We start from the raw sequence: 72,089 nt of genomic DNA on the forward strand, positions 1-72,089 counted from the left end.
CGCTCCATTCCCAGCATAAGTCTCCAAAGGTCGAGCAGCGGAGTGTGAATGTAACTCGTTCACCTAAAAAACACAAAACAAACAAAAACTAGTTAGCCGAGCTACGGTAGCTCTGATTCTGCAAAACAGATACGTAGGCAGCGGGGTAGGGCCCGTGCGAGCACAGTCCTTTCTTTTCCCTACATTCTGCATTCATTTTAGTCCAGATTAGCGCACTTTGCTTACACACCCATAGTTTTAGACACAAGCGTGGATACCATCGAGTACGATGGGCGCGAGGGGTGCTAATACCTTCCCCTCGCGTAACCGACTCCCTTACCCTTTTTCTCTGGTCGTGAGACCGTTGTTTTGTTTTGTGGTTTGCTGGCATTCCCTTCCTTTTCAGGATAAATATGTTAGTGGCGACTCTGTTAATTTTCGCGGTAGCGACAGCTGGCGACTCTGCTGGGGAGGTCTTGACCTATTGCGGGTCCGGACTTAGCGAGTCGATCCTAGCGCTTGTGTGTTTATCTTTGGGTGTTTTTACTGCTTTGCATATTTACCTGTTTGCATTGCATTCTATGTGCGCTTTTACTTTTCTGCATCATATTCTGGACTGTCTGGATTTCTATCTGTGGGTGGGTGTTTCAAGAGGTAAAAGGCCCAATACCCAGGCTATGAGTGATACCATAGGAACTAGGACTAGAGTGGCCGTGACGGACAGAAGGCGTATGCCTGATTGATCTGATCACGTATCCACGGGCAGAGCTTGGTGGAATGAGGCAATATCGTATGATAACGCCTACATTCGATCCTCTGTTGGCTTTTCGACCTACCTTGGCCTAGATTTACCCGTGAGTGGGGCGGGAATCAATCATTTAACAGGTACATTGATGGTGACTTTGGTTCTTGTTCGTGGGTTACCGCTGTTCTCGTTCGAGTGTACTATTGGTTCCTGTTCGTGGGGTACTATGGTTCTTGTTCGAGTGGTAATCTATGTTCTATTCCAGTGTGTTGGTGACTATGGTTCTGATTCTATTGGTTATGTCCCGTGATCTACGGGGAGTTTCGAATTGGTGCCGAACCTTTGAACCTGGGCCGTGTGATTTATTGGTATCCCAGATATATCCAGTATTGTGGTTCCCACCACCTTGCATCATTGCATATTTACTTTTCCAAAAAATGATGTACAAAAAATAACTAGCATACTAGCATACGTGTTCCTTCCATTTCAAAGGAATCATATCTTTAAGCCTCGCGTCGAGCTTTTATATCTCTTGCTTGCTAAAAATAAATCAAAACACGAGGATTCCTTGGAAATTGAATGAACATGGCATTGCATTCATACCATGCATCTCATACATTTCATGCATAACAGGTGTCCAGGACCGAGGATCTCATTCAGACTTGGTATTCTCTCCAGACTCAGAGACTTGACCTGTTCTTATTGTGTGCTCAAAGATCAATCATGAAATAACTTTGTGGGGTGATCAAGAGGAAAGCTCAATTGAGATTCTATGCTTGATGACGATGACACTAGGTGTGAGTTCTATTCTGGGTCACCTGGTCGTGATGTTAGTATCTACAAGTCTTTGAAATTGCTTGGGGCTCCCGCACGAGGGATAAGCAAGACCTTGTCTATCTTGAGCATTGTGTCATTTGCATTGCTCGAATCCCTAAAGCACTTACAAATTCCGTGTGACTTCGCCAGAATCTTCTGCCAGACAATAATCCAAAGTGTTCTACAGAGACGCCTCTCATTCTCAAGGTTCTGCTTCATATTCCGAGTCACCTCTTCATCCTGGAGTTTCCTTGTCAGTAGCTTTCGCTTGTCAACAGAGACGGAACAAGAGTAAGATCAACAAGCTGATGAGAATCCTAATGCCTTATGATCAGTTGCTTCCCTGCTTGATGGAGTTTCAATTGGTTAAGATCTGTTGCTTTGGATCTTTCTCACCACAGATAGCTCTCATGATTTCGATGACGATACTCGGTGTTTTCCATTCTGGGGCACCTGATCATAACGCCAATCCTTACAAGGTGTTAAGGTACCAAAAGTCCAGGACTTGCTCGATGCAAAGATGTTTGAGTTTATTCATAATGGTTTCTACTGGTCAATCCCATTTCATTTGCTGCAGATAGAATGTTTGTTCTTCCTCAATGAGTAACTCATGAGAATCACTTGCAACTTGTACTGCCAGGGGCTTCCTTTCCAACAATCATTATGTGTTCCAAGTAACGACTTTCATGGCCAAACATCAGAGGTTATTGTTGTTCGCTGATAGTAATACAAGTTTCCTCCATTCATGATGGTGATTACTGTTTCAGCAGCTATATTTAGGGCTCCCGACCGAGGGATAAGCAAGACTCCGTGTTCTTGAGTTTGCATCATTGGCAGCTCAAATCCCTAAAGCATTCACAACCTCTAGTCACCGTTTTTTTGGGCTCCCGACTGAGGGATAAGCAAGACGCCTTGTATCTTGAGTTTATGTACCACTGGCATGACTCAAATCCCTAAAGCTGAGCACTTACAACTTCCGTATGGCTTCGCCAAAATCTTCTTCCAGTAAGTGATCTAAAGTGTTCTGACGTAGTGCTTGGCGTGCTTTCCACTCTAGAGGCACTTGGTTATCTGATTGAAGGCTGACAGTTATTCAGAGACAAGGTACAAGACCTGATTGACTCAAAAGCTATCACATTCGCACCTGAAGGCCAAAATTGAAGTTCTCCTTTGACTTAGCAGATCTTCTGAAGCAATAAGTTCATACGGAGAGAATCTCCTCAATGTTGGCAATTCTTAAATCATCATGCATGTTCATGTTTAAGCTTTCTTGCTTTGTTCAATACTGTTGCATGCAAAACTTGTTTGTTTTTGAACTATAATCATAATGCATTGGATATGTTTGTCTTGAAGAAAAATTCATTCGCTTTTGCTCGTATATGTTTTTCTACGCTTTTTGTGATACTCAACTCTTGTTAACAAAGCATGATAACTCCGAAGGGAGAATGATGAACATAATACCAATAACCTCAAATGGTATGCTTTTGAGTAGAACCCTGTTGATGATGTACAGGCATTGTTTCGAATCCCCAAACACTGGAGATATAAGGGAGTGAAACCCTCGATAACCCCTCTGAGCCTTCGAAGTAGGAGTTTCTTTTCTATAAAAAACCCCTATTTTAACCCAGGGGCGGGTAGTATTCAGTTAACCTGATTGAGCATTCAAAATTCATCAGGAGCATGCATCTATGGATACAACAATGGCTATCTTTCAAAAGGTTGAGGAAAGTCAAATCCACAATGGTTATCCCTCACCTCAGGAGGTCGAGACATCAAATTTATCCCTCACATCAGGAGGTCGAGACTAACATCAAAGCCGCTGTGGTTTATCCCTCACATCAGGAGGTCAAAATATGATAAATACCACAATGGTAATTCTTCATCAATCAAAGACTCAGGCAGTCACAATCACTTCCAACAAATCAGAGAATCAGGATCACACGACTTGTTCAAAAAAAAAAAAGAGAAAAAAAGAATGAAAAAAAAAGAGAAGAAAAGCCCGCTAAGTCAACAAGTTGAAAGTATGTGACTTAGGCAAAAATTAGGGCATCCCGCTGGACATCCAACTCAAAATTCAAATGAATTTGTCCAGGCAAAAGTTAGGGAAACAAAAAAAAAAGCAAAGCAAAGGCGAAAAACAAGGATTACGAAATAAGAATCCTCATCAAAAGAACAAAGTCGTGTGATCGGAAACAAAAAACGAAAGGTAAAGTGACTGCCATATCCAGAAGACCTCTTTGACTCCTCGATCATTTCCAAAATTCTCTTGAAAGACGAATGCTCGCATCGAGTTAACTGAACATAAGATTGGAGAACATCATGAAGGGGGTGGGCACCAAATAATTTGAGCCTAAAAATCTTTTTCTAAAAACCGTGAACCTGGCCACGTTATAACCCTTAAAAGTCCTAATTGAAGCAGGGTTAATTCAAAAGCAGACTATACACGAGAATACGGTAAACTGACTCCTAGGAGGTCCGCTAAACGCTTGAGTTGGTATCACACCATCTTTCTTTCAAAAAAAAAAACGGTGTTACGACATCCTTTCAAAAAGTTTCTTTAAACTTCAAGATAAACATACTCTTTGCATTTGAATTATATTTCTCATAATAAACATTCTTTGCATATGAACAAGTGCTTGACATCAAGAAAGTTTCCATCATGAACTTCAGATGAAAAGTTTTATCCTCCTAAAGGAGAGGTTGTCTTCCGAACTCCGTTGAGCAGAGGCAGCAATATTTCAAAGTCTGATCACCCTCAGGGGCACAAAATCATTTGAATACTCTATCGAGTAAGTTTTCAATCAATCTGAGGAAATCAGGTCAAGATTCGAAGAATCTCTCAAAGTGCTAAGCAATCAGGGGCATTCACCCAAGTGCAGTTGAAGTTACCTCCAACACTGATCAATCAAGGCATGGTTCTAACATTCATGATACTGGGGCAAGTTGGCTATGATTGCATGAATATCAAGAAGTCCTTACGAGACGAATTTCTTTAAAGTCCCTACAGGCTGGGGCAAGACACTATGCATTGGCATTCTTTCCTCATCAGGAGGTGTTCAATTGAAAGTTCAGGTGTTAGCTAAACAACTTATGAACTCGAAGGCTGTTGAAAGTCAGGATCGTCATCCTTAACATTGATCTGAGATTGAAAGTCCAATACATGTTGGCATTCTTACAATCAACATGAATATTCAGAACACTATGAAATCCAATGCATGTTTGGTCCCTGTGAAGTCAATACTTGCTTGACCCATTAAGCCCACTTCCTGGTGGTATTTTTTTGGAGAATCAATGCCTTTTTGATACTCTGGACGATGCTTGTTTGGTGTTCTAATCCCTTCTTGCCTATCAACCCATTGAATCCATTGCTTGTTTGGAAGGTTTCAAACCCAAGAGGTTTGACAATCTGTTTGCTCTTGTATTTTCCTATTGTGGGTGAGCATCACTTTCCTATGTCATGTGAGGAAACCCCGTGAAGATGTTATGCTATATCTTGGGGCATTTCCATCTGTTTATCTCGTAGGTGCATCCTTTCGAGCGCATCACATTAGCTCATCGGCGGATCTAGCCAAGCGAGAGATTCTCATTCCCCAGTTGAGTGCATTAAGATGAGGTTTTCTTGGTTCTAAGATTCTCATCCCTCAGCAAAATTTCCGAGCTTCAGAAGTTTTATTCCCCGGTGGAGTGCCTTCTCCCCAGTGGAGTCGTGACTGAAAGATATCTAATTCCCCAGTAAACTCTTAACGAGGTTCCTTGCCCGAGTTCCTCATTTTCCCCAGTAGAGCGTTTCTATCCCCAACGGATCGACCTTTGTTCCCCAGGAGAGTTATCTTGTTCCCCTAGTGGAGGTGTCTGCAGTGCTCCTCCGTTGTCTCCCCAAGCAGCGTCCGAATCATGCATCATTCGCATTATATTCAATAAGCGTGTAGTATTTTCGTTATCGAAATACTAATCCATCCAACATTCATACATGCATCATGCATAAATCATATCATATCTGTTTCTTTCTACAGGAAAGTTACCAAGTCTCAAAATGCTTCCCAGAGAGCAATTCGCCTAGTCACTACAGGCTCTTATCCTGATATCTAAATCAGAAGAAGTTTGCCTCCCTCTCCCTGACATTGTCAGACCCGATGAAAGTCATGCTTATTCCCGATGTCCCCAGATCGGTTGAAGATATCTGTTCCTATCCTAATATCCAAATTAGTTGAAGGAATCGCCTCCGGATCTCCCGAGATCTTCCGAAGGAGCTAGCCCACTGATGCCTCAGATCAGCCGGGGATATCTCCTGATGATTTACTTCATCAGAAGAGGACTGTCTATTATTCCTGATATCGCCAGGTCAGTTGAAGACACTCCTATTCCCGATGCCCCCAGATCGGTTGAGGATATTTGTTCTTATCCTGAAACTCAATTCAGTTGAAAGAACCGCCTCCGGATCTCTAAGATCTTCCGAAGGAGCAAGCCCTCTGATGCCCCAGATCAGTCGGAAATATCCATTCCCTGACGATTTAGTTCGTTCAGAAGAAGATATGTCTGCTCAGTCCTGATGTCCACAGATCAGTTGAAGACAATCTTGATTCCCGATGCCCCCAGATCGGTTGAGGAGGTCCATTTCCTTCCTGATGCCCCCAGATCAGTAGAAGGCACAATCCTGATGTTTCCGATCAGTTGAGGACTTCCACCCACCTGACGATTTATTTTCGTCGGAAGAAGACTTGCTTGCTCAGTCCTGATGTCCCCAGATCAGTTGAAAGCATTCTTTAAAATTCCCGATGCCCCCAGATCGGTTGAGGATATCCATTTTCTTCCTGATGTCCCCAGATCAGTAGAAGGCACAATCCTGATGTTTCCGATCAGTTGAGGATATCCACCCACCTGACGATTTATTTTCGCCAGAAGAAGACATGTCTGCTCAGTCCTGATGTCCCCAGATCAGTTGAAGTTTTTTCTCCCTGCTTGCGGGGTGGTACATTCCTTCTTATTGCAAGATGGAATCTTCTATTGATTAAGAGCGCAAATTTTCGAGTTCATTATGGTATTCAATCTCCTTCCACCTCGACGGTTCAAAACTTCCGTTTCTCACTTGTCGGGTTCAAGAAGCTTGAATAGGGGCAGCTGTTGCACCCCAAAATTTGCCCTCTTCACTGAGCTATAAGTTAGGAAAGACGTTTATTTCGTCCCTCGAAAATCAAAAAAAAAGTTAGAGTTTCTATTGTTCTGAGATTGTTAACTCAAGAGGCTTGTGGGATGAATTGCAAGAGAATGAGTCACGATACAAGATGTCAAGCTTAAAATAGCCATGGTGCTCAAGGCTTTGTTATGCATCAATTGCTTGGTCCGCATGTGCTAATTTGTTCAAAATTGTCAAAAGGAATAATGTCTAAAAGGTTACTAAGGTGGCAGAAGGATTATTTTGTTTACATGAACACAAGCTACCGACTTAAGGTATTCATCGTGATACAGAGTCATAGTCCATAGTTTCTCTTTTGTTATCAAGGACTTCAAGCGCACGTTATGATGTTGGCTCAATGCTCTTATGGAAATTGGAAGAGGATTTAAGTTCGTTCATCAAACTTGCAAGGTTGAAAAGAAAATACTTGAAACTTCTATGAAATACAAATTTTGTTATTACAAGAAAGAATCAGATGGTCCATCACAATTCAAATTCAAGAAGAGTCCAAGCTATTACAATCACAATACATGTCCATTACAAAAAAAGCCAAGTTACATGAATAAAAACACTCTGCAGCAAAAAAGAACGGTTCCGTATACATTCTGCACTAAACCGCCCCTACAAATTAAAATCACCAGCCACAATAAACTGGTTCGACAACTTTCAACTATGCACAAGCAAAATCAGCTGCAACTTTGAACTAAATCCCTTCCATTCACCGAACCCAGCAGCACATGACGTCTCGATCAGCCTTCAATGTTATTTCAACAAAATCAAACCGAGAAAAAACTCCAGCATATGAAAATAAACCGAACCGAAACCCTGCATAATCCAAGAAAAAGCCAGTTCACCAATTGATAACAAATTTTGGAGGAGAACCATAACAAAAAATTCAGGACAGAAAGTGAGGAAGAAATTCAAAGAGAATAACAAAAACGTAACAAACTTCTGAGTTCAGAAAACTCTCTCTCTTTTTCTCTTTCTCTCGATTCATTCATCACTTGTTCACTACCTTGCCAACATAACTCTTCAATCACAAATCCTTGAGAAAAAGATCGATAACACAAAAAGAAAAGTCAGAAACAGAAAATATCAGAAAAAGAAACGTAACAAACTCTCTTGAAGGCTCTCTCCCTTTCGTTCTTCAGCCATCACAAACTCTTCGCCAATCGACAACCTTCATCAATTCAACAGTCATCTTCATCCTCAATCAATCACCACTCAGTAACCTTCATCTTCCTCTCTCGATTCACCATCCTTCGCAAATCTTCAATTACTCTCTCACAATCCATAAGAGAAAACCAGAAAAACAGAGAAAAAGAAGGAAAAGAATCGTAACAAACTTTGAACAAACTTCCTCTTTCTCGAGCGTCATCTCAGAATCTTCTCCAATCTTGAAACTCTTGAATCTGCAAACTCTTCAATCCTCTCTTCCTTCAATCATCATCACCGTTCTTCATCTTCTTTCTCAGCATCGCGTTCATCAACAACAACTCCGAAGAAACTCTCTCTGCAATCTTCAACAAACTCCTTCGTCACCGAAATCTTCGAATTCTTTAATCCACATCTGCGATCAACAACTTCACCAATCGCAACATCAAAACGAGGAGGATCGTTGAGAGAGGATGAAAGCGAGAAGAGAGAATCAGGGAGGCGGACGGAGCTATCGTTTTGACCGGAGATTTGAAGATCTCCGCCGTTGTTGAGTGTCTCGAGAGAGGACTGAGGGCGAGGCTTTGAGATCATGAGAGACGAACGGAGAAATGTGAGGAGAAGAAGGACGTGGCCGGACGATTCACGGTGGCGCTATGGGGAACTCGTCGGAGAAGGAAGGTTGAGGAGTCTCCGGCCGCCGTTGGTCTCAGACGTGAAGAGAGGAGGGGAAGAGACTCAATGTTCAAATCACGTAACCTAATCCCTTTCTCATTCTTGTTTAATATTAATGTGGATTAATTGACAATAATATGTTGTTAGTTGACTAATAAATCTGCACTAAATGACATTAATATTGGTTTAATTAGCAATAGAATAAGACTTGTGATTGATTGGCAATAATCTGAAAATCTGAATCAAAGATGGTTGGGCCTTTGCACGAATTGCTTCTCTCACCCCCTTGAGAGCCCAATCACCCGTTTTTTTGGCCATAAGAGAAGCTGAAACAAAAAGAACATCACCTTGGGCCAACTCTGGATGGGCCTTAGCGCCCAAAATGCTGTATAGACCCCTATTTCCACGATATACCCCCTGAGCCAATTCTTGTCATGTTAGAAATAGCCTTTTTGCAAATAGTTTTTTTCCTTTTTCTTATATAATAAAAACAAATGAAATCATGTTTTAATTTTTGTTTAGAATTAGAATTTAATTTCATGTTTTTAGATGGTAAAAAGATAATACAAAAACATGCAATTTCTTATATTTGTTAGATTTTTAGCTTTATGAAAAAATAATAAAAACATGTAATCTTCTCTAGTTAGAATTAGATTTTTGTTTTCTATATTTGTAAGAAATGACATAAAAACAATTTCCTTTGTTAGACTTTTGCATGATAAAAAGAATATAAAAACATGTAATATTTTGCTTGTTAGACTTTAATTGTTTTGTATATAGTTTTGTTCTTTTACTTTGAGATAAAAAATGTCACAAAAAAAACAATTTAATCTTGTTAGATTTTGTTTTAGAATTTACTTAGAATTTAACTTCTATTATTTTCTATGGCGGATGCGTGTCTCCTTGTTATTACTGATTTGTTTGCTGAGATGTGCGAGGTACTTTGAGAGGGTTCGATTGTGATTTGATTACTTCGTGTTCCACTTTACTTGTGGGACACAAATTCGCTTCCAGTGCGATTGATTTGAGTCGTGTTCCACTTTATTTGTGGGACACGAACTTATTCCCGATGCAATTCACCTGATCTCTCATTCATTGAGATGTATATTCCTGTATTGTCTGGATTGTGTTTCTCTCGCAGGTTGCTTATGTGGTTGTGTTTGATACGCACTACATAGCGGTTGTGATTTATTTTCACACCGCATCGCTTTGACGCTTATGCTGGACTCCCGGCTTTGATGGATGTTAGATTACGTGAAGTTTCTTCTCTGCTTACGCTTGCTAGCTCATTGCGGATTTGCTATCCGTTCGGTATTGTCTCCCGTTTCATTTTATTTCTGTACTTTATCGCTTTCTCGCATCATCCTTTAACATGAGAAGTAGGACTTAGACATGCATCTGGCCAAGCCCTCGAAAGAGGCTCTGTTTTTGTTGGTGTGTTTATATTTGTGCTTTGCGGCAGGGAGTCACGGTGTAATAAGTCCTATATGGCACTCCGTTAAGTCCTCATGGAAGGCATGCGGTCAAGGGTTCGTAATCAACCCCCGCCTAGTCTCATCGAGTCCGTTTGGTATGCGCACGCCTCGCGTTGCTCGCTTCCGAACCAGCACAAGATCTTGTTATCGAGTATGTCAGGAAAAGGGTTCATGCAGCCGGACCCCCGCCTTTCCTATAGCTCGCGTTGCTCGACGTTGATGCTCGGTGTACGCACGCACCGTTTTCCTTTACGATCCGTGACGGCTTGGTTGCTGAGAGGGGTCCGCCCTCTTGTCTATGGCCCGATCATTTTCGCGAGGTCTAATGCTTGGTTGACTTGGGTTGAGCTGCTCCCCTTGGCTATGGCGGGACCGCCTTTCTACCACTTGGCCAGTGCCTTTGGTTTGTTTGCTTCACGAGTGGATGCTCGTTTGTGTGCTATATTGTTTGCATTCGCTTTTCCCCCGTAGGTTGTTTAGTTTAGTTTAGACTGGTACCCTTTGTATGATAACATTAGGTAGCAAGCTTTCCCCCTTAGCTTAGGTCTTCCTCATGCATTCTTTAAAACACAAACCACACTCTTTGATTTTCTTTTCTTAAGAGCTTGTTAGTTCCGCTCCATTCCCAGCATAAGTCTCCAAAGGTCGAGCAGCGGAGTGTGAATGTAACTCGTTCACCTAAAAAACACAAAACAAACAAAAACTAGTTAGCCGAGCTACGGTAGCTCTGATTCTGCAAAACAGATACGTAGGCAGCGGGGTAGGGCCCGTGCGAGCACAGTCCTTTCTTTTCCCTACATTCTGCATTCATTTTAGTCCAGATTAGCGCACTTTGCTTACACACCCATAGTTTTAGACACAAGCGTGGATACCATCGAGTACGATGGGCGCGAGGGGTGCTAATACCTTCCCCTCGCGTAACCGACTCCCTTACCCTTTTTCTCTGGTCGTGAGACCGTTGTTTTGTTTTGTGGTTTGCTGGCATTCCCTTCCTTTTCAGGATAAATATGTTAGTGGCGACTCTGTTAATTTTCGCGGTAGCGACACTTGACACTGGTGAACTACAGTCGACTTGACCAGACACAACCATACTGAACAGTGTACACTGTACAATCACATGCGAAGACTGTATGCTAATTATTTTCGGTGACACAGAAAACCCTAACCAAACCCTAACCCTAAATTTTCAAAAAAAAACATAGAAAACCCTAACAAAACCCTAACCAAACCCTAACCCTAAATTTTCAAAAAAAAAAATAATAGTAGCATGTAGGCGCCACCTGGGGTGGCGCATTAGACCAATTTTTCCCAGCATGGCGCCACCTGGGGTGGCGCATTAGTGTTATTTCTTTTTTTTTTGTTTTTTTTTGCCCTAATTTTGTCTAGTGGTCCCCACTACCAAAACCCTAATCTGATCCGCCAGCATGTGATTTACCTGCATCGAAATACTGTATGCATGCATGCCTAGACAATTCAGCACCGAACACGGGATGCAGGCCTAGTCTATTCTGCCAGAAACAATTAATGCATGCATGCTTAGACAAAGTCAGCACAAAACACGGGAATGCATGGTCATTTCAATTCAACACAGAATGCATGTGAACCTATCTTTATCACTTTGATATCTGTATCACATGCATGCTCACCACTTGGCCCTCATGCACTTAACATCAGCAACCACCAACCCTCTATAAATACTCTTATAGACTTGCTTTCTTTTCACCAACATATATTCTTCTTCTTCAAAAAAACACTTTGCATTTTCAAATCCGCAGAAAACTTAAAGAGTTCTTGAAAATGGCTCAACAACAACTTCTTACCATGGGTGAAACACACAGAGGAACTAGAGCGAATTTGGCGACCTATGTAAGTTTATACTTATTTGTTTCTAAACATCTATGCGTATGTGATATCCAGTTTAATCGATTTATTTGTTGTTCTTAGGCTGTTGATCGATTCCGTAGACGTTCTCACGCTTATGTTGAACCCGACGAGAGGATTATTCCGAATCTCCAAGCATGTGGCTTCGGACATATCATAAAAGTTAACAACAACACCATAGACAGAAAATTCATCCTTGCCTTGCAAGAGCGATGGAGGCCTGAAACCCACACGTTTCATCTTCCAATAGGTGAGTGTACTATTACTCTAGAGGATGTTTATATGTTACTTGGTCTGCCCATTGATGGCAAGGCTGTTAATGGATCTGTTCAACATGCTAATTCAATGTGTGAGAGAGTGTTGGGAAGAGATCTAGTTGTGCCTACTCAAGGTTCAAGAGGCCAGGGTATCAGTCTGGTCTCCCTTAGAGATTACTATGATGAACTCGTCATGATGGACAACTTTACTGAGGAGCATGTTTGGTTAATGACTAAGGTTTATATAATGTTGATGTTTGGTAAACTTTTATTCCCGGAGTCGACAGGTAACACTGTCAACTTTTTCTATTTAAGTAAATTTGACAGTATTAGCAAGATTAGGAAATATAGTTGGGGGTCCGCCGTTTTGGCGATGTTATACCAGTCTCTTTGTAAGAACGCGGTTGCCGAGAAGTGCACCTTCTATGGATGTGCGTTCCTCCTACAAGTATGGGGTTGGTGGAGAATGCCGACGCTGTCCCCGGTAGGCAGGAACAACTACACGTTCCCTTATGCAACAAGGTACGTCTTTTTCTCTTTTTCAACGCTATTCCTTGAATGCTAACTATATTTTTCATAAAAATCTGAAATAACATTTTTGCTCTTTTTTTTTTAGGTTCTGTGGTCCTAAATTGGATTACAGTAAGAATCCGAGGGGGAGTGTTGTTTTATATCGGGACCTAATTGATCACCTCCGAGCTGAAGATGTATTATCCCTAAACTTTTATATGATCCTATAGATGTATTACAATTCATCATGCTTTTTAATAATATGTTATTTTTTCTCTCACGCAGTTTAATTGGAGACCATACTTGTTGCTGGACCATGAGCCAAACGAGAGTGACCGGGAAGTTTGGACTGCAGTAGTACCGATAATAAGGTTCAACATCATTGAGATGCACCAATCTGACCGTGTGAGACTGCAGTTTGGCATGCATCAACCAATCCCGGACCCCCCCACTGATTTGGGTCGCTGGCATATTAAAAGAGTTAACAATCAATGGGACCACGCAGATTATCGTACATTCGCACCTGAATTTTGTGAGATGTGGAGGCAGCGTCGCAGCCGTCTGTTACAATTCCCTGTAGCCCAACTCCCCATGTTTCCAACCGCGAGATACCTTGCTTGGTATAGAACAGTCACAACCCCCGATATGTATGTGTCAGACCCCTACTACCTACACGACCCCCGCCAACAACAACACGCACAACAACCACCCCAACAATACGCACAACAACCACCCCAACAATACGCACAACAACCACCCCAACAACCACCCCAAGAACCACCCCAACAACGACAACAACGCCAACAACGCCGACAACGCCAAACATCCGAGCAACCTGACCATGAGGAATTTCAAACAACACCAACAACGCCCTACCAAAGTCAACCCTTCCAACAACAATCATGGGGCTTCACCCAACAACTCCGTGACGCCGAACAATCCACTAGGCTACCCGTCCAACAACAATCGTGGGGCTTCACCCAACAACACTATGACGCCGGGCCCTCCTCCTCCACTAGGCAACCCATCCAGCAACAATCATGGGCCTTCACCCAACAACACGGCGACGCCGGCCCCTCCAGCTACAATAGGCAACCCAGCCCCGACATGGGTCTAGATGACAATTACGACCCAAACGAGCAAATGACCACTCAATCGTCACAGTACCAACAACATGGATACCCCACACCCCAATTTCCACAACACCAACAATATGGGTACACCACACCCCAGCAAACAATGCCATTTTTTCAAGGTCAATCAAGCGCTGGGTTTTACCGACCATGTGACGCAACTCCACCGCCAAGACAAATCTTTGAGGGCATGGGGACCCGACTATTTGACAGCAACATACAAGAATACATGTCCAATGAGCGCATGGAGGGGCTAATCCGAGGACCGCCTACCCAGACACAACAAGAACAACCAAGGAATAGGGGGGGTCGTGGAGAAGTGGCTCGTCGAGATCCTTCCAACCGGATTCGAACAGTTCCAGATTGCGGAACTGGCGGTGAGAGGGGTCATGGTCCGGCGCCGGGTCGGAGGGGTCATGGTCGGAGGGGTCGTGAATAGCATAATATCCATGTTTTATTATTTATCTTATTTGTACCGTATTTGTAATGTTTGAACTGTATGACCGTATTTCTAAGTTTGTTTCTGCATTTCTTGTACTTGTAATGTTTGGAATAAATGACATGTGGTGTTTCATTATTTATTTAATTGTTAAAACAATTTTATTAATAAATCAAAAACTAAAATATAATTTATTTATTTATGTTAAAAACAATTTTATTAATAAATAAAAAAAATTAAAAAAAAATTAGTATATAAACAATTAAAAAAAAACAAAAAAAAATTAAAAAAAAATTAGTATATAAACAATTAAAAAAAAAACAAAAAAAAAAATAAAAAAAAAAGGGAAATGTACATAGGCGCCACCCTAGGTGGCTAAAAATCAAAAAATGTACATTGATGCCACCCTGGGTGGCGCATAGGTTAGGACAAATTGGGGGTTGGCGCCACCTGAGGTGGCTCCTATGTGGACGCCACCTCTGAAACCTGGTCATACCGGTAATTTTTCCGAAAAGATGGTTTTTGGTGTAAATAAATTATTAAACATGGTTATTTGGATTTTTTTTTCGGCAACCATAAGCATCTTTGATAATATCTTTGAATTATCTCACTTTAATTGAATTTTAAATAAATAAAATTCAATAAAAATGAAATAAAAAATGTCATGAACCATGGATAGGTTGTGAATATCTTTAAACATATGAGAATCAAGATTGAATCACAAAAGAATTGGCCTTTTTGAAAAAAAAATCAAATTTTGGTCATTACTTGTTTCATGCATTCTTCCAAAAAAGGTCAACTTCATCAAGGCATATCTCCCTCAATTTTGATCCTATGAAAGTGTTCTTGTACTTTTTGGAAAGCCCAAGATGTCCTCTACAAGCCACTTTGGAAGCGTTTTTGCATTTGGAGAAGTTATCTTGATGATATGGGCTTTGACAAAAAACTGTTTTTTGTTGACTTTGAAAATGACCTGTAATGTTTTGGCTTATATCTCTTAGGCGGAAGCATTTCTTGACCTTGGTCCCAACATCAAAGTTGTAGAGAATTAAATTTCCTTGAGAATGAGCTTTGGTTGGAATTTTTCTGATAAATTATGAGAGAGTTATGGTCGGTCAAAGTTCAGTTGACTTTTAGGTAAAAAACTCTAATTTTGCAATTTTGAGTTTTGTCGATTTCTGAACTTTTCTTGATGAATTATGATCAACCATTGATCACATGATGAATCTTTTGACAAAATATGGATGTTGACAAAAAATTCTATTTTTGACTGTCTGTTGACTTTTTGGTCAAACTGGTCGTCTGTTGACTGTTTGAGCTGTTGACTGTGCGTCCGAGCGAATCAAAGTTTGAAAATTTGTCTGGTGGTACTTTGAGGCATATGGAGATCCATGAAATCCATTTGAGGTCTCAAAAACTCGTTCTCCTGAAGAAAAAAAACAAAAACCCTAGTTAGGGACTGTTTGTGTAGGAGACAGTTAGGCGTACCTGATTTTTGTGCAGTGTTGAGTCTCTGTTGATCACGTGATTATCATAAGACTTCTAGAACAAAATCTTGGAAATTTGAAGTGCGAAAAATTGATTTGACTGATGGTACAAACACGGAGAGTTGCGCTGATAGCGGGTTTGACTGGTAACTAGCTGTCCGGGTATTAACGTACCAGTTAAAGTGAAAACTTAACAGTTAAAGTCAATTTTTTCTTTTTGTTTTTTGTTGTGTTAATGGTGAGAAATTATTTACATGATTTGTTAGAAAAAACACAAATATAATAAATAACTAAAATACACTGTACGCGAACAAAATTACCGTCAATAATAAGATTGAAAGGGATTTAATGCATAGAAAAATAAATATTTAACTAGCAATAAACACACATGATATTATCTTACTAGTTAAACGACGGTATAATAGATAGTGTAATACTTAATACTGACAGTACAAATATTACCTAAACAAAATGTAGCGAACAGTACGGTAAACATAAAGAACGGTACATTCTAAAAAACAGAAGATACGACAAACTTTACATATGACGATTAATAATCCATGCTATGAACAACAGAAAATAGATGATCGGAAGTGTAACCATCGCAGGTCCGCATTTTTCAGGACTATGCAGACAGAAGAAGGACATGATCACGGTAAAAATAGTGATGACTATAAGAAAAAGTGTATCCATCCACTTTGCCATTTTTGCCGGGGAAGAAGAGAAAATAATTATGAGATAGAAGTTTGAGAAATTTGGGAGATGAGTGAAATTTGATGTGAGAATTTATGGAAAAAATGAGAAGTATTTATAGAGTGAAAAGAGAGAGATAGAGACGTTGGGAATGGAGTGGTACCGTTTGAATAGTAGTAGGATTTGAAAAAAAGTATGGTAGGTTTTTGAAAAGAGAAGGGGTATAGAATAAAGCTAGAATTTGATTTGAAAGAAAGAGATTTGAAAAGAAAGGAAGATATTTGAAAAGAAAGAAAGAGATTTTGAAAAAAAATAATATAGTATAAAAATAAAAATTAGTGGGAAATAAAACCAATAATAATTTAATTGTTACCAGTATAATCTGAAACCCAGACTCCGCGCCTGCAAATTTTAATTCTGCACAAACTGCGTCAGCATTATTTATCTGAAAATAAATCTCAAATAAACAGTGTATGAAGTGATAAACAGTATTTGGCGTTTATGTGAGAATAAATTTAACAGCGAACCAAAATACTGTATAAAAAATTCTAAAAATTGAGTATTTATAAAATCAGGATATTTATGAAATAAAAATCCAAGATTGTATAAAACTCCAAATTTTTAGACAGAAGTCTGTTGACTTCTCTTTTTTTTTTTAAAAAAAAAAACGCAGGCAAATTTTGGGGTATAACAATAATGATCATAACACTTAGAAAATGATGGGATCTCAGAGGTCAAAAATTGGGGTGCAACAGTATCCCAAGATACCTAAAAGGTAATGGCCTTTCTGCAAATTCAGTCGCCCTTAGGATAACCTGCTTATCCTTGTCTTCCACATTACCAAAATATACCTTGCACTTGGATGGATTAACTTCCAGGCTAGTAGTCTCAACAAAACTATTTAAAGCTTTCATCACCAACATTACATACCCAACATCACCTCTTTTAAATAAGAGAAGGTCATCAACAAAGCATAAATTGATGATCTTCATCTTCTCACACTTTGAGTGGTAATTAAAATTTGGATTTTCCCCCATCTTCTACAAAGTTTTATGAAGATATTCCATAATCAGTACAAAAAAAAAAAGGGAGACAAGGGGTCCCCTTGTCTCAAGCCCCTTTTGTCCTGCACACTATCTGATACAACATTGGAAATATTTTATCTATAAGAAACAGATCTCAGTCTCACCATAGATATTGTCCATCGAATAAACTTATTAGGGAAGCATAAATCTCCCATAATGTCTTCCAGGGCTTTCCATTCCACATTGTTATATGCTTTTTCAATATCCATCTGGAGCATGCATCTAGGGACCCCCTTTTGCACTATAGCCCATAATCAGCTCATATGCTAGCAGGACATGGTCTTGAATATGTTTACCTGGAACAAAGGAAGCCTGACTAGCATCCACAATACTACTTAACACTCTTCCCATCCTATTTTCCATTATTTTCCAAATAATTTTATCCAAGGTGGTGCGGAAAGAGATGAACCTAAACTCATTCACCCTGTTGGCAAAAGCATGCTTGGGAATGATGGTTACCAAAGTGTTATTCACTTCCTTGTAGATCGTCTCAATACAGAAAAAACCTTGCACTACTTCAATTTTATCACCTTTTATTATGTGGCTAGTTATTTTAAAAAAACTTGGCCTCATAGCCATCTACCCCAATTGCAGTCAAGTTATTAATCCTTTTAACAACATCATAAATTTCCTCTTCAGTTATTTGGGAAATAAGCTCCCTACATTGCACTGCATTCGGTTGCTTACCCCTCCTTCTAGTTCCAAGTCAATTTTTTTCAAATATATAGCTTATGTGCCAATCAAATCCTTTTAGAAGTTTAAAACCTCTTTTTCAATTTGATCATGCTTCACTAGATGGTTCCCATCCTTATCCTTCAATATACTAATATTAGTTTGGTTAAATTTGTTCTTCAATGTAGCATGGAAGAAAGAGTTATTCCTATCACCAAGCTTAATCCACTTTGTTTTTGCTCTTTGCCTCAATATATTCTTCTCTATCTCATCCAAATTAATGACTTCTTGCATACCACTCTTCACCTTGTTAATTTTCTCCATATTCATTTTGTCTTGCATCAAGTCTTCTTGAGCTTTGCCAAGCTTATCTCTAGCATCCTCAATCTGCCTCTTGCTATAAGCTTTAAAATTAAGCAGCATGTGTCGACTCATAGAACAAAATTTTCTTCTATGTGTCGATCTAAAAGCCCTCGTGTGTCGACACATAGAAATAGAGGCTATAGGCTTTAATAATGATCCACATGTGTCGACTCATAGAACGTATGTGTCGACACATAAGCATGTTTTTTTTTCATAAAACATGATTTTTGATGCATAAAACCCTTTTTAAATGCATTCTAAGTTCCCTAATACTAAGATGCATATTAAGACTCAGAGATATCTTCTAATATACAGAAATGTTAAATTTGTCCTAGTGTTTTGATAACATGCAAAACATCTATAATGGGAAGGTGCACTCACAGAGTGCAAGGCAGTTAGATGGACCAGTCGACTATAAACTTGTAGATTTGGGATTGTTTGGGTGTTACAATAGTAATTCCAATTTTAGTATTGATAATGATATTTTACCCTATACTTTCCCAAGACGGAAAAAATTTTTGATGACGACTAGTTCCTCGAAACTTTTGGGAGTCGAAGACTTTGAAACTCACTACACAACTAAGGAAAAGGGGGGATTCCTTTTGTAAGAGTATAAACCTATATGGTTTAAGCGATGCGGAAGATTTCATCTTGTAGCCATTCTCTAAAGAGGGTCAGGTTAACATGATCACCAATGCTGGTTCATTAAACGAGTTTTTTTACATGCATTTCCCTGTTATTTATGACTTGGAGATGTTGATTCCTTTTACAGTTTTCGAGTCTAAGGTCCTTTAGACCATTAATATGGACTCTTCTCGTATATCCCCCAATCAATGGGCCTTGATAAGGGCATTTAAAATTATTTAAAGCAATTTGAAAGTAACATCTATAATAGGCATTCTCTTTTCTTTTTACGGTACCAAGACGGCGACCAAGGGCGGATAGATGACACTAGGTGCCTTGCTTGGAAGTGTTTGTTTTACCCCTCATTCAAGAAACTACAAGAACTGAAAGGATAAGTTTGTGATAGTGAAAAGGCGCGATAATACATCTATGGTAATATATGGGGAGGACTGCGACTACTAATCTCCTCATTTATTGGACAGACGACCCTGAGCCATAAACGACTTCAATCGTGATTACTTTACCATCACAAAGTTGGAAGTCATCGACATTCTAGAAGAATTTTTCATTATGATCCCTAGAGAACTAGTGGAGCTCAACCAATGTGGCGATTGGGAAAAAATTGACAAATATTTACATAAGTTTGGTCTTTGTTTAAGCCTTCATATTTGGATCGTTCACTTCACCTAATGTTTAGAGGATGGCACATTCTTTGCGATCCCATGCATTCTTTTCTACATTATTTTCCACCCCTTTGATTTAAGACTCAGCCTGCGACATAATCTCATCCATGTATGCTGCAAACTTCTGGTAGAGAGATTTGTTGATGTGTTCGTTTTAAAACCATAATGAAATACTCTCATGAATATCTCTTAGTTTGGATGTATTACCTTTATATCCATCTCATTAAATTGAGGAAAATATTCTCTCAAGGACACAGGGATTATGTATATTGGATGGCATTCAAATTCGTTGCATTTTGTTCAAGTTTATTTTAAACCAAGATGTACTCTACCACGAACATATGTAGAGTCGAAAACTCATTGCAAAGACACAGAAGTTCATTAGGACAAGAATTTTTTGGTTTGGATGGATGAGTTTGACAAGTTCAACTTTATTGAAAAGGATTCGAATAGGAAAATGTTTAATTCAAACGCATCGATAGATTTAGACGATGTCACATATTATATATTATGTGTATACAATTTTAAATTTGTAAGATATACAGTTTTAAATTTGACTATTTAGGTGAAATTGTGTTTGGTTTTAAAATTTTGCATCAATATTAATACTGACGATTTTATCCATATAACACTCTCGGAACACACCCTTGATGGAAAAAAATCTTGTTTCTCGTTAGTGATGTAAAACCCTTGGTACTAATCAATAACCATGTATTTCACTCAAATTTACTCTCTCTCTCTCTCTCTCTCTCTCTCTCTCTAGATAACACTCTCCGGAAAAAAACCTGATGGAGTTCACAAGCCATGTCTTACATTAGATTTTGCATTTGGGATTAGTCCAAAGAACACTCTCCGAACAAACCCTGATGGAATTTATAAACCATCTCTTACACTAGATTTTACACTGAGGGTTTGTATGGATAACATTCTTCAGACCCACCCTTGATGGAAAAAACCTTGATATGTGTTATATTCAGGGTTTACCCATATAACACTCTATGGACAAACCACTGGTACTAATTTATAACCATGTATTAAACTTTATTTTACACACATGGTTTTTCTGAATAATCTCTTTAGACAAACCCCTAGTTGAGATAATGTTTAATTCATTTAATAGACATAATAATGCATTAAAAGACCATGTTATATTTACATATATAGCATTAACATACATAAGATGTTGGTGTGAAAAACATAAAATGAGGAATCATAAAAAATAGATTTATTATATATAAGTTAATGGTCATAAAATACAACTCAAAATGCAACTCAAAATATAAGTGGTTTATATAAATAGTCTAACTATTATGTACGTTGCACTCCCCATGTTCCTTCTTTGTCTCTTATACTGAAGATACCCCATGCTTCTATTAACGTGGCATTTATCAAGTCCTAGATAGTGGTGCTTTCCTGTAACTCTTTGTTGATGATGGCACCCTCGAGTATAATGGCGATACAACAACATTTAGGCAAGACATCTACATCATGGTCCACTCTAGCTTGTTCCTCCTCTAATATCTCTTGACAAGTCGGTCTTCGAGGATTTCCTTGTGGATTTTTATAATAGCATTTGATGTAATTGTATACCCTAATCATGGACTATGAGCTGGAATACTACGTACGTCCTCTAGTACGAAATGATCATGGTACTCCTGATCCGCTGTCGCACACAAGTCTAAAGCGAGATTAAAACATAGTATATGGAGACGACAGTCGAGTCATATTGCAAGGACTCTCGAATATTTTAACCAACCAATTGAAAGAATAGGGGGTTTAAGGTGATTGTAAAAATAATTAATCATAATTAATTAAGGAGGAAGCAAATATGATGAACAAATTAATCTATTGCTCTGTCTCCTGCTTATCATCGATAATTATAATTCCAAATCCCTAAGTGGATTTAATTCCTTTTTCGATTACAACAACAATCAACAAGTGCAATTGATACTATCTGATAGATGCTCCTAATTTCCAAATTAAGCAATCATATGAAGTAGACGCAAATTAAGCAAACGTGACTTAATCTAACGTAAATTAATGAAAAAAGCTATGTTAAACGCGACTGTCATACCCCAAAATTTGCCCTCTCATTTTTAAAGACAAAAATCTTCAAGTGAGAAAATAATTGAAGAGGACATCCTAAGCTTCCCAACAAATTCAAAATTATTCTCAAATAATGAAAATTGAGAAAATTATGGCTGGTAAAAGTTGGGAAATTTTGAGTCAATGCATAAAGTCCAAATTGAGCAAATTCGTTATTGGGCCACAGTTTTAATCCAATCACCCCTTAAATTGTTTTATTTCAATTGTTTTTATTTATTCATTTAAATAATTCAAAATAAGGAAAATAAAATAAATTAAGCTCTTAGTGAGGTCCAAGCCCATATTCCTTTTGACCTAATGTTTTCTTATAAATAACTAACAACCCTTATTTTTAACCATTGACCAACCATTCACCTGTACCAAATTCTCCATTCCCATACACTAATAATCAACAACTCTCATAATTTTACACCCATCCACAAAAAAACCTTTACCATTGTTTCTGACTGTTACGAATAATCTTCCGTCACTTAAATCCGGTTGCAGCAGAGTGATAAATTTTACAGCCTATCAGCAGAATTCTAAAACTACTGTTTCGATTTGCTCCGAATTTTTTCCAGAAGTTCAGAAAAAAATTGAGGAACAATACTCTTTTAGAATAAAATTCTAAAGGAATTCGACGCTCAAAATCGCAAATTCCTCGTTTTTCTATTTTATTTGATTTAATTTCTATTTTCATATTTTTGAAAAAATCTCAAAACTTTGTAGCTTCGTTATGTTATTTTATTTGATTTATAATCAGGTTTTTAAATTTTTTCGATTTTATTTTGATCACTTTTCTATTTTTCAATTTGTTTTTTTAACTGTAACATTGCAGTAGTTTATGAACAGGTTTCCTATGGATTGACCAAGGGGAAGGAGCTTTATCCCTTGACCTCAAGGGGTACCCAAGTGTTTTTTTGGCCAAAAGTCTTTTGACTTTTGTCCAAATCAAGGTTATTCGTATTTGGCCAAAAACCTTTTGGTATTTGGCCAAATCAGGTTATTTGTAATTTTGTCCATAATTTAATTTTCTAAACTCCAATTCTTTTCTTGTGTTATTATTATTATTATCTTTATTATTAACATTATTATTATTATCTTTTTTTTTTAGGTACTTCCTTATTAACCATGTTTTGGCCAAACACTTTGTTGGCCACTTTCCCATGATGCACCCTCAAGGATTGCCACATCAAATCTTAGCCTCTTCCTTTTGGTTCTATTTTCTTCCTTTTTTCTTTTCCTTTAATTAACCCTCTTTTATTATTAATATTTAATTAAAAACCAAAACCTTAACTTTTTTCTCCCTCAGGTAGATGTTGTCCATTTTCATGAATTAGGGTTAGGTTTTTATTTATAGGCTAATAATTATTTATAGGCTAATAATTATTTTTAGGATAATAATTATTTTTAGGCTAATTAATTTAAATTTAAGATTTATTAATTTTTTAAAATTTTAATTAATTTTGCCAAATTAGGTTTTAAACCTTAGGTAGGTTGCCCATTTTCATGAATTAGAGTTAGGGTTTTATTTTTAGGCTAATTATTATATTTAGACTAATTAATTTAATTTTAGGATTTATTAACCTTTTTTTATAATTTTAATTAATTTAGCCAAATTAGGTTTTTAACCTTAGGTAGGTGTTGCCCATTAACATTCGTTTAGGTTTTTAACCCTGTAGGTTTGTTTTACCCATTAGGCTAACCTTCAAGATTTAGGGTTTATCACCATAAAAACCTCTAACCCTTATTTTCTTTCAACTCGATCTTCTCTTCTCATCTCTTATTCTAGTGAATGTCGCATGCCTTTAATTTATTTATTTATCTATTTTTACCATTTAAATTCTAGAAAATGTGTATAGGCTTGCCAAGGTTTTTTGTAATAGCTTAGGAATTTTAATTTCTGCCTTTTAATTTCCCGCATTTTTATTTTCTGCCTTTTTCCGGGTTTTTGGCTATGTAATCCCCTATCCCAAAAGCCTTGTAATAGCGTAGGATTTTACTTTCCGCATTTTATTTTCCGCAAATTATAACTGTTATTTAACTGCGTGGTTAGTAATTTAGGGAGTGATAAGCCTGTTAATTAATTTAGATTACTAACTTTATAAGATAAAATATCTGAATATAATCACGTGATTGTTGCTCCCACGCACCTTTAAGGTAATCTCTCTTATTGCCGCCTTTCGATTAAAAATAGTCAAGTCCCTCGAATACGAGGATACCTTAGCAATGTTGCCCTCAGTTCATTATCATCATCAAAGATCATAAATCCCTTCGATGTTGCCTTCGGTTTATATGATCTTGTCCCTCGAGGTTGCCTGCGATAAAATGATGATTGTCCCTTCGAATGCTAAGGTATCCTCACTGGTTGCCTAAATGACTATTTCATCCTTCCCCGAGACTACCTTCCCTCTTTATGGTAGGGACAGTCTTATGGCGAACGGTAATTCTCGATGACCCGATACATCCAATGAAAGGACTATCTACCCTCTTTATGGTATGGAATGGATAACCCTTTCAAACAAAAGTCTTAAAGAACAAAAAGATTAAACTTAGGGTAGGTACTCTTAATTGCTTGCTCTTCTTAAATTCAAAAGTATCTTTTCCCACTTCTTTCAAATCAATTCAAAAAGGCTACGCTTATTTATAAGCTAAAGTTCTTATTCAAATCTTTTCCAATTCACACACTACACTTATTTTCAAACAATTCAAACAAAGTGAGCTAAGCAATTAAGAGCCAATGGATAACCATGGATACAAAGGGTGCTTACATCTTCCCTTTGTATAACCTACCCCCAAAACTCAAGTCTTTTAAAAAGGTCTTTCCTGTTCTTTTAGCCTTTCCAATTGGATAAAATAAAAATCGGTGGTGACTCTTGCTATCCGCAACATTTTTAAAAGTCAGTTCTCCCACCGAGTTACAGCGACATTGGTTAAGGATCATACATCAATTGAAATTAATCACTCTACCCTATAAAATAGCAAATTAAGCGATTGAAACTGAAAGAAAATTAAATTGAATTGGACAATATAAAAATCTCAAAGTTTTATGGAGACATGATTACAATAAATCAACCTTAAGTGGTTAGTTATTCATAGAATTTGTATGCTCCCTTTTTATTTTGTTAAAACTGAATAATGAGAAGTAGCACTGGTTTTTAGTTTAAATATTACAAGAGAAATCGGGCCCTAACAACAATCGACCCGAAAAACATAAAATTCGACTCAACTAATTATTTTACTAAGTTTGTAACGAAAACGCAGTGTTTGAATCTCTTTCACTTCGAATTGGTTTATGACTTCAACACCAAATTTGTAGCTTATCCACTCTGATTTGACACACATATTAGAAAGCGTCAAACAAAATCCCGTAGCTCAAGTTATGACATACACAGTCTGAGGGTGTCAAAGAAATGCTTATTCACAAAATAAGTAACGAAATTAAAATAAAAGCAAAAATAAACTAAACTTAGGAAACACATTAAAAATAGTAAAAATAACATAGAAAATTAAAGAATTGACATGACACAATAGTAAAAGAGTGTGCATCAAAATACACTGATCAAATTCTCCCACAATTAAACTTTTACACTCCGAGCAAACTCAAAATTCAAAACAGAGTAAAAACATACATGCAAAATTATCATTCTAAGCTTTAAGAATTATGTTGTGAGCGAGTAACTTCTTGTGACAATCAAAGCGAAATAGTATACAGATTACAAAAGAGTATGTCATAAGTAGTAAGATCCTCACATGATAAAATTCTCTTAATCTTAAGTGTTTAGGTTATCTCTTTACACTGAAAGCACATCATCAAAATTAACACTACCATATATTTGAAATGACTCTAACATCTACACTTGAAATACATGCACATAAAGATCAAAAGCTCTTTATTTAGGTTGTAATGTGGCCAAGGTAACAGTGAGATAAATCCTAAGGGGTACTAGGCTAAAATTTAAAGGGAAAAAAGAGAATTGAAAGGGACCGTGGGAGTTAAACTAAACAGTATTCCATTCACTTTCAAATAACAACCTTGCAACTATTTTCTCTTCTCTTTTCTCTTTTTTCTTTTTTTCTTTTTCAGAAGGAATATGTATGACGGTAATATGAATTGTCATCCTTCTTTTCTTTTTCATTTTTTTTTAAATTTTTTTTCTTTATTTTTTCCTGCCAACTTTTGAAATATCATAGCTATATTAATTCAACCCTACACAACTTCAAACAAGACGCTTTCAACCCTTTAAAAAGGGTGATAACATTGTTTTTCACTTTTAGCCTTGTAATTAGTTTCAAACGAAGAATGAGATAAATAGGCTCAAGAAGATTTCAAACAAGGGATGATATTTTTTAAGGTTGACTTTTTAACTAAGTTACTACAAATAAAACAAAAACAAGTTGCCTTTATCATATCAGTGTGCGCAAGTAAACGAAAAGTTTCATCAAGAGTCAAATCAAGAGAGCGACTAACAGACATGAGTAAAATCACACAAGAAATAAAGATATGAATTTTTGTATGTTATCCATTATTATGCTCAAAATCTCACAAAAAACACAATCAATCATAAATGATGCATAAACATTCTTACTTTGTGAAACTTTTTTATGAACAATACAACTTTGTGGAAGACACATCACTTATTCACCTAAAATCTTAAGGTGATAAGTCAGTGAATAATAATCCTTACATTATTATTATTTTAACAAGTGCAATATAATTAGATGCAAATTAGTAGTGGTAGTTATTTAAATTTATAAAAATAGAACATGTATAGGAGCCCGCAGCTAGCAATAAAATAACACATTTTGATTTGATTGATTTTGAGGTATAGTATAATAGCATTAGTATTATCTTAAACTTTTTTTAGTGTTGTCGTTTCGTCACGTACTAGGACTCTATTCTAGTTTAGTGGAGCCACAAAAACATAATTAGCCTATAATATTAAATAGTAGGTATTTTAAAGCTTAACTATTATAATAATATTAAATTAAAAAATTCAAAGAAAGAAGGAAAGTGTAACTTTCATTCAGGCAGCAGCACAGCACAGCTAGTGCTGCAGCTTAAACGCCGATAATGACGGGAAGAGGAGACACGTCTTCGTTTCTGATTACGCAATCGTTGAAGACAACGTAAACATTTCATGTTACATTTGTCCACTAAACAAATATTCCATGTTTTTCGTCAAAACAAAATAAATAAATATTCCATGTTTTTTGGACTTCATGACCACCTAATAATATTAATGCAAGTGCCTTAATGCGTAGCCTATTGTTTTCTATCCATCACAATCCAAATGGTCCATATTTTGCATTTTATTCTCATTGTATTTTTTAAGAAAAATTTCTATATTTTATAGTTAATAAATATAAGGTCAACAAAGTTATAAAATAAATTTCAAGAAAATATGTGATAGTATAGAATTATTTTGAAATTGTTTTAAGCGTTTTGAAAATAATAAGAATATTTCAAATTCATTAATTGATTTTTTTTCTTTCTTATAATTTAAAAAAATTGAGATATCTTAATTTTTAATTCGAATAGATGACAAAATGTGTGTGTAAAGTATGTTAGGTAAGAATTTGGAACCATAATGTTAGTGAAAATAATTTGGTGCAATTCATAATGTTAGGTAAAATCTCTTAAAAAACTCATGTATTAGTTTTTAAGTGAATATATCTTAACATTCACATTAGTTTCACATTAGTTTTTAAGTGAATGTATCTTAATATTCAGATTAAAAATAATAAATGAGTAGGATTTGGTGTCGATTTTAAATCGTATAGTTGTTATTAAAAGTTCTTAAACTTTATAATAATTAAAGTTCTCATTTAAAGTTCTTTATATATATATATATATATATATATATATATATATATATATATATATATATATATATATATATATGAGGAGGGTTATATTTACTCCAGGAATAAGTTATTATAACTTACTCCAAATCTAGACCATTGATTCTTCTCAATCTAATGGTTAAAAATAATAAGTAATAGTTTTCTCTCTCCACATTTAATTACTTATTATTTTTAACCACTAGATTGAAAAGAATCAATGGTCTAGATTTGGAGTAAGTTACAATAACTTACTCCTGGAGTAAATATAACCCTCCTCCCTCATATATATATATATATATATATATATATATATATATATATATATATATATATATATATATATATATATATATATATATATATATATATATATATATATATTTATATATATATATATATATATATATATATATATATATAATGAATTGAGAAACAAGTAACAAATTGAAATCACAGTACGTTATAAACCTGTAACTAATTATAATTGTTTATATAATTTATTTTCAACACAGCAGTAACAGATTACCAAAACGCAGTAATCGGTTACACCTGTTCTAACAGCAAAAAACTAGGGGTGGCAAACGGGCATGTCCGTTTCGTTTAGGCCCGCCCCACAAAAGTCCGCGTAAAAATGGGGCAGGACGGTATATTTGAGAGTGCGCGTCTAAAACCTTGCTCCGTCCCGCAAAAAGTGAGAACGGGGAAGGCCCGCGGGCATTGAACATGTTATGCCTAAAAATAGTAAAATTGTATGAGAAACTCATGCCCGCAAAAACCCACAAAAAAACGAAGCAGACACATTAAGAGAGCGAACCTAAAACCTTGTCCCGCCCCGCAAAAAAATGCGGGCAAAACGAGCTTTTCAGAATTTGTAAATTAGGGGACGCAAAAGTTCAGGTTTGAGAGTCTCTCGTGTAGGTGCTTTGTCACCCTTGTATCTTCTGATACTTGTGGTAGATGATGTGTTACTTGATGTATGTTAAGCTGTATGTTCTCACTCAAAAGCCTTTAGGTAATGAGTTGAATTTTTGTTCTCACTCTTTAAGCTTTTAAACATGAGAGTTGAGTTTTGTCCTTGATCAAAGATTTTAAGCAGGATCAAGTCCTGTTCTTAGTTGAAGTTGTGAAACAAGACTAAGTTTATTTTACTGGAAGTGTAGTCTTCCTTTGTCACTAGTTTGTGACTTGTTTATTTGAAAGTGTGATCTTTCTGTTTTAATTCTCTTGGTCACAGGGTGTGACTATTTTATCACTGCGGTGATTGGAAGACAGTGACAATTTCTCAGGTCTAAATGACAACTTTTAGACAGAAGTAGCGCTGAGTAGTGATTAGGCGATAAGCTATAAACGGGGGTGTTTAGCTTTGAATTAGTACCGCTGATAATAGATTTTTTTTTACTTGATAAATCCAAATTAGGTGTTGTTTGTATTGAGAATTCATGTAATTGAGTGATGTACAGTAATGTAAGCTACCATAGGTTTACTACATGTACATTTTAAGCCATTTTTACATCTTATATATTGATTTTAACTTTGCAATCAAAATGATTCTAAAATTGTGGTGGTGTATATTTTGATTTTAATATTCTGACATTGTGTGCCATATTCTCATTATTGGTCTATATTCTCTGTATGCGTGCTAAGTTGAAGAGTGTAATATGAATTATTGATTTCTTAATTTACTCGCATGTGATTAAGTTAGAATAAATATTTTATAATTAATAATTTTTATTTATAGTAATCTTTTATTACAGTATAGTAGTTTAAATATTTTTATATAAGAAAATTATATTTATGATCTAAATATTTTTTATTCAAAAATAATATATATCAGAAAATATTATTGATCCAAATATTTTTATATCTAAAAATTTACTATTAATCTAAATATTTTTTATAAACGATAACTAAACAAAAATAATGTTTATATATAAGAAAAAATCTATTATTGATTTAAATATTTATATATATGAAAAATATATTTATGATTCAAATATTTTTTTTGTTAAAAAATAGTATACAGGAAATATCAATCTAAATGTTTTTATATACAAAAATTTACTATTGATCCAAATATTTTTGCAATCTATACCTAAACAAAAATAATATTGGTATACGAATTTTTTTTACTATTGATCTAAATATTTTTATATACGAAAATGAATATTTATGATCCAAAAATGATATACGGAAAAAGAAATTTATTATTAATTTAAATATTTTTATATAAAAAATTTGTTTTTATATACGAAAAATTATTATTATTATTTTTTTTTAATTTTTATTTAAAATAAATATATTATATAAACAAATACGCGTAAAACAATAAATACACATAAGTTTGTTACGATAGGAGATTAACAAGAAGTATTATGCTATCAAAATGGGTGATTGAGTGAGAGAAAAAGAAAACCTTTATACAACAAAAGAATATTTTTTTACACATATTTTTTTTCTTTCAAACTTGTCCAAAATAACATGAGACAGATTAAATATTACGTAGAGCTTACATCATTAAATAAAACCCATTTGAATTCTTTCTAATTATAAAGAGTGTATTAAAAGATCTCTTATGGTATGTTTGGTATAGAAGAAATATGAGAGAGAGAAGTTGAGAGGAGAGAAGATGAGGAGAAGTATTAAATTCTTTGTGTTTGGTTTAAAAGAGAGAAGTTGAAGAGAGAAACAAATATGTGGGGTCCACAGGTTTTTTCAATCTTCTCATAATAGAAGAGAAAGTAGAAAGAGGAATAAAATGACATTAATGTCCTTAGTGAGTATGAATATTTAATTCAATGAATGTTTAATAAATTAATTTGATCAAGGATATTTAGGACTTTTTGTAAAATAAGATACTTCTTTCTCTTCAATTTCTCTCTTTATTCTCTTATACCAAACAATACACCAAATCTACTCTATTTCTTATCTATTTCTCTCTTATCACACTCTTTCTCACATCTTTCTCTCTTTTCAACTTCTTCTCTCTTCCAAACACACCCTTAAAGAGTTTCGTCCTTGCACTCTTTAAAATTTTTTACCGAGAAAGAGAGTCAGACTCACATGTTTTGTGCTGTGTAGTACGACCTGTTTGGGTTTAATTTCGTTGAAAGTTGTTTGAATGGTTTCCTTTCCGATATTCATTAACACAAAGTCAACTCGTTCATACTATGACTCATAAAGCTACCAACAAAAATATGCAAATATTTCAAATTAGAATCTGGCTACTATATCTTGTCACAATTATTAAAGAATAAAAAAAGTTGTATAAAGAAAAAACTTAAAATTGTTAGAATCTCACTTCTAATATAATATCTCTCTAATTTATTTTAAACTTTTTTTATTCAAGTATTTTAAAATAATTACATCAATCTAAATATGTATGATTAATAAGTTAGATTCTTTTGAATAATAATATTATTAACCTAAAATATTTCGTAAAAAAATCTAAAATAGCAACTATTTTTAGCGATGATCAAGAAAGATGATCAAGAAATTTGATTGATTATTTATAGATTTTATACCATTAATTTATACTAATCAAAACAAATAAAAATAACATTCAAATCTTTAAATTCCAATTCTCCTTAAAGTGTCATAATTTCGAGATTGGTTGGTTTTAAATAAATATTATAATCAAATCAAATCAGACTTAAAATTGTTAGTTAATTTACTAGTGATTATTTTACCAAAAAAAAAAAAAAATTTACTAGTGATTAACACTATATTTAGTAAGAAAAGTTACAGTTTAGTCATCGCACCTGCAATTGAAAAATTGGTCCAATAAATCGATGGTAAGAATCAAAGAATTTTTTTAGATATTAGTAATTTCTAGTATTTTTTAATATAATCTTAGGATTATTATTCTGGTTAAAAATATCTCTAATCTAATAATAGCAATTGGTTAAGAGTATAATAAAACGGCACCGCATTACTAGAACAGCATCATCTTAGAACAGTAAAATAACAAACACTGCTTATTATACCACCACCATCACAAACAACACAACTCTCTCTCTCTTTCTCTCTCTCTTCAATCAATTTTCAGAAAAAACACTATACTATTCTCCATCATTATCATCATCGTTATTACAGAACACTACTTTTTGTATTTGCTCTGTTCTGTTACTGACAAACATAAACCCACAAAACACACGCGTCCTCTAGAAAGACCTTTTTCAATCCACAAATAAATTCATACAAAATCAAAAAGCAATATATGTTTTTTATAGTATCAACAATTTCCTTGGTCACCAAAATACCTACTTTCTTTTCCACCTCCCACTCAAAAAAAAAAAACTTTAGCATGTCTTATTTTTTATATTTATTATTAATTTTTATTATTATTATTTTTATCATCTTTTTCTCCCCTACAGGACCTAACCCTGATGCAATCCATTAGAAAATCCTTCAAATCCTTCGCTTCTTACAACAAAAAATCTTCCAGAAACTTCCCAGATTCCGACGACCGTGAACACATCCCTATCCTCCCTCAAAACCAGCGACGCCGCAGCAGCGAGGATTATTCCATGGCCGGAGACGTCGTCGTTAAAATCGACGACGGAGGAGAGCCTGCTCAGGAAAACAAGATTTGGAGAGAGTCCAGCTATGATTTCTGGAATGACACCGGTGATAATGGCGAGGAGAGTTTCGATTTTAGGAATAAAGGCCAGCAGCATCAGCATCATCCGAACCAGCGCCAGCAGCTGCAGCAACAATCGGAGGATCCTCCGTCGCAGCTGATCGGGAAATTTCTTCATAAACAGAAAGTTTCCGGCGAGATGTCGCTGGATATGGATTTGGAAATGGAGGAGTTGCAGAATGAGGAGGATGGAGACGGAAAGTTGACGCCGGTGGAAGAGTCTCCCAGGGTGATACAGCGCGAGCTCAAGGTTTCGTTTGAGGAGCCTGCTTTTAGTAATGCTGTGGAAACTCCGGTATCAGCGCCGGCACCGGCGTTTAATAATGTTATCGAAACGGTGAATGATCCTGTTCGGAGGAGACACAGTAAGGATTCGCCGTCTATGGGCGATTCTTCGAGACCTCCGTTTCCGCCGAATCATGACCGGCATCGGTCTCGTTCGCCGGCGGATGGTGATTGTGAGGTTCTGAGGTGTACCTCGAATGCTTCCTTTGAGAGGAATCTTTCCATGCAGAGGAAATCTGCTTTGTTGAAAACGAAAACTAAGTCGAGATTAATGGACCCGTCCCCGGATGAACAGCCTGATAGGAGATCGGGCCGGGTTGCTAAATCGGGTCAACTTTTGTCTGGATTTCTTGGGAAGAAAGGCGACGAAGACGAGGATGATCCGTTTATGGAAGAAGATTTTCCGGATGAGTTTAAGAAAACACAATTTAGTTTTTGGATTCTTCTTGAATGGTTGAGCTTGATTTTGATTATTGGAGCATTGATAACAACTATGAGTGTTCCCTTATTGAGGGATAAGAATCTGTGGCAGCTTAAATTGTGGAAATGGGAGGTTATGATTCTTATTCTAATTTGTGGTAGATTGGTTTCGGATTGGTTTATTAGAATTGCGGTTTTTTGCATAGAAAGAAATTTTTTATTGAGAAAAAGGGTTCTTTATTTTGTGTATGGTGTGAAGAAAGCTGTGCAAAATTGTGTCTGGTTAGGACTAGTTTTGATTGCATGGCATTTTCTCTTTGATAAGAGAGTTCAAAGAGAGACAAAAGGTGTTTTCCTTCCGTATGTTACGAAAGTTTTGGTGTGTTTCTTGGTGGGTACTTTGGTGTGGTTGTTAAAAACTCTAGTAGTTAAGGTTTTAGCTTCTTCTTTTCATGTGAGCACGTACTTTGATAGGATTCAGGAGTCGTTGTTTAATCAATTCGTGATAGAAACACTATCGGGGCCACCTTTGGTGGAAATTCGAAGGGCCGAAGAGGAAGAGGAAAGACTTGCTGACGAGGTTCAGAAGTTGCAAAATGCTGGTGCAAACATACCGGCTGATCTTAGAGCTACCGCGTTTCCTTCAAACAGAAGTGGAAGGTTGAGGAGTGGAATGCTGCAGAAAAGTCCCCTCAAAAGCGGAAAGTTTTCGATGCCACTTTCTAAGAAGTCTGACGATGGTGGGATTGGTAGTGGTGGCGGAATAACTATTGATCATTTGCATAAATTGAATCCAAATAATGTGTCTGCTTGGAATATGAAGAGGTTAATGAATATGGTTCGTCACGGAGTACTTACTACGTTGGATGAACAGATACTTGATTCCACTCCCGATGATGAGCATGCCACTCAAATCAGAAGTGAAAATGAGGCTAAAGCAGCTGCTAAGAAAATCTTTCAGAATGTTGCTAGGCGCGGCTGCAGGTATCCATTAAACTAGTGTTACTTGCAAATTATTATTAACTCGTGATTCAATACTTTTATGCATTTGCTAGCTATTAACTATTGATATTAGTTTCTACTATGATTATTAACTCATGATTTGAGTATAGATTTCTCACCTATGTAAAACCATAATTAGGATGTCTTTCTCTCCTTATTACATTTAATAATTGATGTGTTCCATTGTTTATTAATCCTTTATCTTTAATTTTATATCATTCATTTATGTTGCATTGAAGGTTTATATACCCTGAGGACTTGATTCGTTTTATGCGAGAAGATGAAACGGTAAAAACCTTAAATCTCTTTGAAGGAGCGTCTGATTCTGGAAAAATCAGCAAATCTGCATTGAAGAACTGGGTGGTAAGAATTAACGGTTCAACCTATACCTAAACCATGTAGTGGATATATATTTTTCTGTTATTTGTCTGATGGGATATTGTTTGCCATGTAGTGCGTGTCTCTATATATATAGCATTGAAATCAAATTCAGTATTTCATTGGTGCATGTTGTTACATGCAATGCAAGTATAATGAGTTTGCTTCTGTAGTATTTACAACAATAATTGTGTGTGCATTTTATTGTCTAGGTGAATGCGTTCAGGGAGAGGAGAGCCCTTGCTCTGACATTGAATGACACCAAAACGGCAGTGAACAAACTTCACCGAATGCTCAATTTTTTAGTTGCCATTGTCATACTGGTTATTTGGCTCTTGATATTGGAAATCGCCACCACCAAATTTCTTCTTTTTGTGAGCTCACAACTTGTCTTAGTTGCATTTATATTTGGAAACACCTGCAAGACCGTTTTTGAAGCAATCATATTTTTATTTGTTATGCATCCATTTGATGTGGGAGATAGATGTGAAATTGATACGGTTCAGGTAATGTTTACATCTCTAGGACCTTATAGATTGTCTTCTTGCAATGCAAACATAGTCTAATTGTATCCCTCCATATTTTTGCTCTCTTATTTCAGATGGTTGTTGAAGAAATGAACATATTGACTACGGTATTTTTAAGATACGATAATCTAAAGATAACGATCCCAAATAGTGTCCTTGCTACTAAGGCTATACAAAATTTCTACCGTAGTCCTGACATGGGAGATGCTATTGAATTCTGTATCCATGTAGCTACTCCGCTTGAAAAGGTTTCACTTATGAAGCATAGAATACACAGGTATGTACTTCTAGGCGTCTCTCCTTTACTATGTATGCATATTTGTTGTTATATGTATCTGAGCTGAGCTAAAACCGTTAATGACCATAATGCAGTTACATTGATAATAAGAAGGAGCATTGGTATCCTTCGCCTTTTATAGTCTTGAAGGATCACGAGCAACTGAACATGGTAAGAGTGGCAATCTGGCCAACTCATAGAATGAACTTCCAAGACATGGGAGAAAGATTTATCAGAAGGTCTGTCCTGATTGAAGAGTTGATGAAGATTTTCAGAGATCTTGACATTCAATACCGTCTCATGCCTCTCGACATCAATGTTAGAGCTATGCCTACTTCTTCTGATCGTGTTCCAGCTAGTTGGTCAATGATCTCAAATTGAGTGGAAAGATGAAATTCATCACGAAGTTGGTATTCTCGTGTTATGCGGCACTATTTGCTCCGAAAGTGTTAATCTTTTAGCAGAGTAGACTTTATGTAAAGAGTTTCTTTTGGTTATTGTTGTAGATTAGCTTGATATCTACTAAGATTAGTTTTTAGCTGATAAATCAAAGTCTTGATACATTACCTTTCTCAAGCAGTTTTGTTTAAATAATGAGTATTAGTCTATAAGATCTTTTTGGTGGTTGATCTGAAAGTACTTTAATAAGAGTTCTTTTAAGCCTTGAGGCCTGTCTGGCCTGTCCTAACCCTGGTGAGGCTCCGGAGTCTAACTCACCTAAAGATGAACACTTAGACATGGTTATAAATTTTGCTCCTCAATCCTCCCATTTATTATGCCCCTTGGAAGATCATGACAGGTCTAACATCCTTTTTGTACCTAACATTAAGGTAAAAAGAATGGCCCCTACATTTAGTAGTTATCTTTACTGCATTGTTATTAAAAGATTATGGACACTTTTCATGGTAGTCCTTTATTCTAGAGAGAACAGTTTTGTTGGATATGTCATGAAATAATAAAAAATAACATCAATTAATTGAATGTTTGTGTTAGCTTTTTGTTAGACAGGAGTCTTGTGGATCTTTACTCAAAAAATAGATACTCTAATTTCAAATAGGTAAGCGTGTTGCTCACTTTTCAAACGTGAACTTCAACTTTACTCCAACTCCTTTTTTTTTATAGCCTAGGTCATGGGAAAATTAGATGGACAGAGAGATAGACATGTCCTAAATACACACATGATCAAAGTTGACCAAACTTTATTCAAGTGTGATGGATGGTGTATAAAATGGGCTACTGCACATGATATAAAATTTGTTACGCTTAAATCATAGATAAATAAGACATCTCATAAATAGGAGTGAAAATAGGTTAAATTAGGTTAAATTTTAGAAGGCTTTAAAAGATTTGAGTCTAACCTATGATAAATTTAAAAGGCTTGAGTCTGACCTATGATCTATTATAGGCTTTTTTTTTTGTCAGGTTTTGTCTTTTTAAAAGTCTGACTTTAAATCATAGATAAATAAGATCTCTTATAGTCTACGATAAACTTAAAGGACATAAGTCTCACATATGGCATCTTATAGGCTCTCTTTTTTTACCTGACTTTTTTAAAAGTTTGGCTAACTTGAAAGGCTATTTAAAATTCTATTTCTAATTATGGTTTTCAATTACTCCATATTACTTAACCTTATAGGCCCGAGCTATATAAGAACACACACATTTGCGACACACACTCATACACATACACACATTTGCGACACACACACATTTGCGACACACATACACACACAACATTTGCGAGCGTCAAATGACAAAATTTTGCATTTCTCTGACATTTGCCTTGATAAATCTAACATAAAATTTCACTTGCAATCTTCACTAATTTGAGCATAAGAAAATTTGTAGGTATAAGAGAATTTGTAGGTATATCAACTTTACTGGGTCAACGACATAATTCTGATTAAGCATCGTCATCTAATTGTCTGTGAATCTAAGTTCTATATCGGAATATTATTAATGTTTATGAAAACAACCAATCATTCTCATTTTGTGTTCACAGTGGAGCGAGATAAAAATTTCTTAATTCAGACCTATTTTGACCAATCCTGAACAAAATTCAATTCATATCATCCAGAATTTAACAAACTTATTGAAGAAGTTTTACTTATAGGAAATCTCTAAGACAACATCGACCTTAAACCCTAAATCTTTTAATCAATAATCATGCACTCATTGTTTCTCTGGTAAGCATCATAGAATTTTCATTAATAGTAATGGTCTTCATCTGAGGCCAAATATTCTATATTTAGTTCACACTAATGTTTGAATGATGGATGGTAAATCTTTAGTTGGTACGCCATATTTTATTACTTTTATTGACGACCACTCTAGACAAGTGTGGACTTTTGTTTTGAAATCTAAAGATTGTATTCAATATTTTCAAGCACTTTCATACAAGTGTTGAAAGAGAGAAAGGAAAGAAGTTGAGATGTGTCATAGGTGATAATGGTGGTGAATATAGAGGTCCATTTGAAGAGTATTGTAAAGAGCATGGAATCAAACTTGAGAATAATGTTTCAAAAGCGTCTCAACATAATGGAGTTGCACAGAAAATGAATCGTACGATTAATGACCTAATCATGTGTATGTTTTCTCATGCAAATTTATCAAATCCTTTTGGGGTGAAGCATTGAAAATTACAGTGGATTTGATAAGTCTTTCTCCTTATGTTCCACTTGATGGTGATGTTTTAAACAAAGTATGGACAAAGAAAGATGTCTCTTGTGGTTTCTTGAGAGTGTTTGGTTTCAGGCTTGTGTTCATATCCCAAGAGATGAGAAATTCAAGCTTGATAAAATATCCAAACAGTGTGTGTTTGTAGTTTATGGTCATGATGAGTTTGGTTATAGATTGTGGGATCTAGTTGATAAGAAAATTATCAGAAGTTGTGATGTGATATTTCTTGAAGACCAAACTATTAAAGATTTTAATAAAATAGAGAAGCCAAAATATGATGGTAGAAGTTATAATGATGTTGTGCCTAAATCACCTAGTGGAAATTTTGTTGGTGGGGGAGATATGTTATGCTTGAGACTTCACACACAAGAAGGGGTGGATCGTGTGATCTGGAAAAACTGGGTTTTGAAAACTTTTGGCAAGTAAAATCAAAGTTTAACATTATTTTCAAAAACTAAGCAACATAAAGGATAAATGCAGAAAATAAATTGTAGAAAATAAAAGTTAAGGTAAAAGAGGAACACCAAAAATTATGGAGGTTCGGTCAAATCGAAAGGACCTACTCTTCTCCCCAACAATTGATTTTGAGAGTTTCCAATAATAATTGAGAGTTTATAGTAGGAAAGACTCACAAACCCCCTTATGCAAGGAAATGATGGTTGATATTTAAACAAATATTGCAAGACGATGGATGTGGATGTTTGCATCTTTTCTTTAATATATTATTGAGAGTGAAGCTACCAATATTCTTTTCCAGCAGTGGATTGAAGCGGTTAGTCTTCTTTCCATGAAAACAGACCTTAAAGCGGTTAATATTCAAGTTAAAAAAATCAAAGCTCAATACCTTGGTTTTAACTAGGCTAACCAAAAACCTGTGAGATTTTAACCGAGTTGATCTCGAACCTATGAATCTTTTTAATACCAAGATGAGCTTTAACCTATCTTGGTTTTAACCAAGATGACCAAGAACCTAGGAAGATAATCTTCAACCAAGCCTAGAAATGATCACACAACCCCAAATATAAGCTTTTTATAGAATGAGCTTATAACTCGGATAAATCCCTAAATAGACAGTATTCAACCATGGTGCATACAAAAGGTTGTCTATGTGAACTTTATAATTCTACCCTTTTCAGAATTACAGAATAAACCTCACTAACAAAATAAATTTTCTCACAAAGGCATTTGGCTAAAATATTTAGTGAGATAATGTTAAATAAAACTTTAGAGAGAGAGAGAGAGAGAGAGATGAAAGTGTCAAAATACGATTCTGGATGGTTTGAAATGAGAAATGAGACCTCAATTTATAGCCATGAGCTTGACTCAAAAAGGAATTTTCATTTAACGCATTTTACCGTTAGCTAGTCAATTAGAGCAAGTTGTTAATCGATTAGATTATGAAAAATATACATTTATAAGTTCTCAAAATTGAAGTTTAAGATATCTAGCCATTGCACCGAATCAATGTGCATTCAAACTAGCTGGGGCCTTAAATTTTTGCATGTCTAATCGATTAGAAATATGCTTTAATCGATTATAAAAGTCAAAGTTTCACCCATGACTTATTTGACTGCTCCCAATTCATCTTATACAACTTTCAAATGTTTTTCAAGGTATGTTTTCGGTAAATCATTTTGAAAAAGGTTTTAGTGTGTGTGTGTGTGTGTGTGTGTGTGTGTTAGCCTTGTTTTTTTACAGAAAAGCCCATTTACTTTCCATGTGCTGCTCTTTATCTTGACACTGTTTGAGATCTCTTGATATGAGGCTTTAGATTATTTTCATTTAATTTTCCCTCATTGAATAGTCAAGTTTATCAAACCATAATACTTAGGTTTGCATCTTTAACTGCTTGAACCTATCTTTGACTTATCATAATTGTCATAAGTCTTGTCATCATCAAAGGTATATGTCATATTACCTGCAAAACAAGGTTCCACAAGATATACAAGTAGATGATGAGCGTGAAGAAGATGTTCTTCGTCTATCTTAAATTAAATTTTGATGAAGATAAAAACTTATCATGGAAGAAAGATCAAAGAAGAAAAAGATTGAAATCAAGTATCAAGATTGGATAAGCGTTGGAAATCAAAGAATTGAATCATGAAGATTGAGGTACCAATGACATTTTATTTGTGTATATATGTTAGTTGCTCAAACATTTTCATCTAAATCATTCATAACATTTTTGCATACATTGTTTCAAAGTTGCATCTTTAACTTAGAAAATTTTCAAAGATTTATGAATATAAATTGGTTTACCTCTTTGAATAAAGATTGCCATTGATTTTGTAAAACAAAAATTTGAAAATAAAAAAATTTTAATCGATTTACCTCTCAAGTAAATCGATTTACCATTCCTTTTTGGCCTATGTAAATTGATTAGCCATACATCAAATAAAGGTTCCTTAAACATATTGAGCGCTTAATATCTACCATATAAGAAAATTTTATGGATCTGGAAAAGGCCACACCGCCCTTGCTTACATACCCTCCACATTGCTACTTTCACATCACTTAATGTCTTTTGTTACCCTTACCATAACTATGCGACAATTTGTTAAAATGCAACAAAATTTATTTATATTTGAACACACCTTTTCATACTACCAAACTAATATATTCATTCAATGTAACTAATATTCGTAAACCAATTGATCTTGGTAATGTTATGCACGCTACCCCATTATGTATTATCACCTGAACTTCCTTCTCCTATCATCCAAACCCATTCTCTTACTTCTTTGTCGTCATTTTTATTTCTCTCCCTCTCTCTCTCTCTCTCTCTCTCTCTCGTCATTTTTCATCTTCCTCTTTGTTATACCCCAAAATTTGCCCGCATTATTTTTCAAGAAAACTCCAATCTGGAAATTAAGAGTCTCATATAATCATGGATTTTTATCCTGACATATGAAATACTTAGTTTTTAGAATTTTTCTTATACAGTAATTTGGCTTGCAGTTGAATTTATTCTTACGCAAACGCCAAATGCTGTTTATTACTTCACACATGCTATTTATTTATTTACAGATAAATAGTACTGACACAATCGGTACAGAGTTAAATCTTTTTGCAGGCGCAGAATCAGGAAACTCAGACTGTACTGGTAACAGTATATTAGTTATTTATTATGTCTGTGTTTTTAACAAGTCATGTAAATAAACTTTCATTTTTCACATAAAACAAAAACAAAAACAACAAAAAAGAAAATTAACTTTGACTGTTGATTTTTTACTCTAACTGCTACGTCAATACCTGGACAGTCAGTTGACAGCCAAACTGCTGGCAGTACAATTCTCAGTGTTTTGTACCATCAATCAAATCAATCTTTCACAATTCAAAATTCCAAGATCTTTGTGCTAGAAGTCTTCTGAATATCACGCGATTAGCAGAAACTCAGCACTGCACAAAAATCAGGTACGCTTAACTGTCTCCTACACAAACAGTCCCTAATCAGGGTTTTTCTTGTTTTTACAGGAGCAACAAGTTTTTGAGAGCTCAAATGGATTTCATGCACATCCATATATCTCAAAGTACCATCATACAAATTTTCAAACTTCAATTCACTCAGACGCACCGTCAGCAGCTCAAACAGTCAACAGACGACCCGTTTGACCAAAAAAGTCAACAGACAGTCAAAAATGAAATTTTTTGTCAAAGTCCATATTTTGTCAAAGGATTCATCATTTGATCATTGGATGATCATAATTCATCAAGGAAAGATCAAAAATCAACAAAACCCTAAGATTCAAAATTAGGGTTTTTGCCTGAAAAGTCAACTCAACTTTGACTGATCATAACTCTCTCATCCTTCATCCAAAAAATTCAAACCAAAGCTTGTTTTGAAGGAAATCCAATTATCTTTCAAATGCCATTGATCCCATGGTCATTGGATTCACCATTTGAAAAATATGATCAAAGACATTACAGGTCATTTTCAAAGTCAACAAAAAGACACTTTTTTCAAAAGGACACACAAGGAGCATCAAAAATCATTTTGACATGAGACCAAAGACATTGGTTAGAGGACTCTTTGAGGTTTCCAAAAAGTGCAAGATCTCCTTCATATGACAAAAATTGAAGGATTTACACCTTGTTGAAGTTGGCTAAATTTTGGGAAAAGGCATGAAATCAACATTGCTCAAAAATGTATTTTTTCCAAATGGGGCCAAGTTTTCAGCATTCAAACATCATTTCCATGATGTTATGGGCCTCCCACGACCAAGACTAAGCCCACACCATTTTTATTCATTTTTTGCTTGATTTTATCTTATTTTAAGATTAAAATTAAAAGGAAAATGGATGGATAAATGGTAGCTTAACTTCCAAGCATGACTCACCCAAGGAATCTTCATCTTTCTGCAGAGAATTGAAGAGCAAGGCAGGTGCATTGAAGGCAAGAAGACTTGGTCAATAATTCAAAGCTTTTTAATATAAAAAATGCAAGAATTCCACAAAGGCAACTAAGATGCTTCTTAGCTTCAATTCTAAGCACTCAATGCTTATATATAGACTATCATACTTCAGTAACAAAAAAAGACGAATTCAGAAGCATTCATAAGCATAGAGCACTCTTGTAACAACTTGTAATTTTCAAAGAAACTTGAAATTCGAATTTTAAGTTTCAGTCCATTTCAATACAAAATAAACATTCAAACACCTTCCTCAAGCATTACTGAACATATCTCAATCATTTCCAAGTCTTGAAACCTCATAAATCGAGCTACCTAGGCCACGGTTTGTTCAAACTAAAACCAACTTATATCTCATAACTCACGCATATTTAACAAGATGTAGATGCATAATTATGTTTGGTTTGAAGCTCTGGTCGTTTCTGGAGCTTCAATTGGATTTTAATGGCTGTTTGTAGCATATACCATTTTAGGGTTTTCTTAGCTCAAAATTAGGGTTCTTCAATAGGGCCAAAATTAAAGCAAATTAAAGACATGGTTAAATTCAGTGGAACAAGACGAGTTGAATGGTACCATCGCGCCAAATTTATTTGCTTGTTTACCCCTATTCGTTATTTTGCAGAATTAGGGTTCACTTACTATAGCGCTTTTTTACAAAAGCGCTGTTAAAGGCCTTGTCTGAAGGTTGAAGACGAAGACGTGTCTTCCTCCCATTGGTTCAGAAGCGCGCGCGTGTTTTTTAAATTTATCTCTAATCAAGTGTTTTGCAGGTGTAACGTGTACCATGTGCCTCAAAGTCTGGACCATCTGATCTTGCTTAACAGCTCATCCAACGCCTCAGAACACGCATGCGCATCATACTCCCTCATTTAATTTCCACATCTGATCAGTATCCTTTTATTTCTTATTTTTATTTTAATTTCTTTGTTAAATTAATTAAAAATAGTTTTAAAAATCCAAAAAATACACAAAAAATATTTTTAGACTTCTAAAATAATATATTATTTTCTGAAATAAAAATATTTTATTTTTCTTCAAAATTTCAATATTTTGCATAATTAATTAGTATATATTTATATATTTGCTTTTTAATTATTCTAACCAATCAAAAAATCATAAAAAAAATTGTTCTTTATATTAAATATTGTTTATATATTATAAACTAATTTTGTACATATTTTGAATAATTTTATCTTTAAGTTTTAATTATTTGTATAATTATTTGCATAATTATGTTTTAATTAACTTAAATCAATTTCAAATCAATTTCAAAAATTCCAAAAAAATTAGTTTTGTTTTAAAATTAATTGACAAATATTTTGTACATATTTTAAACTTAATTTCTAGGTTTAAATCTATTTTCATCTTTTTCTTCATTTTAATTTAATTAATCATGCATTAATTATAATTAAAATAAATCATAAAAAATCCAAAAACATGCCTTTTATTTTTCTTGCAATTTAAATTCCTAGATAAATGTATAGGATGTCAAATTCATGTAAATAGGCTAGTTTACATTTCCTGCACAATCGATGTAATAGCGTAGATTTACTTTCCGCACTTTACATTTCCGCATTTTAATTTCCAGCAAATATAAACTGCGTGTATGTCAAAGATAAAATTGAACCGTTAGATCACTAACTTCAAAGATAAAATATCTGAATCCAATCACAATCACACTTGCACCTCTTAAGGTAATCCCTTCTCATTCTTTTCAAAATCAAAGTCAAAATTCCACTGTTTTGAGTACAAAATCGAACCTTGCGTTTATATCCGGTGAAAGGATAGATTTTTAAAGGAAATAGGATAAAGACCTTACAACTCAGGGTAGACCTCCTAGTTTGCTTGCTCAAATCAAAACAAACAAAATTCTCATACACTGTTGTTTTTCAAAACAAAACTTTCAAAAAAGACAATACTTTGTATACATCCAAACACGGATTATTACAAAGTTAACGTTCTTTTCAAAACATCTTTCGAAAGATAAACAAGCATTTTGTATACATCCACACACGGATCATTACAAAATTCAAATTACAAAGGTATTTGAAACCACATATGAGCAATTTCAGAGCAATTGAAAAGTGATCGAAAAACAAGTGAGCTAAGCAAACTTAAGAGCCCATGGATAACCATGGATACAAAGGGTGCTAACACCTTCCCTTTGTATAACCTACCCCCTTACCCAGAATTTCTTAAAGGTCTTTTTTCTGTTTCTTTTATAAACCTTTCCTTAATTGGATAAAATAAAAGGTCGGTGGCGACTCTGTGAATTTTCAAAAATGCGAAAGCATTAAGCGACAAAAAAGAGTCAGTTCACGTATCTCTACAGAACAGAGGTATGGCCCGGGATTAAAAAAAATCGGAGGTCCACAGAACTGGCGACTCTGCTGGGGAGATACTTTCAAAAACAAAATGTTTTCAAAAGGGGTTACCTTAAGAGAATAGATCACTTCGATGTTTTCAATTGATTGACTTGATTGCTCTATTTTTCAAAGGTTTGTTTGGGTATTTTGCTTGTGTGAAAGATTCTAACCCGAATCTCGAGATACCTTAAGTATATGACAATAGACCAAGGAAACTGTACGGCATGTACCGATACGGTTGATCTGGTAGTCATCGTTAGTGCGATACTTTGGTTTATACTGATGTCCCTTGAAAACGATCAAGGAGTATATTAGGCTTCCGAAATGTCATTAAACACTAATTTGTCTTAGAACCTTTTTAGTTGAACTTGACTTGTGGCCTATTAAGTGGCTAGCTTTGAAATTGATCGAAGTTAGTTATCCTCGAGGAATATTTTGATCGGCCGCTCGAGCGCCGTATTGAGATGTTACTTCCAAGGATCATAGAACCCGAATACTATTCTAGGACAGGTTTTAACCAACTCAACTTCAGTGGGGAGGGTATCACCTATCAGCTCCATGCAAGCCTTTAAACCTAAGGCTATTGTTTGATTTGTTTTTGTGTGCCACATGTTTGCATCATAAGCATATCATTTTTGCACCAAACACTTCAAGGATCAAAGAGTTTACCTTTGTTTTTGCAGGTAATGGCTCCCGCCACCAAAGATTACATCCGAATCAACATCTCAACGGTACCATCTGAACTAAAAGACTTAGTGTCAGAATTCCCCAGGAATGTTCAATTCACTGAAAGGCATGGTCACCTACTCCATTTGGTTACCTCAAAATTTGAAGAAGACATGATACGGGTCCTGTTCCAGTTCTTTGACCCTGAACATCATTGCTTTACCTTTCCTGATTACCAGTTGGTACCCACTTTGGAAGAATTCTCTGAACTAATGGGATTGCCTGTTCGAAATCAATTACCTTTCACTGGTTTAGAAAGGATTCCAAAACCTGAAGTCATTGCTGCTGCTTTACATCTGCGGAAATCAGAAATCGAGTCCAATTGGGAAACAAAGAGTGGAGTTAAGGGTTTGCTTGCCAAGTTCTTATTGGAAAAGGCTCGACTACTGCTAGAAAACAAAAGTTATCCAGCTTTTGAGGAAGTTATGGCACTTTTGATCTATGGGTTGGTTTTATTCCCAAATCCCGACCAGTTCATAAGTGTACACATCATCAACCTTTTCCTAATCCGTAACCCGGTACCAACATTGCTGGGAGACATTCTACATTCTCTACACACTCGTACCATGAAGAAACGAGGAACTCTCATGTGCTGTATACCACTACTGGCTAGGTGGTTTACATTTCATCTTCCCCGATCAGTGTTGAGAAATGAACAAAGAATGCAATGGTCTCGCAGGATTATGTCTTTGTCTCATTCAGATATCCGGTGGAACAACTTCTTTCAAAGAGACATTACTATCATTGATCATTGTGGAGAGTACCCTAATGTGCCACTCCTTGGCATCAAAGGAGGCATCACTTACAATCCCTCTTTAGCTCTACGCCAATTCGGATATGCAAGGAGCAACGGTCCTCATGACATGATTATCCATGGCATTGTGTTTGATTACGAGAATGATTCTCATAGACACCGACGAAGGTTCATACATGCATGGGGCAGTGTCTATAGAATAGAAAGCAAAACTCTGGGGCAATGGAATTCTATTCCTATGGAACCCTACCTCAGATGGGTCCGCACTCATGCTCAGAAACTCCTTATGCCATATCCTGCTGTTCTACCTGTGACTATTGAACCAGAGGTCGAAGGATATGAACCTCAAGTTATTCTACACCCGGACATGCCAACTGACCTAGAAGAGTTGCAAAAATCTTGGGTTCAACTCAAAGAGGAAAGAGACACCTTCAAATCATACTGTCAAGACTATGAGAGAAGGATATTGGAGCTCACCGGACAGCTTCAAGAAGAACAGCAGATCAACACATTCCTGGGGGCAAAGAGAAAGCGTCCACGGGAGACCTGAAGGATCATTTATTTTATTTCTGTCTTGTAAGCCCAAATGAGGCAAAGAAAAAAGAAGAAAAAAAAAAAAAAGAAATAAATTGATTAACTAACGTTTGTTTCTTCTTTAACAAATCTAAACTCTAAGATCCTTGAAACATTGCACACACATTTCACTTCATGCATTGCATATACATTTCATACATTGCATTCATATACATTGCACATACATTTCATACATTGCATACACATGGCATCCAGTCATACACATTGCATAACAGGTTCACATGACGGATTTCTCATCTTCTCGCTGTTTATTTCAGTCAGAAGAGATGGAATCTGAAATGAGCATCAAGAATCTCGAAGCACAGAATGCCCAAGTTCAAGTGGCAATTCTGGAACTGGCAAAGGGGCAACAAGAACTGAAAGCCCTGATAATCAAGAAGAAAAAGAAGCCCAAAGGATCTGTAGGCGTGAGTCACCTGAAAAGGAAGATCAAAATCCCAGTCAAAAAGTTCAAAAAGCCACCGATCCCTGAAACAGTCGGTGATGATGAACAAGAAGACAATCAAAGCAACCAGGGTTCTGCTAAACCCTCTCTCTCTTCAAATGAAGAAAATGATCATTCTGGGGACGAACCGGATGATGAAAAATACCAACAGCTGGAAGACCGTATGAAAGCTATGGAGATACAAAAAATACCTGGCTTAGATTTCAATGATCTGGGGCTCATCTCGGATGTTGTTATCCCTCCAAAATTCAAAGTTCCTGTCTTTGCAAAATATGATGGAGTTTCTTGCCCGAAACTACATCTGAGATCCTATGTGAGGAAGATACAACCTCATACAACGGATAACAAATTGTGGATTCACTTCTTCCAAGAAAGTCTGTCGGGTACACAACTCGAGTGGTACTATCAGCTGGAAAATACCAAGGTTCATACTTGGGAAGAATTAGCTGCTGCTTTTTACAAACAGTACCAATACAATGCTGATCTTGCGCCAACCCGTACTCAACTAAGGGGCATGTCTATGGGACCAAAAGAAAGTTTCAAAGGATATGCACAAAAGTGGAGAGATATGGCTGGAAGGGTTCAACCACCCTTATCTGATCGCGAACTAGTTGACATGTTCATGGGCACTTTAACTGGCCCTTTCTATAGCCATTTGCTGGGAAGCTCATCATCAGGTTTCACTGACCTGATACTGACCGGAGAACGTGTCGAAAGTGGCATTCAAAATGGAAAAATTCAAATAGGTTCCTCCTCTGGTACTACAAAAAGGCCCATCAGCGGGAGAAATGAGGTCAATGCAACACAAATTCAGAAAAGTCGCAAAAGTGAGCAGCATCAATCTGTAGGGGCAGTTCTGATCTCCGCATCTGCACCTCAAAAAGATCAACAGCCAAAATATACGCATCGACCAGATGCACCAAGAAGAAATTTCACCAAAATCAACATGCCAATTTCTCAGGCATTGCAGCACTTGCTAAAAGCAGATCTGATCACCTTAAGAGGTCCTCCAAAGAATGTCAACACTTCCTCTCCGAATTATCGCCCTGATGCGACATGTGCCTATCACTCAAACTGTCCAGGACATGACGCAGATCACTGCTGGGCCCTGAAAAATAAAATACAAGATATGATAGATGCTGGTGAAATTGAGTTCGATCCTCCAGAAACTCCAAATGTCATCACTGCACCTATGCCAAAGCATGACAAAACTGTCAACGCTATCCTGGACACTGTTTACATCTATGATGTGAACGAATTATCAACTCCACTCTGCGAAGTCAAAGGAAAGCTAATCCGAGCTGGTTACTTTCCAGGGTGTGACCCCGACTGCTTTTACTGCTCCTGCCTGCCCAATGGTTGTGAAAATCTGAGGATGGGAATTCAAAAATGGATGGATCGCCGTATCATTATGTTTGAGAGGCTCCCTTCTATGGACGTGCTGTGCGAAGTCTTTGCAAACGGGATGAGAATAGAGGATGCCTCAGTGATCTCCAGCTTACCATTCAAAATCTCTGCCAAGGCTCCATTCAAAATTTCTGCTACACTCAAAGTGGCATCAGTAGTCATTGCTAGTCCAACTCCATTTCCATACTCCTCAGACAAAGCTGTCCCATGGGGATATGACACTAATGTTTATGTTCATGGAGTTAAGCAGGGTACCTCGACTGAAGAGACCGCAAAGTTAACTACTCCAACTGTGGGTAATATTGTGGGTACCAGCAAGATCACGAGAAGTGGAAGAATCTTTTCACCAGAAATTTCTCCAAATGTTGCTGCTGGTCCAGTCCGAGTCCCAGTTCCTAATCAAAATGTCAACGCTCGAGGCAAAGAGCCACAAGTTGAACAAGTTCAAACCCCGGTGGAGATCACTGCTGAGGATCCATCAAAGCAAGAAATGGAGGAAATATTGAAAATCATCTGCAAGAGTGATTACAATATTGTTGAGCAACTGGGGCACACCGCTTCAAAAATCTCAATGCTATCTCTGCTAAAATATTCAGAAGCTCATGCCAAAGCTCTGATGAAGTTCCTGAAAGCTGCGCATGTGCCTCAAGAGATCTCAGTCGACCAATTTGAGAATTGTGTTGCCAATCTAACCGTGAGCAATGGTCTCGGTTTCTCTGATGTGGATCTAACCCCTGCTGGAAAAAATCACAACAAAGCCTTACATATCTCCATTGAATGTAATGGCACCACTCTATCTCATGTGCTAGTAGATAACGGTTCTTCTCTGAACGTGTTACCGAAAACAGTACTAGAAAAGCTTGACTTCGAAGGAATTGTGTTACAACCAAGTGATGTTGTGGTAAGAGCCTTTGACGGGTCAACCAGAACGGTATACGGAAAAGTGAATCTCCCAATCAGAGTGGGTTCTCAAATCTTTGATTCTATCTTTTACGTAATGGAAATTCACCCAGCCTACTCCTGTTTACTTGGACGCCCTTGGATACATGGGGCAAACGCTGTAACTTCTACCCTGCATCAGAAGTTAAAATATCCAGTAAAAGGAAAGATTGTCACAGTCTATGGCGAAGAGGAATATGTGGTTAGTCACCTAAGCAATTCCAAATATGTTGAGTTGGAGGACGAATTCATCGAAACTCCATGCCAATCATTTGAGGTGGTCTCTCCAGATGTCTCTACCACCAAGCATATTCCTGCTACTCCAACTACAACTATGGCTTCTCTCAAAGATGCCAAAGCCATGATTGAACAGGGTGATTGCACAGTATGGGGACAGCTTCCCGATATACCCTACAAGTCTGACAAGCTAGGTCTGGGCTATGATAGTGAAAATCAAAAGAATGATCAAAGTCCTCGTTCTGAAGGATTGATGTCACACTTCGTCAGCCAAGAAGTAAACGCTATTGAAGATGAAGGAGTGTTCTTGAACCATATCATTCAGCCATATCCAGATGAGATTCCACCCATTTCCATGGGAATGTGGGATGCTGTGGGAGAACCAAACGGCGGGTATAATTATCAGTATGCCGAACCTCAGAATTCTTATATTGCTATGGAGGACCTTACCCCGACTGGATGGGGTGATCAAATTGGAAATGATCAAATTTTCACAAGTCCCGTCACTGAGCAATATCAAAATCCACCCAAAGAAGTATGGGACACGCTAGGAGAACCCAGCGGCAAATATGACTATATGGTGAAATATTCCGCTCCTCCGAGCTCACAAATTGCCATGGAGGACATTGTCCCAACTGGATGGGATGAACATTACGATGACAATTTCGCTCTTGAAAAAGCCAGGGAAATACCAAATAACGAGGGTTGCTTTCTGTCAGCATACACTCCTCATCAAGATGCACAAGTCTCTATTCAAAACATCATCCCGACTGCATGGGACGGCCTTATCGAGCATCTCGCTCAGCCAACAGAGATATCTCAGCCTGGGCTCTCGTATCCAGCAGAGTATATCCCTTATCCCGAAGGATCACCGGCTCATTTTCCCACTAATGAAATCAATGCTGTGGAAGATGAAAAAGACAACTGCAACTGGAACAGCTGGGTACCCCCTGCTCACAACAGTGGATTGAACAACTGGAAAGCTGAGGATGTGATCTCCTTTGACCAGGAGTAAATGCCATTTCCTGTTTTCTTTGTGTATATTGTGCAAAGATAAAAGTGGTTCCTGAACAATCGAACCATGAGCTTGAAAGCCGTGTGCCTTAGCACACTGGTCCTTCTATAAGGGCTTATCATATCATGATCATGTGCATTCAATAAAATCATGGGACGCTTGCATATTTAAATTTTGTGATCCTTTTTCCTTCTTTCTTCGCTTTCTAATAGCTATGTTTTTTCTTCACACATACTCACATAATTAACATGCAGATTCACATACACTCTGGATCCAGTCAACAACGATTCTGCTATTGCCCGTCATGACTTTGAAAATCCGATCTACCAAACTGAGGACGAAAGTGAGGAAGATTGTGAAGTGCCAAGAGAACTTGCAAGGCTGCTAGAACAAGAAGACAAGGCCATACAGCCTCACGAGGAGCCAATTGAGGTCATCAACTTGGGCAGCAACGAAGAAAAGAAAGAAGTCAAAATAGGGGCTGATTTAGAACACAGCGTCAAGCAAAGACTGATTCAAATGCTGCGAGACTACGTCGAGATATTCGCCTGGTCCTATGAGGATATGCCAGGCCTTGACACGGACATCGTAGTTCATCGCCTGCCAATCAAAGAAGGTAGCACTCCAGTCAAACAGAAACTACGAAGGAGTAGGCCTGATATGTCAAAAAAGATCAAAGACGAGGTTGAAAAACAGTTCAATGCCGGATTCCTAAAAGTTGTAAGTTATCCTCCTTGGATAGCTAACATCGTCCCTGTACCTAAAAAAGACGGGAAAGTCAGAATGTGCGTGGACTACAGAGATCTGAACCGGGCAAGCCCCAAAGATGATTTCCCTTTACCACACATCGATGTACTGGTTGACAATACCGCACAATGCAAGGTATTCTCCTTTATGGACGGATTCTCAGGGTACAATCAAATCAAGATGGCACCCGAAGACATGGAAAAAACAACCTTCACAACACCCTGGGGAACCTTTTGTTACAAAGTAATGCCCTTTGGTCTGAAAAACGCAGGAGCAACCTATCAACGTGCAATGGTAGCGCTATTTCATGATATGATTCATCAAGAAATAGAGGTGTATGTCGATGACATGATTGCAAAATCCAACACCGAGGAAGAACATTTGGGTCATTTACACAAGTTGTTTGACAGACTCAAGAAATACAAGTTGCGACTGAACCCAAATAAGTGTACCTTTGGAGTAAGATCCGGCAAACTCTTAGGTTTCATCGTCAGCAGCAAAGGTATTGAGGTTGATCCCGCCAAGGTTAAAGCCATTCAAGAAATGCCTATACCTCGTACCGAGAAACAAGTCAGAGGATTCTTGGGACGTCTAAATTACATCGCCCGATTTATTGCCCACATGACTACTACTTGTGTGCCGATCTTCAAACTGTTGAAGAAAGATCAAGTGGAAAGGTGGAATGACAAATGCCAGTTAGCCTTTGACAAAATCAAAGAATATCTCCAAAAACCTCCAATCTTGTTGCCACCTGTGGAAGGCAGACCTCTGATAATGTACCTAACTGTGTTAGAAGACTCAATGGGGTGTGTACTAGGACAACATGACGAATCCGGCCGAAAGGAGCACGCAATCTACTATCTTAGCAAAAAGTTTACCGATTGTGAAACAAGATACTCACTACTCGAAAAAACTTGTTGTGCCTTAGCTTGGGCAGCTCGCCGACTAAGACAGTACATGCTAAATCACACCACTTTCCTAATCTCCAAGATGGATCCCATCAAATACGTGTTCGAAAAACCTGCTCTCTCTGGAAGAATAGCGAGATGGCAAATGATCTTAACAGAATATGACATTCAATACACTTCACAAAAAGCAATCAAAGGAAGTGTGGTAGCTGATCATCTGGCTCATCAAGCAGTGGATGATTATCAAGCATTGAACTTTGACTTCCCAGACGAAGACATTATGCTAGTCAATGACTACAAACAACCAGGACCAGAAGAAGGACCCGAGCCAGGATCCCGGTGGACTATGGTTTTTGACGGAGCTTCTAATGCACTTGGCAATGGCATCGGAGCTGTGATCATTTCCCCCGCAGGAGGTCATACACCATTCACTGCCAGGTTATGCTTCAATTGCACTAACAATATAGCCGAATACGAAGCATGTATTCTGGGTCTTAAAGCTGCAATCGATCTAAGAATCAAATTCCTGGAAGTCTACGGAGACTCGGCCTTGGTAATCTACCAAGTCAAAGGGGAATGGGACACAAAGCACCCAAATCTAATTCCTTACAAAGAATATGTGCTGAGTTTGATTCTTTACTTCGAAGAAATCACTTTCGAACACATCCCACGCGAGGAAAATCAACTAGCTGATGCTTTAGCTACCATGTCATCCATGTTCAAAGTCAGGTGGGACAACGAGGCGCCTATGATCACCATTTACAGGCAAGATGAACCATCCTATTGCAATGAGATCAATACCGAAGGAACCGAGGAAAAACCATGGTTCCATGAAGTAAAAAGATATCTCGAAGCTCAGGAGTACCCTGAAGGGGCATCCATTAACGACAGAAAGTTTCTAAGGAGATTTGCTGCCAAATTCTTTCTAAGCAATGGAACCCTATACAAACGCAACCATGACTCGACTTTACTTCGCTGTGTAAACAAGAAGGAAGCAGAACAGATCATGGAAGAAATACACAATGGTGCCTTCGGTACTCATTCCAGTGGACATACAATGGCTAAAAAGATCCTGAGAGCAGGTTATTACTGGTCTACCATGGAAACAGACTGCCATCATCACTCCCGAACATGTCACAAATGCCAGATATACGCTGACAAAGTACATGTACCTCCAGTTCCATTAAGCGTCCTGACGGCTCCTTGGCCTTTTGCAATGTGGGGTATTGATATGATTGGAGAAATCAAACCTACTGCCTCCAACGGACATCGCTTTATCCTGGTCGCTATTGACTACTTCACAAAGTGGGTAGAAGCAGCTTCATTTGCTTCTGTCACCAAAAATGTGGTGGCCCGGTTCATCAAATACAATCTCATTTGTCGGTACGGCATCCCTGAACGGATTATCACGGACAATGGCACAAATCTAAACAACAGAATGATTACTGAACTTTGCACACAGTTCAAGATCAAACATCATAATTCCTCTCCATATCGACCAAAGATGAACGGCGCGGTGGAAGCTGCCAACAAGAACATCAAGAAAATCATACAAAAAATGACAGTAACCTACAAAGACTGGCATGAGATGTTGCCTTTTGCTCTTCATGGTTATCGCACATCTGCGCGTACTTCAACAGGGGCAACTCCATTCTCCTTAGTCTATGGTATGGAGGCAGTTCTTCCAATTGAAATTCAGATTCCTTCCCTAAGGATTATGAAAGAAGCCAATCTAGACGAAGACGATTGGATTCAAACACGGTTGGACCAGATAAACTTGATTGATGAGAAAAGGCTCGCAGCTATTTGTCATGGTCAGCTATACCAAAAGCGTATGATCAAAGCCTTCAACAAAAAAGTCAAAAGTCAAGCATACCAAACTGGTGGCTTGGTTGTCAAACGCATCATCTTACCACAAGGTGATCCCAGAGGCAAATGGACTCCCACCTACGAGGGACCATTCATAATCAAGAAAATATTCTCCGGCGGCGCCATGTTGCTTACCACCATGGATGGCGAGGATTTCCCACACCCTGTGAATGCTGACATAGTCAAAAAATACTTCTCTTAAAAAGAAAAAAAAACAGCTCGCTAAGTTGAAAACCTGAAAGGGCAACTTAGGCAAAAAAATGAGCGTCTCGGTGGATTGAAAACCCGAAAGGGCGGTCCAGGCAAAAATTAGAGACTAAACAAATACTATCCCGGTAGGCTGAAAACCTGAAAGGGCGGCCTAGGCAAAAGTTAGGGAATGAAGCATACAACTGTGTTCCGTTCAGCTGCCTACTCACCATCAAGATTCAACACCTCAAAGACACCGATCAGTCCAATCACTTTCTTCCAACAAGTGAGGGATGAGATGCTCGAAGACAGATTGGCAATAGCAGAGTTGAAACTTGACTGGATCATTTTCACATAGCTATTTATCTTCATAAATATTTTCCAAAACTTTCTGACAGTTTCCTACTTCTAGGATTGTTGTCTCCCTGTGCTAACCAGCCTATCATGGCTCTTTTTCAAAAATCAATGCAGCTTAGGCTCAAAAATCACTATTTTCACTTTTTCTGTTTAAATACGTAAGCGTCCCAATGATAATTTTGAATGAACATGTGCATTTGAATATGATTGATGTTTACCAGGAAAAACAGGAATAGCATTCAGGAAATGTCCCAATTATCTGGACATCATTCCATCAGAAGAAAATCCACCAAGAGAAACGCATTTCTCAGCAAATTCCTCAAAAAGATTTTCTCTTCAAAAGAAGTCTTATCCCCCAGCAGGGTTGTTCCAGATTACTATCTTCAGAAGGTGTGATCCCCGCACCCGGACTTGGTCAGATAGTGCATCGGAGGATTATGCATCTTCCTCATTCCCATTTGAAAGGGCATCAGAACTTCCAGCTACCTTTCATTCCCAAGAGATATTCAAAGATCCTTCAACAGAATACCAGGGTTCTCAAAGAATTTCCCCAGCCGAGGGTACTCAAACAAGACAAAAGATCATCAACGATCACAATACATTCATGTCCAGATGACTAGTGGGAATTTATTTTTCCAACTAGAAGCTTGACACGCATCATATTCATACATCACATTCATACATCACATATTCATATTCATATTCATACATCATACATCATACATCATGCATCATGCGCATATTCATACACAACATAACATGCATATTTCTCCGGGAATATCTCACATTTACATGCATCATAAACATTGCATATCACTAACTTGATTTTTCAGGTAAACGGATATCTTCAACAAAGATGTTCTCAATCACATGCAGTGTTCACCTGAATTCCATGAACGGTTCTCTCAGATATAATCAAGCCGAAGATTCATTCTGATCACTTACCAACTCAAAAACAGACATCAAAGATCAAAGTTGATACCTCAGACGGTTCCAGAACGATCTAGCATCACAGATCTAAAGCGATACCTCAGACGGTTCCAGAACGATTTAACATTGCAGATCTAAAGCGATACCTCAGACGGTTCCACAATGATCAACTTTCAAAATCTAAAATCGAAAAAAACTTTGGACAAGTTCCGTAGCAATCATCCTCCAAGACTTAAAGCGGTAACCTTGGACGGTTCCGAAACAGTCAACACAAAGACTTTCAAATCCTTCATCAAGATATAATCAATGGATTCATTCTGATGAACAAACCCTCAACCCATTTACCAGGTGGCATCTGAAAGCCCATCTCAGGTAATGTTCCAATCTGCCAACAACACTTCGCAGACGACATTCAAATGCAACTTCCAACATCTCTTCTGATCAAGGTAAGTGCAAATTTTCAGGGCATCTAAATATTCAATCATCTTCTACCTTCAGATTTCAGACAATCTCTTCAGGTTTAAGAAGATTGAATAGGGGCAACTGTTATACCCCAAAATTTGCCCGCATTATTTTTCAAGAAAACTCCAATCTGGAAATTAAGAGTCTCATATAATCATGGATTTTTATCCTGACATATGAAATACTTAGTTTTTAGAATTTTTCTTATACAGTAATTTGGCTTGCAGTTGAATTTATTCTTACGCAAACGCCAAATGCTGTTTATTACTTCACACATGCTATTTATTTATTTACAGATAAATAGTACTGACACAATCGGTACAGAGTTAAATCTTTTTGCAGGCGCAGAATCAGGAAACTCAGACTGTACTGGTAACAGTATATTAGTTATTTATTATGTCTGTGTTTTTAACAAGTCATGTAAATAAACTTTCATTTTTCACATAAAACAAAAACAAAAACAACAAAAAAGAAAATTAACTTTGACTGTTGATTTTTTACTCTAACTGCTACGTCAATACCTGGACAGTCAGTTGACAGCCAAACTGCTGGCAGTACAATTCTCAGTGTTTTGTACCATCAATCAAATCAATCTTTCACAATTCAAAATTCCAAGATCTTTGTGCTAGAAGTCTTCTGAATATCACGCGATTAGCAGAAACTCAGCACTGCACAAAAATCAGGTACGCTTAACTGTCTCCTACACAAACAGTCCCTAATCAGGGTTTTTCTTGTTTTTACAGGAGCAACAAGTTTTTGAGAGCTCAAATGGATTTAATGCACATCCATATATCTCAAAGTACCATCATACAAATTTTCAAACTTCAATTCACTCAGACGCACCGTCAGCTGCTCAAACAGTCAACAGACGACCCGTTTGACCAAAAAAGTCAACAGACAGTCAAAAATGAAATTTTTTGTCAAAGTCCATATTTTGTCAAAGGATTCATCATTTTATCATTGGATGATCATAATTCATCAAGGAAAGATCAAAAATCAACAAAACCCTAAGATTCAAAATTAGGGTTTTTGCCTAAAAAGTCAACTCAACTTTGACTGATCATAACTCTCTCATCCTTCATCCAAAAAATTCAAACCAAAGCTTGTTTTGAAGGAAATTCAATTATCTTTCAAATGCCATTGATCCCATGGTCATTGGATTCACCATTTGAAAAATATGATCAAAGACATTACAGGTCATTTTCAAAGTCAACAAAAAGACACTTTTTTCAAAAGGACACACAAGGAGCATCAAAAATCATTTTGACATGAGACCAAAGACATTGGTTAGAGGACTCTTTGAGGTTTCCAAAAAGTGCAAGATCTCCTTCATATGACAAAAAATTGAAGGATTTACACCTTGTTGAAGTTGGCTAAATTTTGGGAAAAGGCATGAAATCAACATTGCTCAAAAATGTATTTTTTCCAAATGGGGCCAAGTTTTCAGCATTCAAACATCATTTCCATGATGTTATGGGCCTCCCACGACCAAGACTAAGCCCACACCATTTTTATTCATTTTTTGCTTGATTTTATCTTATTTTAAGATTAAAATTAAAAGGAAAATGGATGGATAAATGGTAGCTTAACTTCCAAGCATGACTCACCCAAGGAATCTTCATCTTTCTGCAGAGAATTGAAGAGCAAGGCAGGTGCATTGAAGGCAAGAAGACTTGGTCAATAATTCAAAGCTTTTTAATATAAAAAATGCAAGAATTCCACAAAGGCAACTAAGATGCTTCTTAGCTTCAATTCTAAGCACTCAATGCTTATATATAGACTATCATACTTCAGTAAAAAAAAAAGATGAATTCAGAAGCATTCATAAGCATAGAGCACTCTTGTAACAACTTGTAATTTTCAAAGAAACTTGGAATTCGAATTTTAAGTTTCAGTCCATTTCAATACAAAATAAATATTCAAACACCTTCCTCAAGCATTACTGAACATATCTCAATCATTTCCAAGTCTTGAAACCTCATAAATCGAGCTACCTAGGCCACAGTTTGTTCAAACTAAAACCAACTTATATCTCATAACTCACGCATATTTAACAAGATGTAGATGCATAATTATGTTTGGTTTGAAGCTCTGGTCGTTTCTGGAGCTTCAATTGGATTTTAATGGCTGTTTGTAGCATATACCATTTTAGGGTTTTCTTAGCTCAAAATTAGGGTTCTTCAATAGGGCCAAAATTAAAGCAAATTAAAGACATGGTTAAATTCAGTGGAACAAGACGAGTTGAATGGTACCATCGCGCCAAATTTATTTGCTTGTTTACCCCTATTCGTTATTTTGCAGAATTAGGGTTCACTTACTATAGCGCTTTTTTACAAAAGCGCTGTTAAAGGCCTTGTCTGAAGGTTGAAGACGAAGACGTGTCTTCCTCCCATTGGTTCAGAAGCGCGCGCGTGTTTTTTAAATTTATCTCTAATCAAGTGTTTTGTAGGTGTAACGTGACCATGTGCCTCAAAGTCTGGACCATCTGATCTTGCTTAACAGCTCATCCAACGCCTCAGAACACGCATGCGCATCATACTCCCTCACTTAATTTCCACATCTGATCAGTATCCTTTTATTTCTTATTTTTATTTTAATTTCTTTGTTAAATTAATTAAAAATAGTTTTAAAAATCCAAAAAATACACAAAAAATATTTTTAGACTTCTAAAATAATATATTATTTTCTGAAATAAAAATATTTTATTTTTCTTCAAAATTTCAATATTTTGCGTAATTAATTAGTATATATTTATATATTTGCTTTTTAATTATTCTAACCAATCAAAAAATCATAAAAAAATTGTTCTTTATATTAAATATTGTTTATATATTATAAACTAATTTTGTACATATTTTGAATAATTTTATCTTTAAGTTTTAATTATTTGTATAATTATTTGTATAATTATGTTTTAATTAGCTTAAATCAATTTCAAATCAATTTCAAAAATGCCAAAAAAATTAGTTTTGTTTTAAAATTAATTAACAAATATTTTGTACATATTTTAAACTTAATTTCTAGGTTTAAATCTATTTTCATCTTTTTCTTCATTTTAATTTAATTAATTATGCATTAATTATAATTAAAATAAATCATAAAAAATCCAAAAACATGCCTTTTATTTTTCTTGCAATTTAAATTCCTAGATAAATGTATAGGATGTCAAATTCATGTAAATAGGCTAGTTTACATTTCCTGCACAATCGATGTAATAGCGTAGATTTACTTTCCGCACTTTACATTTCCGCATTTTAATTTCAAGCAAATATAAACTGCGTGTATGTCAAAGATAAAATTGAACCGTTAGATCACTAACTTCAAAGATAAAATATCTGAATACAAACACAATCACACTTGCACCTATTAAGGTAATCCCTTCTCATTCTTTTCAAAATCAAAGTCAAAATTCCATTGTTTTGAGTACAAAATCGAACCTTGCGTTTGTATCCGGTGAAAGGATAGATTTTTAAAGGAAATAGGATAAAGACCTTATAACTCAGGGTAGACCTCCTAGTTTGCTTGCTCAAATCAAAACAAACAAAATTCTCATACGCTGTTGTTTTTCAAAACAAAACTTTCAAAAAGACAATACTTTGTATACATCCAAACACGGATTATTGCAAAGTTAACGTTCTTTTCAAAACATCTTTCGAAAGATAAACAGGCATTTTGTATACATCCACACACGGATCATTACAAAATTCAAATTACAAAGGTATTTGAAACCACATATGAGCAATTTCAGAGCAATTGAAAAGTGATCGAAAAACAAGTGAGCTAAGCAAACTTAAGAGCCCATGGATAACAATGGATACAAAGGGTGCTAACACCTTCCCTTTGTATAACCTACCCCCCTACCCAGAATTTCTTAAAGGTCTTTTTTCTGTTTCTTTTATAAACCTTTCCTTAATTGGATAAAATAAAAGGTCGGTGGCGACTCTGTGAATTTTCAAAATGCGAAAGCATTAAGCGATAAAAAGAGTCAGTTCACGTATCTCTACGGAACAGAGGTATGGCCCGGGATTAAAAAACGGAGGTCCACACTCTTAGTTAACCTTTTTCTTCTTTCTCTTCCTCAACCTTCATTCTGAGGGTTATCGATCAGAGTTATTGACCAGATCTGGAAAAAAATTAGCGGCGATGATGGTGAGAACAGGGGAAGAGAGGGCAAAGGCTTACTCTGACGGTGGGGATGTACTTCGACGATTTACAGTGTCTAAATCGGTTGGATTGAGATTTTAGGGTATCAAACTGTGTTAATCGGTTAGAAAGTTATGGTTTTTATTCTGCAGTTAGGGTTTTTGTGGTTTATTTTCCAGGTTATAGACTGGATCGAGTTTTACCAGTGAGTTTTGAAGCTATGGGTTCTGTTTGTTTTTGTTATAAAATTTAGGGTTTTGATTTTGTAGTTAGGGTTCTTAAAATATTTTTTCCTATTTTTGATTTTGTAGTCTGTAAACGGTTTTTGGTATGTGCAGGAAACTAACTTGAAACAAACAAGAAACCCATGTCGGTCCAGGTATAAATCTGTTCTTCAATAGTTCTCATATTTCTTTCTTTGGAATATAACTGCTCCATAGATCTTGAATGAATCCGATCCCTCAAAGAAGTTTGCTTGATTAATATGTTATTTATTGCTTGATTTAATATGTTGTTTATGTTATATCGACACATATTTAGTTTGTATTATAGGTATGGAGTTTGTCATCATCATTCCATGTATTATGAAAACTTTAATGAGGATGTCACAGCATTGACAGATTCATAACTATAATATTTCGGTTTATATTTTATCAACATGACACAAATTTGGTTTGTATTATATCAACATAAATTTTATTTGTGTTATATCAGTACATGAAAAATATTGTGCTAAAATGATTTGAATGGGGGTTGTTTCTAAAATGGTAGATATAACACATATTAAGCATGAAGTTGAAAGGGTTGTTTCTGAATTTGAACAAAATTAAAATGAAATTGTGATTAAAGATAAATGGTTTGATAAATCAATAATATTTTAAAATTAAATATAAAATAGTCACCATCATTATTAATTTTTATTTATGAAGAGGGATATTCTTACTCCAATAGTAGTTTTCTCTCTCCATATTTAATTACTTATTATTTTTAACTATTAGATTGAGAAGATTTAATGGTCAAGATGGGAGAAAGTTATAATAACTTACACTTGGAGTAAAAATATCCCTCTTCTTTATTTATATTTTTTTTTAAATAAACTAAAACATATTAATTTATATAATTTTATTTTCTTTAAGATTCCATTTCTTTAATTTTTATTAATTTTAAAATTTAACAAATTTAATACTATTTTGAATTTTAGAAAATTTATTTTCTTGCTCTTCATATTTACGAAAAAATCTACAATTTATTTCTTAGTAAGAAAATTTTATTCAAAATCTTTAAAATTTTTTTAATATCTCTTATTTACTTTTAAGAGAAATAAATAATTGTTTTCTAATCTTTCTTATTTTTTTAATTTATTTAAATTAAATATTTTTTATCCTAAAATAAAATAATGTTTCATATTAACATTTTAATCAGATATTTTTATTATCTATTTAAATATTTAATATTTATGTCCCCGTATTTAAAAACAAATACAAAATATAATATGGGTCATGCTAACGAGTGCCCGCGGGCAGTGTTTTAAAAACGACCGGCCGGTCGGACCGGTCGAACCGGGAACCGGCCAGGTAACCGGTCTAGTTCAATAGTCAGATCGGGTATGCCATCAAACTGGTGGGAACCGGTGAAAACCGGAAAAACCGGAAAACCGGCGGTTTAATTGCTTTTTTTTTGTTTTTTTTAAAAATTTTTTAAAACTTTTTTTTAAACTTTTTTTTAAAATTTTTTTTTAAACTTTTTTTTAAACATTTCTTTTAAACTTTTTTTTAATATATTTAGTAGTCTTTTACTTAAATAGCATTCTCACATAGTTTTTTTCGTTAGTGACAAATTAAAAACTTTATTGTCTATTTGTTATCTTTGCTAATAAATTTTCTTAAATAGCATAAACATATTGAATTTTATTTGATTTTCTTTTTAGGAGGATCCTATTTTGAATTAAATTTGGTACACATTGGAGTTATTTTGTTATAAACTATTCAATTGGATTATGTTGTAATTAGACTTTGTTTGCAATTAGACTTTGTAATTTTTTACTATTTTGTTATGTGTGATACCTTTGTTTAAAATTTGAATTTAAGTTATGAAATTGTGAATTTATGATATGATATTTTTAAAAAATTTAAAAGCTAGTTATATTTTTTTAGAGACTGGATCATCCGGTTCGACCGGTTTTATACCTATATAATGACAGGTCTATTCAACCGAGTTATCCGGTTTAATCCGGTTTGGTCGTGCGGTTCGACCAGTGACCCAGTGGTTCGACCGATAAACCAGTGATCCAGTACCCTCACCGGTTCGATGTCCGGTCCGGTTTTTAAAACACTGCCCGCGGGCACTGGTCAAGCATTCCTAATAAGGATAATATCAAAGATTCAATGTATTCAATACACACAATATTCTTTAAAAAAGTTAATTATTTATGTTTTCAATGTATTGAATACAAATATTTTAGGTAAAAACATATATTTTTACTTTATTAAACAGTGCTCAACTTACCATTTTAATCTCTTAACCAGTACCCGGGGGCACTCCTTAGCATTACACATATAATATTTTAGGAATTAAAGTTGAAGAAAAATTGATAAAATTTCATTAAAACAATCTCAAGGATGTATTATATTAGGGAAACTTTAAATAGACAATTATCGCACATAATTATTATGTATATTCTATTAAAACACTATGTTGTCATTAAAACAGAATTGAACATTTGCTTTTAAAAAAATCATTAAAATTAAATGACATTTAATTGTATTAGTATTATTTTGTACCTTTTATACTATGTTGTCATTAAGATGTCAAACTAATATTATTGTGAAATATTATGCTAGTATACAACTCAAATTGATATTTATTTATTTATTTAAGATTTAAACAAAATAGTCTCTTATATCATGTTTTTCCTAGCTCTGCTAGGGTTTGGTTTTTTCTTCTCTCTGTGAGAAGCTTTGTTATCTTTTCCTGGTTTTTTGGTCCATTCTTTGTTCGTTTTTCTCGAAACCATGACTACACCTAGTCTTGAGGATCTTTCAATCCATGATGAGAGTGGGGAGGAAGGCTTTTGTTTTGAAGTGGAGGAAGATGGCGATGAAGTAGGAGGATTGAGGTGGTGCTTAGTGGGTAGATTCTTATGTGATCGACCTATACATCTAATGTCAATGAAGAGGAAAGTGGCGGACATTTGGAGACTTGTGAAAGGTGTTACAATTAAAAAAGCCAATGAAGGTATGTTCTTATTCCAATTCGATCATAAGTTGGATATGGAGTCCGCTATGAAGGGGGGCCCTGGACGTTCGACGGCCACCTATTGATAATGGAAAAAGTGCAACTGGGGGTCCAGATTGAAAATATTCCGCTCAACCATGTGGAGTTTTGGGTTCAAGTGCATAATCTCCCCGCCGGTTTGATGCTTGAGAGGGTGGGGAAGACTATTGCAAACTTCGTTGGAACTTTTGTGGAGTACGATAAAAATAATAATTCTAGTTTTTGGAGGCAATATATGAGATTGCGGGTGAAGATTGATGTCCGGCAACCATTGAAGAAACACACAAGAGTCAAGAACAAAGGTGGGGAATGGTGCACTGTTAGTTTCAAGTACGAAAGATTGGGTTTGTTCTGTTTTGTTTGTGGTATTATTGGCCACTCCGAGCAAAAATGTGAGGTCCGCTTTGCTATGGAAGAAGATAATGGAGTTAGAGGCTGGTCAGCAGATTTGAGGGCGGATTTGAGACGTAATGGGGCAGCTATGGAGTCAAAATGGTTGAATAGTGATAATGGGAGCCATAGCACACAAAGGCCGCATGGATCTGCCTCTCAGGCGCGTGCAGTTCCAGACGCGGAGGGAGAGAGTGGAGTCCAATCAATTTTCGTTGACAGCATTCAACAACATTCATTGGCCAATTATGAGGGAGGGTTGTTACATCAGCAGAGTGGGGGACAATCAGACAAGCAATTAAAGGCAATGATTGGGGCTGTTGGGACAGATTCCACGCTACACATTCAAAGCCAGAATATTATGTCGGCTGGGAGTATTGCAAAAGTATCGGTTGCTCCAACCTGGCTGGATAATTGTAGCCCATTTAACAATCACTCAAGTGGGTCCCGGCTTTTCCCCAACTTATTTGATACTACCCAACCTACGACTACACCTGGCCCAATTATATTACCTAAAGCTTTTGTACCCCCACATGACCATGCAACAACGTCTTTACATGATAAAAATAGCAACCCGGTTACCAGCTCTTTTTCGGCCACGATAAAACCTGTAGCTACTATCCTTAAACCAAAATCCCATAAAACCAGGCTGAAACCTATTCCGTCCAAACCACACAAACAAACCATAAATAATCTTCAACCTAAACCTCCTCAAAAAGCCCAAACACCAAACCTGAACCCTAACAGTGTTATTAGCCGTAACATGCTGCATCCCTTGCCAACAGAACCTGCTACTTCTCATAATGATGAACAGTTGGAACGGAAGAGAAGAAGGGAGGATTCAGAAGTTCGGGGCAGTAACGTTACAACCGAGAGTCAACATTTTTTATCGGCAAGTCCTGGCAGCCAGGACTGCCGGGACTCATGAAAATATTCAGTTGGAATTGTCGGGGAGTGAGCAACCCGAGGGCAATTCTGAATTTACGTAGTCTTGTTCATAAGCATCAACCTGATGTTATCTTCCTCTCGGAAACGTTGGCTAAATCTCAGAGGTTGGAAAGCATTAGAGTGATGTTGCGTTATAATTCGTGTTTAGCTGTTGATGTCGAAGGCAGGAGCGGTGGCCTCGCTGTCCTTTGGAAGGATAATATACAGTGTCAAGTTCTTAATTTCTCGAGGAATTTTGTAAACGTTCTAATCCAAGATGAGACTAGAGGTGAATGGAGGCTTACTTGCTTCTATGGTTATCCGGAGAGAAGTAGACGGCGCCAATCTTGGGATATGTTACGGACTCTTCGAGATATGTCGGCGGGTCCTTGGTGTACTATTGGTGATTTTAATGATCTACTGTCGCAGCAAGATAAATGTGGTATCCATCCCCATCCAAATTGGTTGTGTGAAGGGTTTCGGCAAGCTGTCGGTGATTGTAATCTTATGGATCTTCCCTTGGTTGGTTATCCGTTTACATGGTCGAAAAGCCGTGGGAGAGTGAATGCGGTGGAGGAACGGTTGGATAGAGCTCTCGTTAATCAGGGATGGTTGGATTTATTCCCTAATGCGACGCTCACAAATTTGTTGGCTTCGTATTCTGATCATAGCCCTATTTTACTTCAGTGTAGCAGTGAGCATCGTATTCGTGCAGCTTATCCCTTTAAATTTGAAAACAATTGGCTCAGGGAGGATGATGTTGAGGATGTGGTTGTGCATGGGTGGTGTAGAGGTGAGGGTGTGGATGTTACTGACCGTATCACTTCCTGTGCTAGTGAGTTAGCTAGCTGGAACAAGAGAAAGAACAGTGGACAGAGAGAGGCCAAGGCCAGTTTTTTGGCAACGATGGAGTTTTTCCGTGGTGGACAGGATACGGTTTCGGCATCCCATTACTTGGATGCTCAGCGTGAATACAACAAACTGATTGTCAATAAGGAAATATTCTGGAAACAACGTGCTAAAATGTACTGGCTTCGGTGCGGGGATCGGAATACAAAATTCTTCCATAGGTCGGCTACTGCAAGAATTTTCAAAAGTTGGATATGCTTTTTGATGAGGGTGAAACTGAGGTTCGTGATCAGATGGGCTTATGTGGAATAGCGCATCGTTATTTCGATACTCTTTTTGCGGCAAAGAATGGTGATTTTGATCCGGTCTTGCAACTTATTCAACCTGCTATCTTTATGGAAGACAATACCATGTTGTTGGCTAGTATCACTAAAGAGGAGTTGTTTGCAGCTCTTCAACTCATGCATCCCGATAAATCTCCTGGTCCCGACGGTTTCAATCCGGCTTTCTATCAGAAGTTTTGGCATATTTGTGGCGACGATATTTTCACAGCAGCTGCTAGTTGGCTTGATCGTGGTTTTTTTCCTTCGTCCCTCACTGAAACTAATATTTGTTTAATTCCAAAGTGTGCTAATCCTCATAATATGAAGGATCTTCGACCTATTTCCTTATGTAATGTCGCCTATAAATTGGTGGCTAAGCTGCTAGCTAATCGGTTGAAAAAATGTTTGGCTAAGTGTGTTTCGGAGGAGCAGTCTGCGTTTGTTGAAAACCGTTCCATTTTGGATAATGCTATGATAGCGATTGAAATTATCCATACTCTTAAGCGGAGAACAGGAGGTACTAAGGCTCATATGGCTTTGAAGATTGATATTAGTAAGGCGTATGATAGGGTGGACTGGGGTTTCCTTAGAGAAATGTTACGGAAGTTGGGCTTTGCGGATAGGTGGATTCATTGGGTGATGATTTGTGTGACAGATGTGAGTTATTCGGTTCTCGTTAATTCGGATAAAGTTGGACCAATTAAACCAGGGAGAGGTTTGAGACAAGGCAACCCAATGTCACCTTATCTCTTTATTCTCATTGCTGAAGGCCTCTCAGCGCTTATAAAAAATGTTGTTGCTCGAGGAGACATTCATGGTGTTCAGATATGCAGAGGGGCACCTAGCGTGTCCCATCTGCTTTTTGCTGACGATTGTTTTTTGTTTTGCAGGGCTAATATTTCAGAGGTGTCTCACCTTATGGAGTTACTTAAAATCTACGTTAATGCTTCTGGACAAGAAATTAATATGACGAAATCAGAGGTTTTCTTTAGCCGTAATCTCAGTTTTCCAGCGCAAGAGGATATTGCGAATATGATGGGTGTCCGACACGTGCTTGGTACTGGTTCTTACTTGGGTCTTCCCTCGATGATAGGTCGTAGTAAGAAGGAGACTTTTGCGTTTATTAAGGATCACATTTGGAAGAGAATTAATTCCTGGAGGGGTCGATCGTTATCAAAGGCGGGTAAAGAGGTGATGATAAAATCTGTCTTGCAGTCTATTCCTTCCTACATTATGAGTGTGTATGTTATTCCTGAAGGGGTGGTGAAAGATATTGAGAAGATGCTGAATTCTTTTTGGTGGGGGGGTGGTGGAGGTCATAAAGGTATTCACTGGCTGGCATGGGATAAGTTGGTTTGTCCGAAGAGGGATGGAGGATTAGGATTTCGAGATTTTCGGGCGTTTAACTTGGCTATGGTAGCTAAACAAGGATGGAAACTGTTGTCTGAACCTGCCTCCTTAGTTTCCAGATTCTTCAAAGCAAGGTATTTTCCTAATTCCTCGTTCTTGAATGCCAATTTGGGTTCTAATCCAAGTTTTCTGTGGAGAAGTCTCTGGAAAGCTAAGGATGTTCTGAGTTTGGGTTGTAGGTGGAGTATCGGTACTAGGAGTAATATCAAAGTCTTACATGATCCGTGGCTTCGGGGTAGTACAGATTTTCGCGTCAGTGGCTCGTTCCCTGAAGGTGTGTACAACCTTACGGTACAAGATCTCCTCTTACCCAATAGTAAGCAATGGGATGTCGGTGTTGTTAACTCTTTATTTGAACAAGTGGTTGCTGATCAGATTTTGAATATTCCTTTGATTGAGGAGGTTGTTGATGATGTTCTTATTTGGAATGAGGAGAGAAGTGGGGCTTATAGTGTTCGTACGGGGTATAATTTGTGGAGAAATTCCTGTTTTTATCTGTCTAATTGGAGGGTGGATGGTAATTGGGACAGTTTATGGAATATCTCGGCACCGCCTAGAGTTAAGCACCTTCTTTGGAGAATTTGTCGAGGTTGCCTACCGTCTCGTAGTAGACTTAGAAATCATTTTGTACAGTGCCCTTTGGTGTGTCCGGTGTGTGACTTGGAAGTGGAGGATGATTGGCATGTGTTCTTTGGATGCCTAACTTCTAGCTCTTGTTGGCGGGCAGCAGGTTTGTTTACTATTGTTGATCACCGGTTACAAACTTTTAGTGATGCTAAATCTCTCATCTTTGATATTTGTAGTCGGGAGGATAAGAAAGATGTTGGGCGCTTTGCTATGGTTGTCGAGAGTCTGTGGAAGAACCGGAATAATATTGTCTAGAATAATAACAGGGAAGATCTTGCGAGAATTGGTATCCAAGCTTATTACAATTGGCTTGATTGGTTTAATGCTCGGGATGACCCTGGTTTGAATAATGATCCTCAGCTCCCTATGGTTTGGAACCCACCTGCTGTAGGGTGATTGAAGTGTAATGTTGACGCAGGTTTTAATAATCACCATCACACTACGAATAGGGCGTGGTGTCTTCGTGATAATTTGGGGAGATTTCTTGTTGCAGGTGTCGCTTGGGATAAAGGTATCACTTCACTTATAGAAGCTGAAGCTTTGGCTTTGAAGGAGGCCATTCAGATTGCTATTACCATGAACTTAAATAATGTGATTTTCGAAAGTGACTGCCAAGTGGTAATTCATGCTATTAATTCTACGGTTTCTGGGAAGTCGGAGTTTAATATTATTATTACTGCTATCCGGAGATTGTTGAGTCTTTTTACAAACTTTGAGGTAAAGTTTATTAAGCGCCAAGCGAATATGGTTGCCGACTCTTTAGTTAAAGCGGCCAATTCTTGGTCTAGGCGTAGTTTCATTAATGTTGCACCTCCCTGTATTGATATTTATTTGGTTAATGATATGAGTTAATTTTGTTCCTGTTAAAAAAAAAATAGTCTCTTTTGTTTGGAAATACATGTGTATCAAATCAATTTCAAATAAAAACACTTTTTTAATACAATCTTTCAAATCAGTTTTAAATCTATCCAATTATTTTCTATCTTAAAAAAATATGTTATCATTATAAAGAGTCTTATTATTTTATTAAAAATAATAAATCTATTAAATTTAAATTTTTGTATAAAATATTAATACATTTATACAAACATAAAATCAAATTATTTACGTAATTTAGCGTTTCATTGTAACAAATATATATATATATATATATATATATATATATATATATATATATATATATATATATATATATATATATATATATATATATATATATATATATATATATATATTATTTACTTAACTTATTATTCCTAAACACTTTACTGCTTTTCCAAGATAGTATCACTTCTCCTTTGCCTGTTTTTTCCAGCAGTGTCCAAACTCAGAAAACTCCCAGCTTAAATCCTAAACCCCACAAGTTCAAGCCTAAACAACACAACCCGAAACCACCCAACAGTACCCTTAATAAGCCTATCTTAACACCCACAATTTCCCCTTCACAACCCCCTCAACTTGCTGTTACTGATGACCAAGTGAGTGAAGGACAGACCGAACGTAAACGGCGTCGGGAACAAGGCTCAGTATGTGAAAGTGCAACTGCAGAACCATCTCAACATTTTTTATCGGCATGTCCTGGCAGTCAGGACTGCCGGGACCAATGAAAATTCTTAGTTGGAATTGCCGGGGCTTGAGCAACCCGCGTGCAATTCCGAACCTGCGTCAACTCGCTCAAAAACACCACCCTGATGTCGTATTTCTTTCTGAAACACTATCGAAAAAACAGAAGCTTGAAAGTGTCCGCGTTTCACTGAAGTTTGATGCTTGTTTATCCGTTGATGTTGTCGGGAGAAGTGGCGGCTTGGCGGTGTTGTGGAAAAACTCTGTTAAGTGCAACATAGTTAATTTCTCAAAGAACTTTGTTAATTTGGTGATTCAAGATGAAGCTAGAGAAGAATGGCGACTCACTTGCTATTACGGTTTTTCGGAACGGCACAGAAGGCGGGAGGCGTGGGATATGCTACGAGAGCTTCGAGATATGTCGACAGCTCCCTGGTGCATTATCGGTGATTTTAATGACCTTCTTTCGCAGCAAGACAAGGCTGGCCTCCATCCTCATCCTAACTGGCTGTGTGTCGGTTTTCGAGAAGCGGTTTCTGAGTGCAACCTGTTAGACATTCCTTTGGAAGGCCATCCATTTACTTGGATAAAAAGCCGAGGTACAGCGCATGTTATCGAAGAAAGATTAGATCGTGTTTTGGTTACGCAAGAATGGTTAGATATTTTTCCCGCTGCGAAGCTTAGTAACTTACTGGCTTCACACTCCGATCACAGCCCTATCCTACTGCAGTGTGAACCGTCTCATAGATACCACCATAGACCTTATTCCTTCAAGTTTGAAAATGCATGGTTAAAGGAAGAGGAGTTGCCCGTGACTGTTAAGAAAGGATGGAACACCGAGGTAGAAGTAAATTTACTCCAACGCCTTAACAATTGTGCGGCGGAATTATCAAGGTGGAATAAAGTAAAGAACCGACAGAATCACAGTAACTTATCTATGTATATGGCAGTTATGGAAGCTGCGCGTTTGTCCCACGACGAAACTGCGTTAACAAGATTTATAGAAGCACAGCGGGAATATAATACAATCCTTAACAGGGAGGAAATCTTTTGGAAGCAACGCGCCAAGATGCATTGGTTGCGACATGGTGACTCGAACTCGAAATTTTTCCATAAATCCGCAACTGTTCGTAACAAATTTAAGAAGATTGATTCTCTGGTAGATGATACAGGTATGGAGGTTAAGGGACAGAATCAGTTATGTGGTGTAGCTCAATCTTATTTTGAGCAGCTCTTTGCAACTAGACAGGGGGACTATAATCCGATCCTAAATTGCATCCTACCGGTCATTTCGCAGGAGGACAACAGGAAGTTGCTGGCCCATATTACCAAGGAGGAACTCTACGTAGCTCTTATCCAAATGCACCCAGATAAATCTTCGGGCCCTGACGGCTTCAACCCGGCTTTTTATCAGCATTTCTGGGATCTTTGTGGTGAAGACATTTTCATGGCAGCAGCTGAGTGGTTGGAGAAGGGGTTCTTTCCCTCTGAGCTTAATGATACCAATATATGTCTCATTCCTAAGGTTGCTAATCCGAGAAACATGAAGGATCTCCGACCCATCTCTCTTTGTAATGTAGTTTATAAGATAATAGCCAAAGTGTTAGCGAACCGGTTGAAACTTGTTCTGAATAAATGTGTAGCAGAGGAACAATCAGCTTTTATTGAAGGAAGGTCTATTCTTGATAATGCCATGGTGGCCACAGAAATTATTCATGCTTTAAAGAGGAAGAACCGCGGTAACAATGCCCATCTAGCCTTGAAGATCGATATTAGTAAAGCCTACGATAGAGTTGATTGGGGTTTTCTACACGGTATTCTTCTTCGTATGGGTTTTGATGCGAAATGGATTCATTGGATTATGATGTGTGTGACCTCGGTGCACTATTCTGTTCTTGTAAATTCTGATAGAGTCGGACCGATTATTCCACGAAGAGGACTGAGACAAGGAGACCCTTTATCGCCTTGTCTATTCATTCTTGTGTCTGAAGGACTCTCGGCTCTTATTAAAAGTGCTGTCTCTCGAGGAGATATCCATGGGGCACAAATCTGCAGGGGGGCACCTAGTGTGTCCCACTTGCTTTTTGCTGACGATTGTTTTCTGTTTTGCAGGGCCAATATTGTGGAGGCAATAAAACTTATGGAGATTCTTAATATTTATGCTGCGGCAATAGGACAGGATATTAATCTGTCGAAGTCTGAGGTGTTTTTTAGTCGGAATATTAGTGATCCAGCTCAAGAAGATT

At 36.7% G+C, this 72,089-nt stretch overlaps 2 protein-coding genes across 2 annotated transcripts; both read left to right on the plus strand.

Annotated features, from left to right (window-relative positions):
* The first annotated feature begins 11,839 nt into the window (after nt 1-11,839).
* Nucleotides 11,840-12,896, plus strand: LOC131626680 (protein MAIN-LIKE 2-like). Its single transcript, XM_058897521.1, has 3 exons — nt 11,840-11,884; nt 11,963-12,678; nt 12,773-12,896. The coding sequence occupies exons 1-3, from the start codon at nt 11,840-11,842 to the stop codon at nt 12,894-12,896; spliced, it is 885 nt and encodes a 294-aa protein (XP_058753504.1).
* Nucleotides 12,897-31,771: 18,875 nt separating this feature from the next.
* LOC131626672 (mechanosensitive ion channel protein 6-like) lies at nt 31,772-35,941 on the plus strand. The gene is made up of 5 exons (XM_058897510.1): nt 31,772-34,105; nt 34,363-34,486; nt 34,714-35,007; nt 35,103-35,305; nt 35,401-35,941. Exons 1-5 carry the CDS (start codon nt 32,163-32,165, stop codon nt 35,684-35,686), a joined length of 2,850 nt encoding a protein of 949 aa, XP_058753493.1. The 5' UTR covers nt 31,772-32,162; the 3' UTR covers nt 35,687-35,941.
* The last annotated feature ends 36,148 nt before the right edge of the window (nt 35,942-72,089 follow it).

The sequence above is a fragment of the Vicia villosa genome, unplaced genomic scaffold, assembly GCF_029867415.1.
Source record: "Vicia villosa cultivar HV-30 ecotype Madison, WI unplaced genomic scaffold, Vvil1.0 ctg.000318F_1_1_1, whole genome shotgun sequence".
Classification (NCBI taxonomy): domain Eukaryota; kingdom Viridiplantae; phylum Streptophyta; class Magnoliopsida; order Fabales; family Fabaceae; genus Vicia; species Vicia villosa.

Excerpts from the sequence above, each read along its gene's own strand:
- LOC131626680 (XM_058897521.1), top strand. The coding sequence starts at position 11,840 with ATGGGTGAAACACACAGAGGAACTAGAGCGAATTTGGCGACCTAT. Across the intron at positions 11,885-11,962 it reads GAGCGAATTTGGCGACCTAT|GCTGTTGATCGATTCCGTAG; the intron begins GTAAGTTTATAC and ends TGTTGTTCTTAG. Across the intron at positions 12,679-12,772 it reads ACGTTCCCTTATGCAACAAG|GTTCTGTGGTCCTAAATTGG; the intron begins GTACGTCTTTTT and ends TTTTTTTTTTAG.
- LOC131626672 (XM_058897510.1), top strand. The coding sequence starts at position 32,163 with ATGCAATCCATTAGAAAATCCTTCAAATCCTTCGCTTCTTACAACAAA. Across the intron at positions 34,487-34,713 it reads CTGCATTGAAGAACTGGGTG|GTGAATGCGTTCAGGGAGAG; the intron begins GTAAGAATTAAC and ends TTTATTGTCTAG. Across the intron at positions 35,008-35,102 it reads GTGAAATTGATACGGTTCAG|ATGGTTGTTGAAGAAATGAA; the intron begins GTAATGTTTACA and ends CTCTTATTTCAG.